Here is a 72,089-nt window from a genome sequence, read left to right as displayed (position 1 = left end):
TGGATAGCTCATTCTTCAACGCAACACTCATTTCATTGATTTGCTGATTGAACGTTCCCTGTCTACAAACATGCAATTAACAGCTCTTTCATATAACACTGATGAAAGGGTAATCTTGATTTCCAGAAAGTATATTGAACAGGAAATAACGGAAATAACTGCAGTACAATCTGTAGGCTTGTTTCAAAGTCTGGGTATTTAATCAAAAACTCATGAAAGATTAACAGATTATTTATACCTCTTTCCATCTTGCACATAGTATTTATCTTCATGCCAATCCATCATGTCTCTACTCCGCTGGCATAGGTATAAATTGATGAATGCTTACAGACTGCTTTGCTGAAAGATTGTCATATTTTCTGATTACAAGAACTGGGTCGGGATAATTAACTATTTCATATGTCACCACATGTCATTTGTAAATCAGGCATCTTTGTTTAAATAAATATAAATAACACCATTTGATTCCAAGATCATTAGAGGAAATTAGAACAGATCTGCAATTGAGTTTAAGGCATTAAAGCTGAACTCGATGCTTTTATAAAAGACACAAATTATGGCATCCTTGTATTCATCAACATACCCCTATTTTTTATGCAACTAGTGTAATTACCTGAATTTGACTTTACAAGCATATTGCAGCTTCCATAGAGTGAAGCTAAAAGTGGGTGAAGGCAAAAGCACAAGGAGAAACTCAGTTGTTCTGCAGTTCATAGAGAATGCATCTAGGAGAAGAGAGCAGAGCGACAAAATGTTGAACTTATCTTTATGCTGCTTCTCCACTTTAAAGAGTAACTCCACTTTTGTTGAGATCTTTGTACATTGCAAGGAATTTAACAAACTTTGCACCGGGGTACTTTCTGTTTCATTCTTATGAAAAAGATGTACAAGTGAAACTCCAAAAATTTGAATATCGTGCAAAAGTTCATTTATTTCAGTAATGCAACTTATAAGGTGAAACTAATATATGAGATAGACTCATTACATGCAAAGCAAGATAGTTCAAGCCGTGATTTGTCATAATTGTGATGATTGTGGCTTACAGGTCATGAAAACCCCAAATTCACAATCTCAGAAAATGAGAATATTGTGAAAAGGTGCAATATTCTCGGCTCAAAGTGTCCCACTCTAATCAGCTAATTAAGCCATAACACCTGCAAAGGGTTCCTGAGCCTTTAAATGGTCTCTCAGTGTGGTTCAGTAGGAATCACAATCATGGGAAAGACTGCTGACCTGACAGTTGTGCAGAAAACCATCATTGACACCCTCCATAAGAAGGGAAAGCCTCAAAAGGTAATTGCAAAAGAAGTTGGATGTTCCCAATGTGCTGTATCAAAGCACATTGATAGAAAGTTATGTGGAAGGGAAAAGTGTGGAAGAAAATGGTGCACAAGCAGCAGGGATGACCGCAGCCTGGAGAGGATTGTCAGGAAAAGGCTATTCAAAAGTATAGTGGACTTTCACAAGGAGTGGACTGAGGCTGGAGTCAGTGCATCAAGAGCCACCACACACAGACGGATCCTGGACATGGGCTTCAAATGTCATATTCCTCTTGTCAAGCCGCTCCTGAACAACAAACAACGTCAGAAGCGTTTTACTTGGGCTAAAGAAAAACAGACCCGGTCTGTTGCTCAGTGGTCCAAAGTCCTCTTTTCTGATAAGAGCAACTTTTGCATCTCATTTGGAAACCAAGGACCCAGAGTATGGAGGAAGAATGGAGAGGCACACACTGCAAGATGCTTGAAGTCCAGTGTGAAGTTTCCACAGTCTGTGTTGATTTGGGGAGCCATGTCATCTGCTGGTGTTGGTCCACTGTGTTTTATTAAGTCCAGGGTCAACGCAGCTGTCTACCAGGAGATTTTGGAGCACTTCATGCTTCCTTCCGCAGACGAGCTTTATGGGGATGCTGACTTCATTTTCCAGCAGGACTTGGCACCTGCCCACACTGCCAAAAGCACCAAAACCTGGTTCAATGACCGTGGGATTACTGTGCTTGATTGGCCAGCAAACTCGCCTGACCTGAACCCCATAGAGAATCTATGGGGCATTGCCAAGAGAAAGATGAGAGACATGAGACCGAACAATGCAGAAGAGCTGAAGGCCGCTATTGAAGCATCCTGGTCTTCCATAACACCTCATCAGTGCCACAGGCTGATAGCTTCCATGCCACGCCGCATTGAGGCAGTAATTGCTGCAAAAGGGGCCCAAACCAAGTACTGAGTACATATGCATGCTTATACTTTTCAGAGGTCCGATATTGTTCTATGTACAATCCTTGTTTTATTGATTGCATGTAATATTCTAATTTTCTGAGATTGTGGATTTGGGGTTTTCATGAGCTGTAAGCCATAATCATCACAATGATGACAAATCACGGCTTGAACTATCTTGCTTTGCATGTAATGAGTCTATCTCATATATTAGTTTCACCTTTTAAGTTGCATTACTGAAATAAATGAACTTTTGCACGATATTCAAATTTTTTGAGTTTCACCTGTATGTTCAAGTATGCCCTTGGAAGGCCGATTCCTGATTGGAAGTGTCTGTGTTCATTCTAATCAGCTGTTACACTTGCAGTGTGCTAATGAGGAATGTTGCAGTGGCTGCATCCCTTTAGAAGCAGTTAACCCTTAGGGAGTATCTCCCCAAAATTAAATTTCTATTAGAGGATGAAATTTCTATTGGGGGATGCCTACATTTTACTCCTATCTTAGTGCAGACGTCTAAGAAAATCAGTGAGCCAATCACACAAGCAGGAAATTACATCTCTGGAAAAGTTCTGTACACTAACTGCATACAGAAAGCCTCTGGGTTGCCATATTGCAGGAAATTACAGCATCTGTAAATTGAAAAGAAAACACATTTTTAATAAAATTGCATTGCAATATGATTTGTGTAACAATTGTACATGTTACAGTAGAGTAATATATACACTATATTGCCAAAAGTATTGGGACACCCCTCCAAATCATTGGATTCAGGTGTTCCAATCACCTCCATGGTCACAGGTGTATAAAATCAAGCACCTAGGCATGCAGACTGCTTCTACAAACATTTGTGAAAGAATGGGTCGCTCTCAGGAGCTCAGTGAATTCAAGTGTGGTACTGTGATAGGTTGCCACCTGTGCAGTAAGTTAATTTGTGACATTTTCTTGCTACTAAATATTCCACAGTCAACTGTTAGTGGTACTATAACAAAGTGGAAGCAACTGGGAACAACAGCAACTCAGCCATGAAGTGTTAGGCCACATAAAATGACAGAGACGGGTCAGCACATGCTGAAGTGCACAATGCGCTGAAGTCACCAACTGTCTGCAGAGTCAATAGATAAAGACCTCCAAACTTAGTGTGGCCTCCAAATTAGCACAACAACAGTACATAGAAAGCTTCATGGAATGGATTTCCATGGCTGAGCAGCTGCATCCAAGCCTTACATCACCAAATGCAATGCAAAGCGTCGTATGCAGTGGTGTAAAGCATGACGTCACTGGACTCCAGAGCAGTGGAGATATGTTTTCTGAAGTGACAAATCACACTTCTTTGTCTGGCAATCTGATGGACGTGTCTGGGTTTTGCAGTTCCCAGGAGAATGGTACTTGCCTGACTGCATTGTGCCAAGTGTAAAGTTTGGTGGAGGGGGGATTATGGTGTGGGGTTGTCTTTCAGCGGTTGGCCCCTTAGTTCCAGTGAAGGATACTCTTATGGCATCAGCATACCAAGACATTTTGGAAAATTTCATGCTCCCAACTTTATGGGAGCAGTTTGGGGGTGGCCCCTTCCTGTTTCAACATGACTGCGCAACAGTGCACAAAGCAAGGTCCATAAAGACACGGATGAGCGAGTTTGGGGTGGAGGAACTTGACTGGCCTGCACAGAGTACTGACCTCAACCCGATGGAATACCTTTGGGATGAAGACTATGAGCCAGGCTTTCTCACCCAACACCAGTGCCTGAACTCACAAATGCGCTTCAGTCCCATTGACACACTCCTTAACCTTGTGGACAGTCTTCCCAGAAGAGTTGAAGCTGTTATAGCTGCAAAGGGTGGGCCAACTCAATATTCAACCCTAAGGACTAAGACTGGGATGCCATCAAAGTTCACGTGCATGTAAAGGCAGGCGCCCCAATACTTTTGGTAATACAATATGTGTGTGTGTGTATTTTATTATTAATTCTATTTTTTTCACAAAAGTGGAGTTAACCTTTAATGTCTAGTCATAGGGTGGAGTGAGGTGAGAGTTACTAAACTGCAGTAGAAATAAATCAGGTTATTCCTACCAGACTACTAGACAGTGCTGTGTGGCGTGGAAGAGCTGTGTAAATCTCAAGGCTGGATGGACAGAACAAATCCTTTGGCAAGTAAAAAAATGCCCTTTAATGTATAGTATTTCAATTTTGTATTTATCTGTTTGTTTGATTTAAATTTTAACATAAAACGTGTATGTTGTGTGCTGCATGTCCCTGTAACATTTGCCATAATGTGCAAGTAAGCACAGGCTCTAGTGTGCCCTGCTTTCATGATGAAAGGTATGGGCTTGTCTCTTTGAAGGCAACCTCTGTCATCTTCCCCCGGTCTTCCTCTGGCCTGATAGCCTCTTTTTTCTTCATCTGTAAGAGCCCAGGAGCAAACTCTATTGCATATGTGCCAATGTCAGTATACAATAAATTAAAAATACCAAGAAAATGTAAGATTTTTTGGCAGAACATACTTATATGCTTCATTTGCCATAAAACTCTACCTGCTAGCATTTTCCATAAAACTCTACCTGCTAGCATTTTCCATAAAACTCTACCTGCTAGCATTTTCCATAAAACTCTACCTGCTAGCATTTTCCAGAAATGTAACTTTAGTTTGCTATTAATGCTTATATGTGTTTTTAAATAATACATACCTCTGTCTTTGTGCTAGGCTCCTGTAATTTCCAGTAAGCATTTATAGTTAAAAAAAAGGGGGCAGCACTTGAATTGACATCTGGTCAGCATTTTACCAGTTAGGAATGTAAAAATGGGACTTGTTATCAATGCTATTAAAAAAAGCATTTTTTTTTCCAAAAAGGTAGCAATCTTAGGCAGCACTGATAACCAAGCATGCTTTACTACACTGCACAATGTTGTGAATCTGAAGCTTGCTGAAAGAGAGAGCACAAAGATTACCATATCAGTGAGTTTCTGTTCCTTGACTATCCAGCCGTCATGTAAACTAAAGCCGGCCATCGATGGATCAAAATTCGTATGGTTCAGCAGGAACCAGCTGAATTTCGATCCATATATGGGCAACCAGCCTGTTGAAGAATTTTTGTTCGATCAGTGAATGTGACTGATGAGTGTATTCCGATGGAGGAGAAGCCTTCCCACTGTCAGAATACAAAAGCTCAGCAGGAGGAATTCCCCCATCCACACATTTGGCTGAACAAAAGAAAATAAATCATGTATGGCCTGCTCAAGTTGTATTGGTTTGACCTTAGTGGAGACAAGTAAATGGTCAGGATTTGTATAGTGCCTGTTAGGGATGTTTGCATTTACAAATGGAATAAAGGAATAATACGTTTTGTCATGTAAGGCAGTTCAGGTATACAGTATGTATTTAAACAGTGCATTTAGCTGTTTTTCTACACTTGTGCTTTAAAATATTGATATACAGATCACAGGTTTGTTTCCACAGATACATTTTATTTAGTTATAACCTTTAAATTCTCAGTGTAAAATCTCAGAAGGCCTAATGCCTTTCTTTACAAGCCTGGGCTTATAGCAAATACTGTAACCTTAATACATGGTGACATTATTCATCCATTCCCGCTAAACACCTGTCACTGTACAGCTTTTAACTTACCAGTTTTAATACGGCTTATCTCCACTGTTTCCACTGTGTGTGGGTGTGCAGGACTGGAGTTATGAAGGGAAAATTCCAAGCCACAAGGGGCCCCAAGGTAGTTTATTCAGTTTTTACTTTATCAAAATTATAAGATTATTCCCTGGTGAAGCGGCAATCTGCTTATGTACTGATCTCGCGGGTCTGTGGCAGCTTGAGTTGAGCTATTGCTACAAAGTTTGTTGTGCAGTCAAAAATGCTGTTTGCCCAGTTGTTTAAAATTTGTCATGTGGATATAAAAACCTGATCATTTTAATTGTAATTTATATATTGTATACAGACACTTGATTACTTCCCCTTGTTATTTATTACAGAGCCATTTCAGCCATTATATACTGTGCAGAAACCCCAAGGCCCATATCCCCAACACAGTAACTAAAATTATGTTATTTCACTGTAAAATATGTGGAAAATAGGTCTAAGTAGAAATGTTCTGATCACTTAACAAATAGCAATTATATTTATTTTTCATCTGATATGCATCATTACTGCCTATGAATCCATCCGCCTTTAAGTGCTGGTTCACATATATGTGGATTGGATGTGGTTTGAACCACATCCAATCCGCATGACGTGAAAAAACATTGCTTCCTATGGTGCCTGTTCACATATGTCCAGTGCACTGATGGTGTGGATTCAGTGCGAATTGAAAAAGAGTCCTGTATGATTTCTGAGAGGTGCGGCCCAGCTCAGGTGCGGATTGCAGGCTATTGACTTCTATGGAAACTGTTTCTAAATTGCACATGTGTGAACAGGATAAAATCCTGACCTGATCCTGTCCTGAACCTGATGTAAACTTGACATGAACTGCTGAACAACTACTGTGTCAATTAGCTGTGAAACCTGAGTTCCAATTTGCACTGCCTATGTGTGAATCAGCTCTCAGCAGACTTATTTCTGCCAGATTGATAAAAAAAAGAGGAGCCCAAACTTATGCAGAGACCAAAACAGGTACCAACACCCCCCCCTTTCCCTCCGTCTTTACTTTCCTACAAATATACCTTACTGTAAAATGTGCAGCGGAGAGGTGCTTTAAAATCATCTTTTACCATAGACAATGTCGGAGAAGCTGCTTAGTAGTTGTGTAGAGTGTAGTGATGTATCTCCATACATCCCCTAAGCTTGAATATGTGACATCCTAGGTCTCTGTCCTTTGCACTCCACCCAGAAGTTTTTGGTATAGCTGGGGCAAGGTAAGTGGATAGAGCAAGTAAGAATAGGAGGGAGCCCAAGTTAAACATTGGAATGTAGTTCTTAGCTCTATAGCTATGCCACAGGTCTGAGGATTTTCCAACTTGTATTTTGAACATTTCAAAAGTAGTTGACAAGTTTGTTTTCTGTCCATATACAGTCATATTAATGCACAGCTGCATCAGCATCATCTGCATCATGCCACTGTTTGACTCCGTGTACAGATTCAAGAGGATAATGTACCACGCTTTTAAATCAAACAAGGGATTTAAAGCGGAGCTCCACCCAAAAAGGGAAGTTCCACTTTAAGGCTTTGTTCCCCGCTCCCCATTTAGGATTGGCACCTTTGGGGAGCGGGTACCCGAATTTGACTGGTACCTGCTCCCACTTCCACTGCAATCGCCTAGGCAATCGGAAGCGGAAGTTGTCCTACCCCCATCCCTCCCCATAGTCTTCTGGGACATGTGACAGGTCCCAGAAGACTATGGGGCCATTCACAAGGCGTAGCGCTACTCGCGCATGTGAAGTGGGCACCCAGCTGTGAAGCCGCAAGCTGCCGCTGAAGATGCCGGCGCCAGGGAGAGAAGACGGCCGGTGAAACCAGCAGTGGTGAGGACACCGCTGGACTGAGAGGCAGGTAAGTGGCTGTAATTTAAAAGTCAGCAACAGTTTTTTTAGCTGCTGACTTTCATTTATTTTTTTTTACCTGGAAATCCACTTTAAGTAGAATACAACTCAACTTTTAAAGCTTGCTGCCACAAGTTTACATTTCTATTTTTGCAATAAAAAGTAAAATTTAACATTAGACCATGCCTTGATTTAGGCAAAGGAAAACAATTCTTCAAACAAACATGAATGAATTCTGCCACAATCAGTTTGCACTTATTATTATTATTATTATTATTATTATTAATATTCTTGTTATAATACAGGATTTATATAACGCCAACAGTTTGCTCAGTGCTTTACAATATAAAGGGAGACAATACAGCAACAACACAGTTCACTACAAGAGGGTTAGGAGCAGGGGCGGACTGACAACTCATGGGGCCCCCGGGCAATAGGGGATCATGGGGCCCCTGTGTCCTCGCCCAAACTCAAAAAAGTCTATGAAAAAGGTACCAGGGGCATCTCATGGGGCCCCCTACTGACCCCGGGCCCTCGGGCAGCGCCCGAGTTTCCAAATGGTCAGTCCGCCCCTGGTTAGGAGGGCCCTGCTCCTTATTACATGAAAGTGTTTTATTACACATGCATGATAAGTTGATTTTGCCAGAAAACGTTTGAGCTGATAACGTCCCGTGCACAAGGAGGAATTAAGGAGATGATTGGGGGGGGGGGGGGGCAAGAGCTGAGAAGAGGGCTGTGTTCATTGTAATTCATAAAAAATGAGGTAGGCAGGGCTGACACCACATGCACATCAAAAAGAAAATAGGAGAACATTGTATTTTTGGCACATCAACAGTTACTTTTCTGTACTTGCAACATGTTAAGGGAATAAAACATGTGGAAATGGGCATGCATTGCAGGGATGTACTCTGTAATTTTTTTTTATGTCTTGACAAATGTGTAAAAAGAATAGTTCCTAAACTTCGTTGTTATGCCCTGTTCCGCCCATGAATTTTCAAAAACTGCGATTTATTCCTACAGTTAATACCGGAATAGGTGAAATATTGCTGTAAACTGATTGTCTAAAGAAATCCCCGTTGCCCCGTTATTCAAACATTTCTATTATAAATGCTCTATGGAAAAATTAGAAGCAAAAGCTATAAAAATGAATTGTATGGTTACATTGTACTGAATATAAGAGTGGTTCTCATTTCTAACCCATTTCTGAGTTTTATCTGCTTTTCTAGAAACAATAGGAGACTATGGGTAGATGTACTAAAGGCAAATAGACTGCGCACTTTGCAGCTGCAGTTGCATTCATTTTCCTTAGTAAATGTAAAGTGGTAAAGCTTCACTCTGTAAAAAAAATACACAATCAAGTGTGAGGAAAATAAATTAAGTAAAAAAGTATTTGCCCCCTTCCTGATTTTTCCTTTTTTTACATGTGTCACACTTAAATGATCAAACACACTTTAATATCCCTTACATATAGAAAGTTCTAAATATTAAAGTGTTAGTACAAAAGATGTGTCCCGCTGCCACCCACCGATCAAGCTCAAACCTGCCTTAATAAATATAATTTGATGATACATCAAGTAGACAGAGAAGGTACAGAAAGTGCACAACACAGACTAAAGCTGAACTCAAGGCAAATATCTAAATACACATTTCAAATGAGAGTTTTTTTACTAAACAAAGGTTTTGTATTTCTATCCATCCTTTCTGGACATGTATGCCGGCCATAGGTGGATCAAATCTCTGCCGCTTCAGCAGGGACTTGCCGAGATTCGATTCATCTGTGGGCAGGCTGGTTGTACTGAAGTTGATCCATCAGTTGACTTCAGTACGATCAGCATATCGGACTTTTTGCATGCAATCACTGCCTGCGGCTATAGCCTCCAGCAGTGGTCATTGTGTTCTGCTGTCAGGGAACACAATAGCGCTGCCCAGTGGTGTATTTTGGTTTTGTGATGCCCTAGGCAACAAAAACATCAGAGCCCCCCTGGGGGGAGAGAGCCTGACACAGACCAACACCACATCTCCTTCCCCCCCCCATGGAGAGAGACTTACACCGACCAACACCACCCCTCCCTCCCCCCCCCATAGAGAGAGCCTGACATTGACCAACAACACCCCTGCCCCCCCTCCACCTGAGAGAGCCTTCCTCTAACATACAACCCCCCCCCCCTCACCTTCATACTCACCTTCACAGCTCCAGACATCCCTGAGAACAATAGTCAGGCTCTGCATACACCAGCAGTCTGCAGCCTCTCTCAGATCCCACCTGGTCCCTGTGCCTCATATATCCCATCTTCTGGTGGGGTGGTGCTGCCCTCATGAAAAATGCCGCCCTAGGCAATACTTTGTTTACCTTGTGGTAAATACGTCCCTGGAGCTGCCGGAATGTGTTGATGGGGGAAACAAATACATGGTAAATAAACAACACAGTTTGGTTACTTCCATGCCCCAAGCCTGCTAATGGACAATAAAGGAGGAGCAGCAGACTGATTAGCTCATCTTTATGCTCACTCCATGACCATGGTACCCAGTGTAGATGCTCTGTTCTGAACTGGGGCTACTGGTAAATTTAGCTTTGCTGGGTTTTAGGTAACCTGGTTGATTTGCAGTCTTTGTGATCATTTGGGTTCAGTTCAGTGTAGCTCCAGTTGTTTCCTTCTGGCTGTAGGTGTCACTGGTACTTGTATGCATTAGTATGATAAGCTGCAGTGAAACTGGGTTATGAATATGCATACTTCTCTCAGTCAACCAATAGGAGTTTTCTGGCCACTGGTGCATTCTGGGAGAGGATATACATAACTGGGAGCTCAAGCCATCAGGGTCCTCCTAACCAGAGCTTGGTCTGGCATGGGTGTGTGAGGAACAGCTGTCATGTGTAGGCCTGAAGCCTAAGGCCTAGCTATGTGCTTCATGCCCTGCAACTGAGGACCTGTCTGCATGCATGGAGAAAGGGATGGAGCCCTGAAATGAAGTACCAGATGTTACTCTGTCATGGACCGGGGACCACGGAGAGCCTGGGAAAAAGCATCAAGACCGACTCATCCAGTACTTTCTTGTGAGTTCTTTTCTGGTTGCTATAGGAGACAGCTGTTGCTACAAAAGTACAGATTGCTGATTTCAGCTTAAAAGCTCTTTTCTGTTCATGCTGTCTACCTTTTTACTTTTGTTTTGAGGAGTTGGCTAGCTTGCTGTTTTACTTGACTTATGGGGGTTTATTTACTAAAGCTGGAGAGTGCAAAATCAGACTCACTTCTGCATAGAAACCAATCAGCTTCCAGGTTTCATTGCCAAAGCTTCATTGAACAAGCTGAGATTAGAAGCTGATTGGTTTCTATGCAGAAGGGAGTCTGATTTTGGACTCTCCAGCTTTAGTAAATAAACCCCACGGTGTCATGTGCCCTTACCCCTCTCTCCCTGAATTCTTCTCACATTTGCTCAGCATGAAAAGTAACTGGCGCCCATTTTTCTACAACTATCCACATCCACCATGTCTAGCAACCTAAACCCTGAGGTGAAATGTCAGCCCACCCTGTCCCTAGGGGGGCGGCGCAACGCCTCTGGAGGCCAAGGGGTGCTACAACAGTGATGGGCTTTACTTGGATCTGCACACGCTCTAATGATATTAGCATCATTACATCATACAACATGTTACCCACTTCAAGTCCGGACACTTTCACCCCCTTCCTGTCCAGGCCAGTTTTCAGTGCTATCACACTTTGAATGACAATTGCGCGGTCATGCAACACTGTACCCATATGAATTTTTTAGCATTTTTTTGAGACACATAAAACTTTATTTTGGTGGTATGTATTCACCACTGGGATTTTTATTTTTTTTGCTATATAAATGAAAAAGTCCAAACATTTTGAAAAAAAAGTGTATTTCTTATAAAATTTTGCAAATAAATAATCTTTCTTCATAAATCTTGGCAAAAATGTACTCAACTATCTTTTTAGTAAAAAAAAAACCCAAATAAGTTTATAAGCAAAAATTATAATTTTTCAAAATTATTTTTACATTTTTTTTTTTATATTATTATTTATGTTTTATTTATTTTAACATACTGTCACCCTAGCAGTACAGTGTCATCATAGTGACACTGTAGTACTTGTGGGGGGTGATGAAGTTTTTTTTTTTACACTGACTGCTTTTACACCCATGAAGGCTGTAAAAGCAATCATTTCTCCTTCTCTCTGGCTGCATTCTTGCAGCCATTGAGAAATACTGTGAGAGCTGTGATCAGTCACAGCTTGTCACATGGTACAAGGCTGTACCATGTGACCTCTGTGATCATTCACTGATTTCACTAGTAGTAAGCAATGATGTCAGAAGTGACATCTTGCTTACTACTATTCATGTGATCACTGATTGGCCAATCAGTGATCACATGATCCGGATCTCACACAGACAGGTTCTCCGGACACAGTGGGCACCGGACCGTGGGAGCGTGCACAGGCAGGGAAGCGGGTGGATGTTTACAAACGGCCACCCGCTCCTGCACTGCTCCCTCCCGGCAGTTTATGTACATGGGCCGGACGGGCAGTGGTTAAACTGAATATACGTACTTCCTAGCAGTGCAGTCCTGACACAATATTTGGTCTGTTTGCTGGTGCTTGCTTTTATGCCACATAAAAATAACCAGATACCTCAGAATAATCTGATTTCCAATAAGCAAGAGCCAGCAGATGATAAACGTCCTATACACTATTAATGTAAAGCATTATTTACTAAGCTCTGAACCAACACAGTATTTTATCTAAACAGAAGAGGAAGTACAGGTATATGTGCATAAATTTCTGCACATGGTTAGAACTGCTAAGCTCATTATCAGTGCGGAATGTAAGAGCACTCTGTAATTCTGCTGAAGCCAATCCTTTCTACATAAATCTACAGAAAAGAAAGAGAAGAAACCCTTTTGCACAAGTTCACTCCAAGGCATCAGAATAATTTGCAGTGCTAAAAGACTGTATTTCCTATTGTTAAATTGGTAGCTTTGCATGCTGAAAAATACGAGCTGCAGTTGTATGCATGGTGAATACAAATCACGCCCAAAATCCAAAATCCAGCTTTATATAATAGAAGATAAGTGTATCCTGAAGATGTTGATTCACTTAGTTTAAGGCTGAGGGAATTTGTCTACCTAGAGAAACCTATACATTTTTTATAGATAAGTGAAAAAAACACATAGTATATTTAATTAATCCCTGCTGTCTGACAAATGAATGCAGCAACAGTGAGACCTATCTAGGTACGTTCCTTCTTGTCATGGCTAATGGTGCTTTCTTCCAGATCTTTTTTTTTATCTTTTTTTTTTTATGTGCATCTGCCACTTTTTCTTGCAAGGTAGAATACTCAGCAAAGCAGAAAGCTGAGGGCACTTTGTTTTAATGTCATGCATACTTTTCATGTTCTCTGTGTCTACCATAAAACATGGCTTTACTGATAGCATCCCTCTGGCCAACCTTTGCTTGCAACATATAATGGTGATTATATGGCAGAAAGTACTGAATTCATATTTCATGCTGCCAGCTATTTTATGACAGATGAAAAACAGAGGATTTCTTTGCACAGCTGAATGAAGAATACTAGGATGCAAAAAAAAAGGAGATATGTGTAATCAGAGGAAGGCCTTAATGTACAACTAGTCAAAGCAAGAGGTTAGAGATAGCATCACACTCAATATTTGGTTTGGAATTACAGCAAATGCTTTCACAAAGAGCTTTGTAGAGTCAAATACAGAACATTCATGGTAGCATGATGCTGAAAGTGCAATATAGCCAGAGGGCCCCTGCATGGGATTTTTGTGTTATATGAAAGACAGTGACATCTTGCTATGGGAATGACCTCTTCAAACATGCTTTTCCTCTAAAACTACAATCCTAAATACAAGGAAAAAGGAGAAACTACATGGAGGCGTCCAAAGGGCCTAATTTATTCAAGTATAATCTTGAGGTAACGCGAAGGGAAGTGATTTGCACACTTCAAAAATAATGTGCAGGGAACTGGAAAAAAAATAGTTTCACATGATTGGATGTTTGAAGTGAGCATAGCTGTACATGACTTTCTCGCTATAGTAAGTCAGAATTAAAAAGTAATAAAAAGGTATATACTGTATGCAGTGCAAAGTACATTACATTAACCTCTAAAAGCAGTCAAGACATTAGTATTCCTATACGTCTATCCTAGACGTTAGTATTCCTATAAAAAGATTTGTGTACCTTTCCATATGCTTAGAAATCCAAGATTTTTGTTTTATTACAGTGTAGCCACCCTGCTTTAAGCAGGAGAGTCTAAATTTAATTCTGCATGGCTGCAGTCAGCCAATGCCAATTTTAGACTGCATCTTGTTCAACCTGGCTGTTAGTTCTCCCTTCTGTAAATTTGTAGCACCATCACCTCTGGTATTAGTGTGAGATCACACAGTAAGCCTGGATTATAAATATTTTTATTTTTTCTCAGCCAGTCACTAGGAGATTCCTGTGTCAGTGGTGCATTATGGAGAGGGTATAAATATTTGGGGCTAGATGATGCAAGTTCTAATCCCCACCTGATGGCCTGGTGAGGGTGCATGTGATGGTGCTGCTTCTTTAGGTCTGCCTGCCTGAAGGGCCCTGGACGTGATTAGGCCCAGAGCTGAGGCATGGTGCTGCTGATCTTCACTGGAGGCAGGGTGAAGTCCCATGGAGGTTGGAAGACTTTCTTGCAGAAGATTGGGTACAGGAAGGAGTCCAATGGAGGTTGTTTACTTTCTTGCAGAATACTGAGTACAGGAAGGAGTCCCGTGGAGGGTGGTTGACTCTCCTGCAGAAGATTGGGTACAGTACAGGAAGGAGTCCCATGGAGGTTGGTTGACTTTCCTGCAGAAGACTGGGTACAGAATGGGATCCCATGGAGGTTGGTTGACTCTATTGCAGAATATTGGGAACAGGATGGAGCCGCATGGAGGTTGGTTGACTTTCCTGCAGAAGACTGGGTACAGGATGGAGTCCCATGGAGGATGGTTGACTCTGTTGTGGAACAATGGGAACAGGATGGAGTCCCATGGACGTTGGTTGACTCTCCTGGAGAAAAAGGATGTGACTACTACTGGTGATGTCTGCTAGAGAGTTTTAACACAAGAGTATTGGTTTCAAATTAAAGGCTCTTTTCCTATGTTGTGCCAAGTGAAGTGAGTTTTGCCAGTGTCCTGAGCATCTGCAACCCTAACCCTCTCTGCCATGGACTGTGAGTAATACAAATCCCATTTTCATTTCTCCTAAAAATGAACTGTACTTATATTTCTTTATGTCCCACTGAAGGTGAAATGCCAGCCAACCATATCTCTGGGGGATACCACCACGCCTTCAGGGGTGCTGCAACTGCTTGTCAGATTTGGAATCTGTTGTGCTTTTTCTACAGAAAGAGGAGATACCATTTTATTACTTACTGATTCTCTGCATTAGCAGGGGAACATAGATCATGTGTTGTCCAACCACTAGCATACCACACTCCTGAATAAATATGGACAGTTTGTCCCTTATATGTCACTTTTTTAATTTACTGATGTGTATCTGTTTCTTTCTTGTGGTTAAATTAGGTTAGTACATGTAAAAGAAGAACTGAAGTTGGTGCCTTATTATTAAATATGCTATCATTTATTTCTGTGTGCCTCCAATTAAGGTAAACAACAATGGATAGTTGCACATCTCCATATCCCATGGAGAGAAGCCTATTGAACAGTTCTCCATAATATTTTGACAGTCTTTTGAATAAGTCCAACAACTCTCCCAGGGGTGTTTTTTATCAATGTGTTACATTTTACACTCTGCTAATTTCGCTTCCATAATGAGATTAGAGCACACCAGCAAAACTATGCCAAATTGTTGGCAGTGCAAAGGAATTCAGACATCCCAGTGGTACAAATAACTTTTATTAACCACTTGCCCTCCTGAGGATTTACCCCCCTTCCTGACCAGGCCATTTTTTGCGTTACGGCACTGCGTTAATTTATCTGACAATTGCGCTGAATTGCAATGCTGAACCCAAATTAAATGTATGTACTTTTTTTCCCACAAATTGAGCTTTCTTTTGGTGGTATTTGATTGCCTGTGTGTTTTTTATTTTTTGCGCTATAAAAAAAAAGACAGACACTTTTGAGAAAAAAAACAATATTTTTGACTTTTTGCTATTAAACATGTTCTGTAAAAAAAATTTAATAAGTCAAATTTCGTTGTAAATTTAGGCCAAAAAGTATTCTGCTACATGTCTTTGGTTAAAAAAACCCCCAATACATGTAAATTAATTGGTTTACGTGAAAGTTATAGCGTTTACAAATGGAGGTATATATACTGGGATTTGTTTTTTTTTAATTTGTACTAGTAATGGCAGCAATCAGCTTACTTATAGCGGGACTGCGGCTGGCATTCTGACACTGGGGGGAACTGGCTTGCTGTCACTGACATCCCCAGTGGCACCAATACAGTGATCAGTGCTAAAAAAAAAAAGCACTGACACTGTACTAATGGCACTGGACAGGAAAGGGTTAACATGAGGGGTGATCAAAGGGTTAACTGTGTGCTGGGAGTGTTTTACTAGGGGGCGGTGTCAGCGTGCTTCACTTTGCATAGCCATCCAAAGCAGTGTGCCCGAACTGATAGGTAGAACTGTTAGCAAACAAAACAGTTCTCCCCATCGGAGATCCTTGGAAATCACAGGGCGCCGGCAAGTAATCACTGGCTGGGACCCGGTGATTGACAGCCACGGTCGCGAATGGCAGCCACGGGTAGGGCGCACGTGCGGCTTGCACCTGCCCCCTACCCGGAAATGCAAAATCACGTATATATATGTAATTTTGTGCACCTGTTCCGCCCTGTAGCTGCATTTCTGCTAGTGGTTAACATGACAATACTGCAATGATTAGCAGTATGTAGTATTTAACATAGAGCAGAGAGTTTGGAAAGGAACAACATTGAAATAACTGCACAATGTATAAAACGGGGAAAACTTGAGTACGCCACAAAAAGAGAGTGTAAATTGAGGAGCCTTCTGAGTATGTGACATGATGAGTGCAGAGTGTGAGCAGTCTGGAGTATGTCAACTACAGTACAATGTACAGAGCAGGGTAACCTCATTTATGTTATGTACAGCACATGGTACATTGGGTGACAGTCCTTTTTATGTCACACTGTATATAACACAATGTACTGTCATGCTTCAATACATTGTCATATATATTCCAGTATTTGGAGTCAGGCAGCCTGGAATTTGTCATGTACAGTAAATCTCAGTAGCATACATCACATGACATGAGCTGTATTTTTTGACCAAATACACATAACAAAAGGTTATATTTCACATGAACATGTCCTTCTGTCAGGCAGCACCCACACTACGTGTAAGTGCATGTCACTGGAAATACTTCTTGTTCAGTTAATAGAAGGACATAACTCATTCCCTCCTCCTACTCCAGATGTCTCATATACACAGGGGACTTGGCATGTCAGTTGTGAGCTGCCATCTTATATAGGATGGATTGTGACTACACAGTAGTTTCCGCCATATTTGTTTGGATCTATGAAAGCAAAAGTTGCTATTAGCGATCGAGCATAGAATATTCAGGTAATTTTACAGGCTTTTTGTGCTCTTTCACATAATTTCACACATTTTAGGAGTGATGTGCCATACAGGAGCTTCTGCTTGGAGTAATTCTGGCCTCATAGACTTTTATTATGGAAGCACCTGAAAATGAGCAGAGCACGCATTTGCATGCATTTTTACAGGCGCTCTTGAAAAAAAACCTAAATGGAAGCTTTTGTACTTTTGCAAGTGACAGGCGCCTGAGTGCTTAAGTGTGAACAGGCACCATTTAAAACAATGGGATTCAGCATTTTGTAGCTTCCAGCTACAAAACACTCAGGTGTGAATGAGACTTAAAGCGGAGCTCCATCCAAAATAGGAAGTTCAGCTTTAAGCCTTTGTCCCCCTCTCCCCATTAAGGATTAGCACCTTTGGGAAGTGGGGGGGTGCGAGTACCCGAATTTGACAGGTGCCCACTCCCATTTCCGCTGCGATCGCCTAGGTGATTGGAAGCAGAGGTTGTCCTGCCCCCTTCCCTCCCCGTGACAGGTCCCAGAAGACTACGGCGCCATTCACAAAGCGCAGCACTTCTCCTGCATATGCAGTGGGCACCCGGCTGTGAAGCCACAAGCTGTCACAGACAAGTGCCCACACTGAAGATCCCAGCGCCAGAGAGAGAAGACGGCTGCTGAAACCAGCCGTGATGAAGACACCGCTGGACTGAGGGACAGGTAAGTGGCTGTATTTTAAAAGTCAGAAGCTACAGTATTTGTAGCTGCTGATTTTTTTTTCAGGTGTAACTCCGCTTTAACATCCCAAATTTCTGTCTTAAAGCAACCTTCACCTTGTAAAACAACCCATTCAGTTTATAAAAGAAATGAAAGGCAAAACATTGGGTATACGTATAAAAACATTATAAATACCTCACCACCCCCTTTTTTTTATAAGTGATCATATGCCCTATGTTCTCCACTGTTTAAAGAGCTAGGAGAGGAGAAACAGCAGGACACTGGTCTTCCCAGTGAAAGGTTGTTCAGAGGGCATGTCAGTACAAGTCTGATCACTGGAGGAGAGCAGGCTGAGTTCTCAGCACAAATAGAAAATTCCCCACACTCATTCCTAGTATGGTCAGTTTTTTAATAGGAAAGCAGAGGAACTGGCAGGGATTTCACACAAAGGAAGCAATACAAAGAGAACAGGATACTTTTCCATAAATGTACATGGCGCAGCAGGCACATATTAGGAATATGAAATGCTGGGTTAACATATTCATTAAAGCAGAACTAAACTGTGAGCAGGCAAGCTCTTTATTGCAGAAATGACATGCAATGTCTCTTCTGCAATAAACTACACCTACCTGCCTGCTCACAGCAATCCCTGGACTGACCTAAGCATGCACAGCTCAGCTTACAGGGGCCAACTTGATCCCCGTTTTCTAAACCAGCCAATAAAGATGGCGGAAAACAGGTGTTTAGTGCAAACACAAAATCACAGGCTCTTACCACCATCAACCATTAGAGGGAGACTCTACCAAAATCTAGTTGGCTGGAGACAGAAAGGCAGATGCGAATGTCGTATACAGTGCAATCTGGTGCACACTAATGTTAGTGTAACAGATAGGTGATTCCTACATGCTTCTGAGATTTTTCAACTATCCTGTAAACTTGAATTCTTGTGTATGATCACCTTTCTCACTCCCCCCTTATACACACATCCTTGTTACCAGCCCTGAGATCTCTCCCTGCCTATGGCAGATACTATTGCTTTCACACACTGTATTACTAATCTGCATGCAGTCTCTCCAGCCATCTCGTTCTCTGCCAGCTGCTGCAATTACAGAGAATGTGAGGGAGCAGTCACACAATGCAATCTCACACAATTTAGAAGTAAATTATTTTTTTTCTATTGGTTGAACTGGAAGGATTTGTGTCTTTTTTTAACCTATGTAAAAACTGAACCTATGAGCAATGATGATACAACACAACTACGCATGCAACAGTGTCTTCAGATTTACTCATTCTTTACAGCAATCAAGAAACAGCTTGTTAATTTATTCATTTATTATCCCTAGGCAGGCAGTGCATAGAAAATGTTACAAAAAGTTAGAAAATGTTACAAAATGTTACATAAAATGGATGTTATATAGGGCTTCCCACTTGAGGGCCGCTGTGTTTCTAGATCCTTCTAAGCTTTGCACAAACAGGAAACACACACTTTCCACACTTGCATCCACAGTCATTGAACAGTCCATGAGCTTGGTTTTTGTAATTTTATTAGGGGATGTAACCTGGATAGGGTAATAGGGATTATGGGATGTTCAGTTTAACTGAATGAACTTCCTTCCTATTTACAGAAACAGATCATGAACTCTGTTCTTTTCCTTGAAAGAGGTCAGTCATTATGGATCAGTAGCAACTGCCCCTTATGTGCTCGAAGCCACCCTGAAAGTTAGTTTTAGTTGCTGCAAACTACATGCAGATGTCTCCTCTCCCCGTAGAACTATTCCCAGCTTCTCAGCCTGCAGACACTACCAACCCTCCTGGCTGATCTGAAGATTTCTCAGGACAAGGAATAAAGGATTAAACACAGCGCTGTCCTTTGAAAGCTTGCTACATGTGGCAGTCTCTTCCCTTGTGGATCCCTGGGTGTGCGGATGTACTCACTCTGTCTTCATTGCCCCCACTGCTCTCAGGCCTTGATCGTGTTCATGCCATGTTGCTGAATGGATCCTCCTGGGCCAGTCTGAGCCCAGGCTGGAGGCAAGCCTCATCAAGACCTAGGGGACTCCTCCCATGCCCCCGGCAGTCTTCTCAGCACTCCATCTTCCATATGACTCTCGTGGTAGCCTGACTCTTCCATATTTATGAGTTGATCTCACCACTCTACCAGGGCCTCCAAATCTAGGATTAAGCTGTTAATTTAAAACAGTCCCAGATGAGAAACTAGTTGAGTTTTGCACCTGACTGCCCTCTCCCCTTATCTGACCCAGGGGATGTAAGAGTACTCACACTGTCCTCTCCTTTTTGCTTGGCGGCTGCCTTCAGGACTTTTGCTGGGCTGGCTCTTTCCTTGCTACAGAGGCTGTCCTCCCTGGGACAGTTTCCCTCAATCCATCTTCCACCCGACTCTGCACACTTCCCTCAGGCTCTACCACATTTGAGGGTTGCCCTGGTCACCATGCACAGCCTCCTGCCAGGGAATTGGCCAGAGTCCCTCAAACATGCAGATCTGGGCATCCTACCCTCCTCCTCCAGAAAGCTTTTAGGTTTCTGAAAAGGTTGGAAGGCTCCAGAAGCCCTGACCTGATAGAGCCTCCCAGCCTGTCCTGAGGTAATCTCACTATCTCACTTCCCAGGCTGACTCATTCCAATGCTGCTACTCAGCCTTTATCTAACAAAAACTACCTAACTAACCTGGAGGGTGTCACACCTGTATTATTTTACAAAATAAGAGCAGTTAATGTACAGAACAGACTCCCAACAGAAATGATGAGTCAGCCAACAGTAAGTGGATTTAAACATGCGTGGGGCAAACATAGGTCTATACTTTGACAAAGGTTGCAAAAAAAAGTAAAAAGACAACAGAACTGAAGGTCTCTACAAGTCTTTTCCAGATTGTTTTCACTAACACAGGACAAACCGCTGTTTATGCAACTTAACCATTGCATGTGTGGCTTCCAGGGGCGGACTGACAACTCATGGGGCCCCCGGGTAATAAGGGATCATGGGGCCCCTGTGGCCTTGCCCAAACTCAAAAAAGCCTATGAAAAAGGTACCAGGAGCATCTCATGGGGCCCCCTACTGACCCCGGGCCCTCGGGCAGTGCCCGAGTTTCCAAATGGTCAGTCCGCCCCTGGTGGCTTCTTTACATTTCAGATTTGAAGAAAACAGTGACAGATTGGTTATAGAAGCATGTAATGTACAATATAGTATACAATGGAGAAGCCAGGAGTATGTAATGTACAGTGCAAAGCACAGTAAAATGCATTGAATGGAGAAGTCGGGAGTAGTTAAATGCTGTGCTATACTTTCCTTATTCCTTTATGTACCATTCTGTACTCTGTGCTGTACATTCTCTCTGCATACTTCTTCATAATGCATGCTGCACTGTATATTCTCTAATCCACATCACCTCATTCTGTACACTGTGAAGTACAATCCCTAATTCACATCACCTCATTCTGCACACTGCAGTAAATTCCCTAATTCACACCACCTCATTCTGTACACTGTGCTGTACATTCCCTAATTCACACCACCTCATTCTGTACACTGTGCTGTACATTCCCTAATTCACACCACCTCATTCTGTACACTGTGCTGTACATTCCCTAATTCACACCACCTCATTCTGTACACTGCAGTAAATTCCCTAATTCACACCACCTCATTCTGTACACTGTGCTGTACATTCCCTAATTCACACCACCTCATTCTGTACACTGCAGTAAATTCCCTAATTCAAACCACCTCATTCTGTACACTGTGCTGTACATTAACTAATTCACCTTCTCGCATTCTGTACCCTGCATTGTACATTCCCTAATCCACATTGCCTCATTTTGCACCCTGTGCTGTATGTTCCTTAATCCAAACCACCTCATTCTGTATCTTTTGCTGCTCATTCTTTATTTTACACCTCTTCACTCTGTACCCTGCATTTGTTGTACCTTATTTTGTACACTGTGCTATACCTTTCCATTTCTGCAACACCCTATTCTGTACACTGTGCTGTACATTCCCTAATCCATATTACCTAATTCTGTACATTGTCTTCTACATTCCCTATTTCGCACTACCTTATTCTGAGCAGTGTGCTGTACGTTCCCTAATCCACACCCCACGCACCCTATTCTGTAAACTGTGTTGTCCGTTCCCTATTATTGCGCTGTACATTCTCTATTCCACACTGCCTCATTCTATATGATTTGTTGTACATTGTATATTTTATACCATACCATTCTGTGTGCTGTGCTTTACATTTGCTGTTCTGCACTGCCTTATTCTGTACAATTTGCTGTACATTACATAATCCACTCCATCCCATTCTTGCACTGAGCTGTACATTCCTTTTTCCATACTGTCCTAAAGACTGTGATGTACATTCCCTATTCCATACTGCCTCAGCTTGTAGTGTACAGACTATGCTGTCAGCTCTTCCGCTATCTGGCCATTAGTTAGGGTCCTAATTATATGTATACAGCCTCAGTCTGTAAAGCCCCTAGGGCTACAGCCACCTGGCTGTGACAGCTCTCAAAGCTGCCCTGCAGCTGTCACCTCTCTCTGGCTGCCAGTGAGTAGAGGAGTGGCTTTACAAGGAGAGAGCCAGCCAGAGGACACAGGCACTGTGATAGGGTTGCAATTGCAGCCATAACCACCAGGGGAAAGCCCTACCCAGTGCCTAGTATACAGAGAAAGCTGTCATTGGCCGAAGGACAGCCTGAGAACTGTAAAAAACTGCTGGGAGCCTCTTACAACTATGGAGGTGTAGTCCCCATTAGACAGCCTCTATTAAGTGGAGAACTGTTTGGGACTACAAGTCCCAGGATGATGGTGTGCTGCAGAAACGAGGATATGGAAGGAGAAACCAGAGCTCTGTGCAGTCTCACGTGGGAAGTGAAAAGCAACTGTTTGACTATTCTATTTAGTCGGAAGTGCTGTTGTCATGAGAGTTATTTGTAGTAAGACTGCCACATTCACGCAGAGGCTGTAGCCATCGGAGATATCCAGTGCACTGGAGGAAAAGGAGGTCAATGGTTTCATCAAAGATCACTGCTACAGAGTCTCGAATCAATGCTAACTCCACTGGTTCCAGTCATCAGAGTGTGGAAGGAGGCTTCTTAATAGATTGCATAGTAGTGAGAAGCTGCTGGTCACAACCTCCCTAATCTCCTCCAAAAGGGACAGTGCCACAAAGTTTGGGGACTAACACCCTTTTCCATGGGACATGAATAGAACTTAGTGCTCCAATGCAGGACTCTGGTCAGTAGGAGGGGTTTTGGAGAGGCTCAAGACCTTATAGCTTTTAGTAACGTGTTTAGTAAGTTAGTTAGATTTAGGGCTTAGGTACAGAAACACTTGGTCCTCATTCTTTGTTTCATTCTACAGATTTGTGTTTGTGTGTTTAGCCCAAATAAATCCTCCTGTTCCACCCTTGGTGTGTCAAAAAGTGTGGCATTGCTAGAAGGATCGTTTTTATCCTAGAGCACGGGTCTCCAAACTTTAGGAGGTTCAACTTTGTCCTTCAAACTTTAGGAGGGCCAGACTGTGGCCAGTGGGAGTATAAAAAGTTCTAGTATCAAATAATAACCCGTCTTTGTATTAAGGAGAGGACTAGAACCCCATGGTTGATGCCAGTGGAAGGAATACTGCCCCAAAGGCCAGATAAAGGCAGGTAAAGGGCCACATCCAGCCCCCTGGCCACAGTTTAGAGACCGTTGTTTTAGAGGTAAGCGCTACATGTACTTCTATCATTTCTTTCCTGAATTTGGATTTTTAATAAAGCTTATAAACCTCTAATGATGCCTATGCTACAAACTTCAGTATATTATCCAAAATAAAATGCTGTGATGAGTATCATTTGTACCGTATTTGTTCAGTAATTTCTTTATTTTAAACACAATAATATTTGAGTTAGCAGAAGTGATTAAAAAAACAACAATACTCATTTCTAAAATTATTATGATTTATTAATGTCTTGGCTTGTTTATATAGTTCTATATATTCTGATCCTGCCAAGAGTTTACTGTGAAATAAAACGAAGAGACGACCATATATTTTAATTATATCCTAGATGCACTGTAAAATAGACTATAAATGTTGATACACCTGCTTTCCTCTTTACACCTTCATAAAAAAAAAACACGTGCATGTTAGGTGTTACTGCATGAAGCACAGTCTATTTATGAAAGCTAATCACACAATTGGTATTTCACGAAGCAACATTACACTAGCAATAAACAGTTAATGCTGATCACCAACTGATGAAAAACTGATAGGGAAGGAAATAAGCTTCCTATAATTGCACGTAAAGTGGAAAAAATATTCTGTTAGGAAGGAACATGCAAATGAGGGGAAAAAAAGATGTGGTTTGTTTATCTAATTTCTCATAAAACGTCTTGAAAATCTTAGCAAGGAAAAGAACAATGCTATTTATGCTCCTCTAAATTAGCATTAATATGATAGATTTTCCATTCATGAGGCCACTAGCTCTAAACTTGTCATGTGGGTACTGTAAAATAGATTAATCCCATTCTTTGAAGTATTTGGCCGTCGAACCCAAAAATTTTAATAGTAGAACATTGCAGCTCATCTGTTCTGATCGTTTTCATATTTAACACATTTTATAAGGTGTTTGAAGCCACAGTGCAACATGGACTGCTTTTGCTGACATCTTCTAATCTGATCTTCTTTTTTGAATGTGCTGGCAGTGCTCTATAAAGCTCTAAGCAATGTATCTGACTGTCACTGGACTCACTGCTGTAAAAGCTTACACAGGGCTATAATGAAGGATTTACTAAAGGCAAATAAGATGTTTACAAGGGAATTTTCTCTTAGCGTATTCAGCATTGTAAAAATTCACTTTGCAAAGAATACCCAATCACATGCAAGAAAGAAAAAAAGTATTTTTGCTTGCACATTGTTGGATAATAGAAGTCAACAGAGCTTCACCTCATTCACTAAGCGAAGGGAAATTCCCTTGCAAAGTGAACAGCCTATTTAACTTTAGTAAAGCAGTCCCATAGAAACCCAATGTGACAGCATTGATTGGCTCTGTGCTGTCGCATGTAATACGTTACATGCTCCTCCATGCTAGAAAGAAGTGGATATTAAAGTGGTTGTAAATCTCTGACAAGAGGACAAGAACAATGAACAGAGCATATTATTATATAGTGTGTGCTTGCCTCAATCCAATGCATTGAGTGTAATTTCTGTCTGCAGTCTCATTCCTCTGCTATCTGTATGAGTCATTTCTGACCGGCTGTGCTGATTCCAAAGGGATCCAGGGGGACAGGGAAGGTGAGCTACAGCTTTATTTAAAAGCTACAGGCTTTAATTCACAGTCTTAGCTGTGCATGTTTCCCTATGAGATTGTGTATAAGGGTGTGTGTCCCTTCCCTCCACTCTGGTTCCTGATTACACTCAGCTGGCCTCTCTGAGTTGTGCAGTGTGTGAAATCAGATCCTTTCCCCCTGCCACGGGAAGCTCAGGGATGCTGTTTAAATGCTGGACTTTAAAGGGACATAGAGGAGAGATGGATGCAGATTAACTAGTACAACTTATGTAGGAGGATTTGTTTCATCTCTGTGCACCGCCTGAGGCCAGTCACTTCACTAGGTATATTTAAGGCTTTAAACTCAAAATATGTTGAGTTGTTTCATAACCACGTCGAATACAGCAAACAATATAAATCAAACTGATGTTAATGTGTCAATGAGATATTGAAAGTCCCAAATAAAATGTCCCAACAGTAAGAGTACACCGTGAAGTGAATAAATGATGTCTTCATGAATAAACACCTCTCTTGTTCACCAGCCACCATTAGTAAACACATCTGCTTACCAGAAACCAGAGAGTGTCAGGCTTACCCCAAATGCTGGTGATCAGACACTATAGCTGACTTCTGTGTTCTTCACCTATAGCAGCCTCCTTTTCCCATAAGGCAAGCAGGCCTACCGGTACTCGGCTTCCCCAAGTCTCATACACAATGCTACAGTGCCTGGCTACTAAGCCAGGGTGGACACAATTTTTTTTTTTTTAAACAAAGCTTTATTTGAATTTTTCAATTTACATAAACTCAGCGGATGAAACACTCCAAGGATGCTTCTTGGCAACAAAGTAACTTTTTTTTTTTTTTTTTAACAGTACTGATAGATTGACCAATATGAGCAATACAAAATTTTGCATAGAAAACTGATCAGAAAGATTCACGATATGTCAGCAGTTAGAACCTCTGAACAGAAACTCTGAAGGCAAATGAGACAAAAGAGGGGAGGCATTGTAAGTCAGTATAGTGTGTAGGGAATGTGTAATGGTGAGCTATGATATATATCCAAAGATAAGAAGGTCAGGACATACCACTGAACTTTGAGTGGGAACTGGGGTGCTTAGAGTATTTCAGTTGCCATGCGTAAGACATGAATGTTGAAGTAGGAGAGAAGCGTATGTAGAGGAGATAATCAAAGAAGAAGGATCAGGGAGATAGGTATATCTATTCAGAAGGAGAGAAAAGTTGAGAAGGAAGCTAGTATGGAGAAAAGATGGAGAAAAAGATGGATAAAAATAAAAAAAAAGAAAGAGGTGGGAAAATGATGTTGGAACGGGCCAGAGGATCCCCTCCCAAGAGGTGGGAAAATTATGTTGGAACGGGCCAGAGGATCCCCTCCCAAGAAGTCGTTGAGAATATTTGGTAATGAGCCAAGCGCTGTGGTTTGAGAGAAAAATAGAGCTAGAGGCGACTCCCTGTATCAAAAAGTGATATACGTGTTGTGAGTCCTCGCTGATTAAGGGTGGGGGGAGAAGTTATAAAAGAATGTGCGATGAAGATGAAGTATAAAGAAAATGGTAAAGGAAGTAGATGAAAGGAAATGTGGCTTGGTTGCCTAGGTTGGCTACAAGTGGTGTGAGAGCAGCAACAAACGAGTATTGTAAATGTTTTAGATATAGTCATGCATACCTTAAATCCTCATAAATCAAGACAATAAGGGGTGGACACAATTTGAGCACAGCAAACTGGTACTTGTGGTTGGCAGACAGGCAGAGGTGTTCAATTACAGTCCAGGTACAAGGCAGGCCAGGTTCAGAATAGTCAGGTTCAAATCTGTAGTCATAGGGCAGGCAGGGTTCAGACAGTAGTTGATATCTGATCCAAGGTCATCAACGAGGGAATCCAAACTAGCAGGGCCAACAAACTGGGAGCTTGCAACACGTGTTACAAACGGAATATCACAAGCATGAGACTGGCTGGCTTAAATTAGGTTTGGTCTCCTCCCAGTGGCTGGCCACCATGCCATCACCTTGCATGTGGACAGACAGGGAGTATGTATCACAACCAAAACCAGGATGCTGGAATGAGACCAACAGCTGTGATGGAGGCAACCCACACCTGACACTCAGACCTCAAAAATACAAGAGATGTGACAATACTTTAAGGACAAAACCCAGATCCCAAATGGATGGATTGCATCAGCATTCAATTCCTGGTTGCATTAATGGCATAATACACAATAACTTCCAGGAAGCACTGCTTAGGTCTCCAGTGAAGGAAGGCTTTTGCTCTCACACAGCACAATGAGCTTGATTTACTATAGGTAATTAGGCTTTGCACTGCAAGTGCACTTGAAAGTGCTGTTGCTTTAGATCTGAGGGGAACATACAAAGAAAATATAAAAAAAAAAAAGCATTTTTATTTCCACATGATTGGATGAAAGAAATCAGCAGAGCTTTACTTCATTTCAGAGCTTCCCCTCAGATCAAAAGCAACTGCACTTGCAGTGCACAATCTATTTGCCTTTAGTAAGTCAACCCCACTGCCTCTCACACATAGAGAAAAACAAGGAGCATCCAGATAGTGAAGTACATCCCAAATTGCATTTATTAAAAAAGACAAAAACAAAAAACAAAACTGCATATACTCACAAGCAGAGACAAATACAAGCATGGAATAGATAACCATCAGTCCTGCAGGCAAGCGTGACTACTTCACCGCTAAATTCCACCCTACATGTGTCATCCTACGGGACGTCTTCTCATAGGTATGGAGTATATGTAAGGGTTTACAACAACTTTAACACAATTCTATTTGGCATAACAGGTGGCAATGGAGGCAATTTAATAAGGCAGCACAGTTAACAGAGCTGAAGATGTGTGTTTGTAAGATACAGAACTTTACTGTATAATACTAAGTAAAAAATAAATTGTCAGGTCTGCTACCAAAGAAATCAAATATTGCAAACTAGAGGCAGTCTCCTATTATTATGATGCATGATTGCCACAGATATATATCACTTACAAAATAAAATTTAAGAAAATGTCAGTTCTTTCAAAACTTTGTGAATTTTCATATCCCTAAAATGTCAATGGAAATCATGGCATTTTGGTGAAATGTCACCTTAAGCAGTGGCGTCCCCAAGCAGGTGCGGGGGGTGCGGTCCGCACCAGGTGACACCGACCGCACAGGGTGACACTGGATCCGCTCCACATAAAAATAAGTTGTAAAGTAAGCAGACGATCCCCGGCTTTATTTACAACTTACCTTTTCTTGGAGCTGGTCCGGTGTCACCCCGAATGGGTTGCATGCGGATGATCCTGCGGGGTGACACCGGTGTATCGGCAAGATGTGTCTTCCATGTAGATATGTCCCCCTGAAACAACTGAGCATGTCCCAGTTTCAGGCACGATCAATCGATGTTAGAACTACTGCTATCATCGACTGATCGTGCCTGAAACCGGGACATGCGCAGTTGTCCCGGACCCACTCTAAGAAAAGGTAAGTTGTAAAGAAAGCCGACGATCCCCGCAGGATGGATCGGATCTGCCGATTGAGCATAATGGATTGGAATCTGATCCATTATGCTCAATCCGCAGATCTGATCCATTCTGCGGGGATCGTCAGAGGGGTTGTCACCAAGTGTTAACGCACTGGGTGACACCAACCCTAGGGATGCCTCTGACCTTAAGTCAATGTGATAGGTGAAAAAAGGTGTTTCTGGTAGCTACTAAAGATACAGTGAGCTTTATATGGCTCCTGAGAGTTAGAAGGGAAAAAAAATAAAGCTTTTTTGAACTATCCTGGATCTGTACCCTTCAATAGCCTCATTATTTTACACATATTTTCCCAACAACAGCAAGAAAGGTGAGCAAGAATATGAAAAAGGAATGAAAATTTACACTGACAGTACACAACAAAAAAACACACAATAAAATAAGGAAACAAAGAACAATAAATGAAATTACCTAATCTACCCCAAATACGCCACCCCTCCCAAAGAAAAAGTTCACCCTCTAAATAAATTTTTTTTCTTTCTTTTATTTTAGGCAACTTGGTCATCTGACTCCAAAATCAATTTACTGAAATCACTCTGCTTATGGTAAGGAGGCAGTAATGTCACAACGTCCTCTTGACAGTGTATGACATTGGTAAGAGTCAATGAAAAATTGCAATTGCATCCCCCCCCCCCCCCCCAGTAAAAGTTGTAAAAAAGAAAAAAAAATGGATCACTGGTCAGAAAGGTTAGCTCTGGTGTCAAAACAAACATAGCCAGTATTGATTGTCATACCAGTCCACTTATCCCTGTATAAGCAAAAACAATAATGGGATGATGTATTAAAGGCAAATAAGATGTTCACTTTAAAGGGGAAGTTGTGCTTTGCAAGGGTATTTACCCCAGAGCAGGGGCGGACTGACCATTTAGAAACTCGGGCACTGCCCGAGGTCCCGGGGTCAGTAGGGGGCCCCATGAGATGCCCCTGGTACCTTTTTCATAGGCTTTTTTGAGTTTGGGCAAGGACACAGGGGCTCCATGATCCCCTATTGCCCAGGGGCCCCATGAGTTGTCAGTGCGCCCCTGCCCCAGAGCTTATTGAATGTGGTGAAATTTCACTTTGCAAAGAAGACCCGATCAAGGAAAGACAAATAAAGCAGCATTTTTGTTTTAACATGATTGGATGATGAAAGTCAGCAGACCTTCGTCCCATTCACTAAGCTATGGGAAAATTCTCTTATGCAACTTCCATTGCAAAGTGAACAATCTGTCTGCCTTCAGTAAATCAACCCCTATGTGTATGCCAAAGCAAGCTATCTCTTTCGTGTCTTTTTCCATCTGTAGTATGCTAAAATGCTTGCCTGTGTCTGTTCTTATATTGCCATATATTTAACTCCTGATGACTGGCAGTAGCTGTGAGTGGGAACGGTATTTTCTGGATCAGGCAAGTTCCTAAGCATTGTGCAAGAACAATTACAGTACATATTATTAAATTGTGTAAATTATTTTTTAGCATATTATTAAAAAAATTGCAGTTTGCAGTCTGTTTTTCTGCTAACATCATTTAAAGCAGTATTAAACCCAAAAGCAAACATTTACTATATTGCAGCTTTTTAGATGTGATGGCTGCTTTAGTTTTCTTTTTTAGGCTTTCTGTCTTTCATTTTCACCTGGTGAATTGTCCAGTAAGTATGTTGTTTTTCAACAGAACAAGCTTTTCAGCAGATTTAGCAGTTAGAGGATTGAGACAAACCATTTGCTGCTGACAGGACTTCTTACAATGACCAGCTTTTATTTATTTACTTGAAACTTTTATCCCAAAAGGAAAAAACTGTTTTCTGTAACTGGTTTAGGAGTGTGAGCTTGAGTTTGACAGTAGCTGTAAGCGGGAAAACTATTTTCTGAATCAGGCTAGTTCCTAAGCATTGTGCTAGCACATGCCAGTTACAGTACATAAAAGCAAATTGTGTATATTAGTTTTTAGCAAATTATTTCAAAAATATCAGTTTGCATTAGTCTGTTTTGCTACTAATATCGTTTAACCTTTTCTCTGCCAGAGCTCTTGTTGCATTTTTGCACATATGTTTATACACTGCTCAAAAAAAATTAAAGGAAAACTTTTTAATCAGTATAGCATCAAGTCAATTAAACTCCTGGAATATTGATCTGGTCAGTCAGGTAGCAGAGGGGGTTGTTAATCAGTTTCAGCTGCTTTGGTGTTAATGAAATTAATAACAGGTGCACTAGATGGGCAACAATGAGACAACCCCCAAAACAGGAATGGTTTTACAGGTGGAGGCCACGGACATTTTTTTCCCTACTCATCTTTTCTGTCTGTTTTTCACTAGTTTGGCATTTGGCTAGGGTCACTGTCACTACTGGCAGCATGAGGCGATATCTGGACCCTACAGAGATTGCACAGGAAATCCAACTCCTCCAGGATGGCACATCATTACGTGCCATTACCAGAAGATTTGCTGTGTCTCCCAGCACAGTCTGAAGAGCATGGAGGAGATTCCAAGAGACAGGCAGTTACTGTAGGAGAGCTGGACAAGGCCAAAGAAGGTCCTTAACCCATCAGCAGGACCGATATCTGCTCCTTTGTGCAAGGAGGAACAGGATGAGCACTGCCAGACCCATAGAAATTGAGCTCCAGCAGGCCACTGGTGTGAATGTCTCTGACCAAACAATCAGAAGCAGACTTCATGAGGGTGGCCTGAGGGCCCAACATCCTCTAGTGGGCCCTGTGCTCACTGCCTGGCACCATAGAGTTCAGTTAGCATTTGCCATTGAACACCAGAATTGGCAGGTTCGCCACGGGCACCCTGTGCTTTTCACAGATGAGAGCAGGTACACCCTGAGCACATGTGACAGATGTGAAAGGGTATGGAGAATGTTATGCTGCCTGTAACATCGTTCAGCATAACCATTTTGGTGGTGGGTCAGTGATGGTCTGGGGAGGCATGTCCATGGAGGAATGCACAGACCTCTACAGGCTAGACAATGGCACCCTGACTGCCATTAGGTATCCTCTGCAGGTTGATCATTTTCATTTCCATCAAACGATGGAGCATTCTTACGTTCCTAACACGTAACCCAATCCATATCAGTATAGATATCCAGCATGATATTTTTCCCCTTTGAGATCTAAAGTATTTTCAAAGTGTTCCTTTAATTTTTTTGAGCAGTGTATTTTCTGAAAGCAGACACCCTAGAGAATAAAATAGTGGTAGTTCCAATTTTTTTATGTCACACGATATTCCCGCAAAAGTCTAGGAAATGCAAAATTTCAGTAAAAAACACACTAAAGTGAATTTTAAGGCAAACAAACGCAATAAATTACCCAAATTGTTCGTATAATATAAAAGATGAGGTTGTGTTGAGTATATAGATACCCAACATGCCAAAACTTAATTTGTGTGAGCCTATGAAATGGCGACAAAATTCAGAGCCCTATATTTTCTTTAGACAACTCTTCAAAAGTGCATAAAGGTCATCAATTTAGCATTATGGAGGAGGTCTTATGCTACAATTATTGCTCTCACTCTGGCGTGCCCGGTGATATGTAACATGTGTATTGCAATTTTCATGCGTAGGTGCCCTGATGTGTGCATTTACGTTTGTATGTAAAACGTGGGGGCCTCAAAATTTTAGGGGGGAAGATATTATGTGCTTGAATGTAACTTTTATTTGCAAAAACATTTTTTTACTTAACTTTTTTTTTCATCACACAAGGGGCACAAAATGGGTGACAGGTTATTTTTAATGAGACATGCAGGACCTAAAAGACCCTGCATGTCTCCCCTGGGCTCCACGTAGCCTCCCTGGCGGTATTCCCGAGTGTAGCTCGGTGTAAGGTTTCAGTACAAAAAGCAGTAATCCCGAGCTACACTCAGGCTTACCATACGGCGCTGCTCCAGCATCTGTTCTTCACTTACCTTGTCCTGCTCTCCCGCGATGTCCCTTTTTCAGTGTCCCCAGCAATGTACTCCGGCGGATGCCGGCATCTGTCATCTGGGTTCCGTCCCCTGCGAGCGTCGGGACGTACGGGGACGGAACTAGCGGGAAATTTGAAAATGACAAAAAGTGACATTCACTAAATACACTAACATGACATAGTAAAACATTCCTGTATCAAACCATTTCACATATTTTGTCCCTATTGCTTTGTCCTGTGCCCTGCCTACATTTTTACTGTTCTTTCTGCCTGGAAACTGAGAAACATCCATGGCGTCCAAAAAGTGTCCCTTTAGGTCAAAAGTGGTTTTAGACCGGCTAGAGAACAGCGATAGTAAATCAGAACTACTTGCAGAATTGAGTGATAATGATTTGTGGGGAAATTCGTCATCAGACACTGAAAACGATTTTGCGACTTTGCTCAGTGATGTGCGAACTTGGCGCTATATTTCAAATTTCAGTGTTTTTGGTTTGATTATATTATTGAATTAAATTTATTATTATTATATTATTATTATGTTTTATGATTATTTATTAAATTATAATTTATGATTTCGTGTTTCAAATTTTAACATACCCGGGATGTTTACTAGACTCTCGTTCGGACAGGTTTCAGTGAGTTATTCCTAAAAATTACAGGCCTACAATTAAAAAAAAACATATTTCCATGAAAAAAAATGTACCGCTTTCAGCACAGAAATACAGACATAATCAGACTGCTAGGGAGGTTAATGTATTCCAATGCAGATCACATTGCAATACATCTCTCCCCTGCTATTCTAGCGGGCGAAAGTGACAGCCGTGACCCAGAAGTGACGTCATACACCTTCGGGTTACAGAAAGAAGGGGAGGAGAGCAAATGTTCATCCATTCTCCTTTCTCTCCTGCACCTGCTGGCACCTACCATGGCACTCCCTGGGCCTGTAGATGGGCAAGCGGAGCCCGGATACATGTCAGGAGCGCATGTGTGTGGGGGGGGGGCACTCGTATCATGGGCTGTGGAAGCAATTGAATGGCAGCACAGTAGCCTGACTGCTTCGACCTGACAGGTTGGATTCTGCCTGTCAATTTTAGACACACAAAACCCTGGATTGTGTATAACCCCCCCGCTGTCAGGTCTGAATGGGTTAAAGCAGTAATAAACCCAAAAAGCAAACATGTATTGCATTGCAGCTTACCAAATCTTATGTGATGGCTGTATTAGTTTTCTTGTTTTGTTTTTTTTTTATTTTTTCAACCTGGTGATCTGGCCAGTAGCTCTGTTGTATTTCAACAGAACAGGCTGTTTGCAAATGTAGCAGTTAGGGGATTGAAAAAAGCCATTTACCACTGAAAGGTGCTGCTTACAATTATTAGTTTTTATTGATATAAAACCTTTATCCAAAAAGGAAAAAAAACAGTTTGCTGTAACTGTATAACTATAAAGTGTGAGCTGGAGTTCAGCTTCAATTTGTTAGTGTATCTAAATCTGCTAGTACATCTAACACTCCCCTCCCCCTAGACTGACAATTCTGCTGTCCAAAGGTGCCCTTTGTGCTCGTTTATTCAAAGGGGGGCACTCTAATACATGAGGTGTGTGACTGGCCAGATCACCAGGTGAAAGCAGAGGGAGAAAAGCCTTAAAAAAGAAAACGAATGCAGTCACCAAATCCAATGATTGGTAATCTGCAATATATTACATTTTTGTCTGGGGGTTTAATAACACTTTAAGTCCTGCTGAGCTCATATGTTTACATAAAATACTTAGATACAATAAGTTGACCATAATGTGTATATTCTATAGTTATACAGGAATCCTAAACAGTGTATGCATAGTGCTTAAAGTGTTACTAAACCTACACAGTAAAATCAGTTATATATAGTTATATATGCAGTAAAGCATGCTTGTTATACTCACTGTAGAACCTAAGGGGTTAATCCTCAGCATTGTCTAAAAAAGCTGTTTGATCCTGTCTTCTCTAATCCTCCCCTTCTTCCACTGTTTCCAATTCATCTCCTGATAACACAAAGCCTTGGGGGGCAAGCTGCACATGCTCAGTTTGGTGTATATTGCTAGAGAGTTTTTTTTTTCTTGGGAGAGTGCATGTGAGGAGACAGAGAGAGAGCAGCGGTGCTAATATGGTGCACAGTGCTGGATCCACATCAGGCTCAAGTAAGTATTTGGGGGGAAAGAACAAAGAGAGGGCGCACAGGCCTAGTGCATTACCATAAAAAATGCTTAATAAGAAATAAAATAACTGACGCGTTTCGAGGACTGTGGCTCTGAGGAAGAGGCAAGTCCTCGAAATACGTCAGCCTATTGGATGTCTACATTCCCCATTACGGACTGTTACTCAGCGCGGTGTTGACCCAGCTGTTCTTTTATGACCTGCCTTGACTTTATTCCCGTTTGTGAGTACAACACCTATTTTATTTCTTATTAAACATTTTTTATGGTAATGCACTAGGCCTGTGCGCCCTCTCTTTGTTCTTTCCTCAGTCAGTATATTTGGATTCCCCCGGGCTGTTGAGGGCAGAAAGGTGTGCATGTTCCAGGACATTCTTAATGTGGTTGTAGCCTGCATCGAGTCCATCCCCAAGCGCAGGAGCATTTGTGTTTGTTGGTTCAAGTATTTGGGGGGATTAGGGGGAGCTGCATATTAAAGGATTTTTACCTTATTGCAGGGAATGCATTGTAAGCTCCAAGGAGCAGGGCCCTCCTAACCCTCTTGTAATGAACTGTATTGTTGCTGTATTGTCTCCCGTTATATTGTAAAGTGCTGAGCAAACTGTTGGCGCTATATAAATCCTGTATAATAATAATTAAGGTAAAAAAAAACCTTTAACCTTTACAACCACTTTAAGAAGTAATGTCATGCAATAAACGTATCTCATGGATTTTTCCTTTTTTTTTCACTGGTCTTTAGTAAATCAAGTCCAGTGTCCTTGGTAGGAACCTAGTCCTGTACAACAAGAGCACTAACCACTTAGCCACCACACTGCCCTCCTGTTAATTACCAAATCATACAAAAAGGTTATTGATCTAACATGTCCTTACACTGAGTTATTGGTGGAACCTTCCAATAACACCAATTACTTGGGTTTAACATTAATTTTGTTCGTTAATCAGTCATAGTGACACTTATTGACTGGTAGGTATTTTAGCTCATTCTTTCTCATTTTCAGTGTATACACAAACAGTTACACGGCTGCACAAGGTTATGTGCCTTGCTCACGTGCTTTGCTTTAAAAATAACACTATGCTTTTCCAGAGATATAAAAGCCAAGGTTTCAGGAAATAAGTCAAGAACTACTGTATATCATTTTTACTATAGGATGACTTCAAGGATGACTTCATCAGTTCAACAAACAACAGTTGGTGTTAATATAATATTATTATTATTTTCTGTCTCCCTTTTATCTTTATACTTATGTTTACATACCTATTTATTTCTTTTTCTTTATGTGTTTGTCTTTCCTATTATACACGTATAACTTGTTTTTGGAATGACAATTAAAAATATTCTTATCAACTGCAGTATATTTACAATAAATTTAAAATTATGAATGCAAAGCTTTCATTACAAAAACAAACATCCTGCTGCCAAATAGTGACTTCCAGTGTATATAAACCAAACTCTCTCTCTGCCAAAATCAATGTAATATTACTCCCATGTATCACAATGTTAATTGTATTCAAAGTATATTTATTTACAATTTTTGCAAAGCAAAGGAATTTATCCTTCTGTGTCACAATTCAAATAAGTATTTTCCAATATACAGTGAATCTTCATCTATCAACCTTTCTGTTTAAGCATTTCAGCCTGGAAGGTTTTCCCCCCTTCCTGAACAGGCTATTTTTTGCTATTCGGCACTGCGCTATTTCAACTGGTAATTGTACGTTCATGCTATGCTGTACCCAAACAAAATTTATGTCCTTTTCTCAAACAAATAGAGCTTTGTTTTGGTGGTATTTGATCACCACTGGGTTTTTTATTTTTTGTGATATAATATAAAAAAGACTGAAAATTTAAGAACCCCCCCCCTGAATATTTTCTACTTTCTGTTATAAAAAATATCCAATACACTGAAATTTAGTTATATATTTAGGCCAACATGTATACTGCTACATGTCTTTGTTAAAACAAAATCCCAATATGTGTATATAATTGGTTCTTGAGGTGTTAAAATGGCAGGGCAGTACAAAAACAAAGGACCCCTTTTTGGAAAGTAGACACCAAAAGGAATTTGCTGAGAAACATGTTGAGTCCATGGAAAATAATTTTTTTTGCCACAAAGTTTTGTAAAATTAAATTTTTTTTCACACAAAGTTAAGATAAATTGCTCACATGTGTCATGGCTATATGTGGAATAACACCCCAAAAGACATTTTGCTACTACTCGAGTATAGGGATACCACATTTGGGAGACTTTTTGGCAGCCTAGCCACATACAAGACCCCAAAATCCAATGACCACCTTTAAGCTTTCAGAGAGCATATCTCCTCATGTCACTCCCTCACTACCTGTCACAGTTTTGGAGGCCCTAAAATGCCAGGATAGTACAACCCCCCCCCAAAATGACCCCTTTTTGGAAAGTAGACACACCAAGGAATTTGATAAGAGGCATGGTGAGTACTTTGTAGATATCATTTTTGTCACAAGGTTTTGAAAAAGAAAAAAAGAAAAGACAACAATACATTTCGGTTTTCTTTCTTCAGTTTCCAGAAACTTGTGGCAACAAATGAGATCTGCAAAATTCTCATCATACCCCTTAGCAAATACCTTGGAGTATCTACTTTCCAAAAGGGGGGTCATTTGGGGGGTGCTTCTACCATCCTGGCAATTTAGGGCTAACATTAGTAGCTTATACCACACACCAGCCACTCTTCTAACCACTTGAAGACCAAGCCTTTTCTGACGCTTTTTGTTTGAAAAAAAATTTTTTTTTTTGCTAGAAAATTAATTTGCATCCCATATATATATATATATATATATATATATATTTTTTTTTTTTTTTTTTTTGTTTTGTTTTTTTTTTTTTTTGGGGGTTTTTTGGGGGTTTTTTTGTAAACAGAGGCCCTACAGAATAATGATACTAAACTTTCTTTAGGACTGGAAGAAACTACGAGGTGGTATCAAAAAGTTTTGAGACTATCTCTGTTTACAAGAAAGTATTTTATTTATCCAAGGTTGCACAATATCACCTTCAAAATAGTCCTCTTGCACAGAAATACAGCTCTCCTAACATTCCTGCCATTTCTGGAATGCGTTCTGGAAGTCTTATTTTCAAAGTGTGTCAGGCATCTTCTGCTATTAGCACTGGATCTCCGTAATGTTGTCAAAACAGCAACCTTCAAGCTGGATCTTCAGGAAGAGGGCAAAGTTCAAAGGACCCAAATCTTGGGAGTAGGATGGGTGCAGAAGTGAGATCATTGCAGTCTAGGGATAAATTTGGCAGCAAAAGGGCACGTGTACAAATCACACATGAAGATTGCCTAGACTGTTCCGTATGACAGAACAACAATGGCAACAATATTGTGGATTGTTCTCTGATGATCATCATGCACAAGTTGCCAAATGGTTTTGACATTTTCAGGGGTTGAACTCACTGAAGGTCTTCCTGATCTCTCGTCATCTTCCAGTGATGTTCTTCTGCTCTTGAAGTGGTCGTGCCACTCAAAGCACCTTAACCGCATGCCGCCCAGCCACTGTACATATACGGCGGCAGGGCGACACTCACAGGCAAAACCACATTTGTTTGTAAACAAATAGGGGGCGCGCGCAAGGCGCGCCGCCGCCCTATTCGTCCCACGGATCACCGCCGCAGATGTCAGTTGCCGGGTCACAGCCGCTCCTTAGTGGCTATGTCCCGGCGATCGGCGGCAAACAGTGACAGAGAGCACAGCTGCAGTAGCTGTGCTGTCTGTCACTTCCTTCTCAGCTCGAGGATGAGCTGATCGAGAAAGAACAGTTTCTCTTTCTCAATCAGCCTTGCCCCGGCCAGTACACACCCCTGCCCCCTAGTAAAACACTCCCCTCACTCCTATAACCCTTCCCTGCTAAATAAAGTTAACCCCTTCCTCCCCATTGCCATTAGTACAGTGTCAGTTTTTTTTTTTTTGCACTGATCACTGTATTAGTGTTTTTGGGGATGTCAGTGACCCCAAGTCAGTACCCCCCAATGTCAAAATGTCCGCCGCAGTCCCGCAGTCCCACCATAAGTCGCTGGTCGCTGCCATAAGTCACTGATCGCTGCCATAATTCGCTGATCACCGCCATTATTAGTATTAAAAAAAACCCTACAAATCCCATCTTTCCCGCCATCTTTCCCGTATCTTTCCCGCCATTTGTAAACGCTATAACTTTCACGTAAACCACATAATTTACATGGATTGGGGTTTTTTTTAGCAAAGACATGTCGCAGAATGCATTTTGGCAGAAATGTATGACTAAATTTGATGTTTGCATTTTTTTTTTACTGGACATGTTTTATCGAAAAAAGTCCAAAATATTGTTTTTTTTCCTCAAAATTGTCAGACTTTTTTTTTTATAGCGCAAAAAATAAAAACCACACAGGTGATCAAATACCACCGAAAGAAAGCTCAATTTGTGGGGAAAAAAAGGATGTAAATTTTATATACCATATTGCATGACTGCGTAATTGTCCGTTAAACTAGCGCAGCGCTGTATAGCAAAAAAATGGTGTAAATTGCAGTATTTATACCATAGATTGTAGACGCTATAACGTCCACACAAAGCAATCAATATACACTTATTGGGATTTTTTTTACCAAAAACATGGAGCAGAATACATTTTGGCCTAAATTTATAACCAACTTTGAGTTTACTATATATTTTTTATAGCTGAAAATAAAAAATATTGTTTTTCTTTAAAATTTTTGGCCTTTTTTTGTTTATAGCATGAAAAATAAAAAGCACACAGGTGATCAAATTACACCGAAAGAAAGCTCTATTTGTGTGAAAAAAAGGACGTAAATTTCGTTTGGTTATCAGTTGAATTAGTGCAGCGCCGAGTAGCAAAAAGAGGCCTGGTCATTAAGGAGGGTAAATCCTCTGGAGCTCAAGTGGTTAAGCAACTCATTGTAGCATAGCCGTAAACTTGCCGAACCATATCAAACGTCTCTGTGGCAGATTATTCATCTTTATTATTTTTGTTTGCAATATTGAATAGCATTTTTATTTATGCTTATTTATCTGTTATTGTCCATATGTACATTTGTTAATCTGCACGTATATACATTTCTTTACGTTTATTTCTCTTCACTTTTCTATGTTTACCTTTATTTTGAAAATAGATTATGGTGTTATATTGCACATGCTTTAATGTTTGATTGCTTTTTAAGTATAGGGTACAATTTTATTTGTGCTTAGATTTGGTTTTCAATTTTTATATTTTTTTTAGGTTATTTCATGTATTGAGTTTACACTATTATTATTTCCTTATAAAATAATATGGTTTGATATCGTTATATTGTATGCACAATCTCCAATAATAATAAGTTCAGTTTTGCTTTTGCTTAAAGCCAAATCCTTGATCACAATATTTGAAACTATCTTCCTCATACTGTATAAAGAATAGGTGAGCAGCTTTAAGGACTATAATAAAGCAGGTCTCCAGCTGTTCCTCATCTTCTTCCAAAACGAAAATGTAATTGGCGCAAGAGAGATCGTGGTGGGTATAAAGTTCACTCAAAAAGTCTTAATAATAATAAAAGGAGGGAAGGGGAGGGGGAAGGAGGGGGGAAAAATGGGGCTTGTGGTACAAACAGTACTGGATTAAAATAGATGGTATACATATATACTGTATATACAAAGCTGCAATGTAGACACCGTCGTGAGACTTGCACTGAGGGTCCTCATCTTCTTCCACCTGCCCCCCTACCACCTAGGTTTTTTGTTATTTAAAAAAAAAAGCAAATATAACCAATTACCTGCAGTATTCTAGTAAGTCCAGTGACTTCTCAGGAGATTCATCCTCTTCTTTGGCAGTGGCAGGGAAGGATGGTCTAATTCCTGGATAGAGAGACAACCATTTAATGATGTTTAGGTGCTAATCAGTCCTGGAAAATCATGAGTTCAGCTTGCATGATAACAAACCCCCAGGGATTGTGTAAATGTCAAGCTGGGCTCACAGAAAAATAGCAGAATGACTCAAATGTTGATCTGGTCAAAAAGCTGGTGATGATGAAAGAGTGAGGAGAGGGAAATAACAGAAGGGGACATTGAATAAGAAAAAAACATGAAGCTGTACTTTAAGATGGAAAGACAATATTTTCTGCTATTAAAATTCTCACCCTGATGCAGGTATACTTAGCAAGTTACATTCAAATTTTGAAGGGCAGTAAAGGTCATGTTTTCCAGTGGTCTAGTTGCTGCTGTTTGTGTTTGTATAAATTGGAGCGCTTCACATTAATGATGACTCATAATTATTTTGAGGAAAAGGGCAGTATGGTGGCTTAGTGGTAAGTATGTGTGCCTTGCATACCTAGGATACTTAGTTCAAACCCCAATCAGGACACTACCTATTTGTTCTCATTTTGTTTACATGAGTTTTCCCTAGGTACTCTGGTTTCTCCCATATGCCTAAGGTATGCTGTTAGGTTAACTGTCAAAATCTTCCCTAATTTGTTTATGTATGCAAGAAATGTAGGGGAATTAGGCTCCTTGAGGGCAGGGACTAATGTGAATGTACAATATGTAAAGCACTGTGTAAATTGTCAGTGCTATATAAATACGTTAGACATATGATCAAAGCAAGTATGAACTTGTGTTACGTTGCTGTCCATCATTGCTCTTGTAACTATATAAAAATTAACCTCAACTACAGTCCAAAGATATTCAAGCTTCTTCATCAAATATTATATTGTAAAGATTTATTTTTCTTGGTATACAGTGAATGTTGTAAAATGTTATTTTCTGCACTATACAATGACAAATGTAACTTTTTATTTAAATTGTTCATTTTATCAAATTTGTGTTTTCAGATGTTCAAATGTAATATTGCAAATACATTTTGCTGATGTGCAGTAATCCAAAAAGCTTTTAATTGTCTTTTACCTTGATTTTGATGCTTGCAATTAAAAGCAAGCAATGCTAAACAAAAAACAGACTTTAATAAAGGTAAACTAAATACTAGGGATGCATAAATTCCCTTTTTGTAATCGGCGAGTATGGGTGCTGATACTTTCTGTCAAGTACTCGCTGATAACGAGGACCAATACTTTGCAGTGCGATTTGCGTCCATACGAAATGTATGGACACAAAATTCACAGCAAAAAAAGCATGCAATTTGAACAGGAAAACAGAAAGATTTCTGTCCAAATCACATGCAGCTTCCCCACTACTCCTGTGTGAACCCAGGCTTGTCATAGCCTGAGTTCACATGGGAGCGGTGCGGGAAACCTCCCTGCACCAATCCTATGCTGTCACACAAGGAAAAAACGCTTCACAGGTCTGGGGACCATCATGGTGCTGACCAATCAGAAGCCATCTAGCCCATACTGTCATCCCTGCAAGGAGAAGAGAGAATGTTGCTTCACAGCTCGGGGTATTTTTAATACTGGCAGCTTTCTCTCCTTTCCTTGCAGTGATCACAGTATGGGCTAGACGGCTTCTGATTGGTCAGCATCATGACGGTGCTGACCTATCAAAACCTGTCTGGCCTGTACTGTTATCTCTGCACAGAGAGGTGAGAAAGCCGTGGGGATTTCAAATCTCCAGACCTGTGAAGCAACTTTTCCTTGTGTGACAGCATAGGATCAGTGCAGGGAGGTTTCCCGCACCGCTCCTATGTGAACTCAGGAGCAGTGGGGAAACCGCACGCGATTTGGACTGGAATCGCACTGCATTTCTGTTCAAATGGCATGCTATTCTTTGCAGTGCAATTTGCGTCCATGCATTTTGTGTTGATGCAAATCACACTGCAAAGTATCGGTTTCAGGTTTCGGGAGCATTTTCACAAGTGCTCATACATGTGACAATATGTCAGGGCTCCAGGTATGACCAGAGATGTGTGGACTGACACAGGGAAATGCAGGCTTCAGGTATAGTATAAACAATACGATTTATTAAAGATTAAACAATACATAAATGCAGTGCAAGACTAAACATAAACACAGTGCAAACAAACCAAACCTCCAACAGATAACAATAAGAACAATGCTAAACGTAGTCGGGCAGGCCGGGTCGGTAGCAAACGGGCAGGCAAGGTACAAGGAGCAGGCGGAAGAGTAGTCAGGAATAGCCGAGGTCAGTACAGGCAGAGTACGTGCAGAGTCAGGATTCAAGCAGGCAGGATCAGGATACAGGGGCCAAGGGAAACTATACACCAAGGCCCTGACTGCAGGCCTGGCTACTCCTTAAATACACCTCCTGCAATCAGCCTCAGGTGATGACTTGATTGCAGGAGTGAGCTTCTGGCTGCTGAGAGCACCCGCTGGCCAGCCCTGGTACTGCAGCCCACATGGCAGGTGAGTCCCACCACCAGTGGTGAGTCCATTCCTGACACAATACTCAGTATCAGCACCGATACCGGTTTTGGTCTCTGTTCATCCCTATTACTGTAAATACAGATGTTTTGTAAATTTAGTTGTGGTATATTTTGAAGCCATTTCCAAAATACAGCCCAGCAGAGAAAAAGAATCAGTGTCAAAGTACCTGCCATTACTCCAAGATATACTGTACATATATGGATTTTTCAGGATTAACTTTTTAGAATTTTTTTTTCTTTCTATTGTACATAAATTAGTGTTTTGTAACTAGTCCCCGTTTCAAACAATTTATTTAATGGGGTCAGTTTTCATTATACAATTTCACTTTCCATAGTGTAATAAAAAGACATTTGAATTTTATCAATTTTAAAAGCACTCAGCATTTGCAGATAGAGAAAGGTAATTTTATAAATAATATGAAAAACAAATCACACATATATACAGTATATATGTATATACTGTCTATATATATCTTTTTTCCTATAACATGGCTGGGTGCACATGGGTTTCCTAAGCAGAAGTAAAATTTACAACCTTTAGTAGGATATTAATTTAGTAGGACATTCTATGACTGTTATCCAGCTGTGCATTATTTTGCAGGTGTGTTCTGGAAAATAGTAACAAGGATTGCATAATAAACCTAAGGAATACAAATTTGCTCAAGTGATCATTTTTCTGTCATCTCACACATGTCACTTATTTTTCAGTTGCATAGATTGTTGCTGGCTGCATAAATAGCATGGTTAGTTTGTTCTTTTAATTACATTGAGTTCATGTAGCACATCTAATTTGCATTGCAGAATACACATTTATATTTGTAGATGAGTGAATTTACAATGTAGGTGTCCCATTGCTAAACATGAAATGCAAGATGCATTAGACCACCTTTGTATTGCTGCAAAAAATTGCTTACCGTAGTTATTGCAAAAAGTCCCTGTGAACTCAGACAGAACCAATATCATACTGCATGGTAATTATTCTTTTTTAGAGGGAGCAAAGCAATTATCTAGTAATCTCCCTTAATACTGTGCAAGGGTAGGAGGACTAGCAATTTACTGATTCATAACCCTGAAAAGTATTTAGCATTTAGTATATACTAAAGGGCATATCTATAAAATGGTGAATATGAGTTTTGCCAGCAAATCTTTACAAACAAAATTCACCAAAATATGCCAACATCTGTTGGCAACATCACCAGGCTTTTGACTAAATGATTTTAACTGTAACCTTTTATACAGTAAAATGTATTTACAAAATCATAAAATATGCAAAATCTATAAGAGAGAATAAGGAAATTTGCTGAAAATGTAATTCTTAAATTACAGTAGGCCATTGATTAACCCAACTAACTGTAAATTAGTAGTTCTATATATTTGTAGGCCAAAGATATTATCGAAGAGGAATGTGACTAATTTGTGATATAAAAGCAGGTTCCAGGATCTAGAGCATACAACCCTGTAATGATGTTTGGGGCTGGCAGAAGAACTAAAATGTTTGGTGAGGGACCAGAAATCTGACATTCCCAGAATTGTCCTATGAAGAAAATTTTTGTGAAGCAATACGAAGAAAGTTGGCATAACTAGTTACCACAATTCCAGTGTACACTTAAAAATAAAGGTTTTAATCAAGGTTCCTTTAATGTGTCACCAGATTTTGCAGTTCATGTGTTGCTGTCTTCTGATTCCCTATATTGGTGCTTCAACAATTTGCTTTGCTTTATGATGCATGAAGGCCCACTTACAGTATGCCTTTGTCCTTGTCTACTTCATCTGAAAGTAGTTATGTTTGTTTGTTTGTTTGTTTGCCTGTTTTGATTAATCGCTTCCCGACCACCCTATAGCAGACATACTGCTACAGGGCAGCACGAGTGAGGAAAATCACGTATATATACGTGATTTGCATTTCCAGGTACGGGCACCAGTGATTACTTGCTGGCACCCGGTGATTGCCGAGGATCTGCAACGGGGAGGAGAACTGTTAGTAAACAAAACAGTTCTCCCTGTCAACACGTGCACACTGCTTTGCATGGTTGTGCACAGCACAGCCATACAAAAAGCAGTGTGCTTACAGTGAAGCACAAGCACTTGGCCCCACAGAAAAACACATCCAGCCCACAATTAACCCTTTGATTGCCCCTCATGTTAACCCCTTCCTGCCCAGTGCCATTAGTACAGTGTCAGTGTGTTTTTTTTTAGCACTGATCACTGTATTGGTGTCACTGGGGATGTCAGTGACACCAAGTTAGTTACTCCCAGTGTCATAATTCACACCGCAGTCCCACAGTCCCACTATAAGTCGTTGATCGCCGCCATTACTAGTAACAATTAATAAAAAATTTGAGTATATATATCGCCATTTGTAAATGCTATAACTTTAACATAAACAAATTAATTTACATGTAGCAGAATACATTTTGGCCTAAATTTATGACAAAATTTAATTTTTTTTATTTTTTACTGGACATGTTTAATAGCAAAAAGTCAAAAATATTGTTTTTTTCTCAAAATTGTCGGTCTTTTTTTTTCATAGTGCAAAAAATAAAAACCGCACAGGTGATCAAATACCACTGAAAGAAAGCTCAATTCATGGGGAAAAAAGGAGGTACATTTCATTTGGGTGTAACGTTGCATGACTGTGCAATTGACAGTTAAAGTAATGCAGCGCTGTAATGCAAAAAATGTCCTGGTCAGGAAGGGGGGTAAATCCTGAGGAGGGCAAGTGGTCAATTATGGAACCCAGTCACATGACCTGTCCAAGTCATGTGATCAGCTCTTCTCCAATCATGCTTAATCCAGCAGAGAGCTATATAAGACACCATGGGCTTCACACAACTACCTACATATTTTGAACAGGCAGCAAGATTCTGGTTGCAGTAACTTTACTAAAGCTATTTTTGTTGAAAGGCAAGGCTATGGCTTTATTGGAAAAAAAACAACACTTTAATAAAATGTCAAACCAATAACAATGGCATTTAGTAATAACTTTGTGCCAATCACGGAAAAAAATATATGTAGCAGTTAGCATATAAAGCCAAAATGCCATTCTTAACAATAGGTTCCAGACAGGTGTCCAACTAACCAAGACCCAGAGAAGTTAAAAACAGGGACTGTTTAACCCTTTCTCTGCCACCAGCATATGTCATACAGCTACAGCAGCTGGGATATGTGGAATGTGTGTAAATCTGATAAGCCAAATGTCAGCTGTCAGATGGCAGCAATTAAGCACCTATATGTCCACCTGATTGCTTTCACACCCCGGAAACACTTGACTCCCTACACAAACACCCCTTCCTTGTCTCCCAGGTGCTGCACTCCCTTCAGTGGACCTGCAACTGACATGGTAGCTGCCACCAGGTAGGAGGGGAGTGAGAACAGTAGGGGCTGCTTTGTCCGTCTCTTGATCTCCCCTATCTAGGAGGGACTGTCACTTTCCCCAGATGCTGTGGCCTGGGAAGAGTCTTATGGAGCCCAATCTGCTTTCCATTAGCATCAATTGAGGCAGGCGAGACATCAGGGGTCTAAAAGACCCCTGATGTATCATTGTTGAGACCCTATCACAAAAAATGTATCACATAAGGTGTTTTGTATCCTCATTGTGATAAAAAACAGTTTACTGGAAAAGTGTAAAAAATAAATGACACCCAGCACTTACGCTCCCCTAAAAAATGTTGAGCCCCCCCCACCCCCATATACACTCCATTGCCAAAAGTATTGGGACACCCCTTCAAATCATTGGATTCAGGTGTTCTAATCACCTCCATGGCCACAGGTGTATAAAATTAAGCACCTAGGCATGCAGACTGCTTCTACAAACATTTGTGAAAGAATGAGTCCCTCTCAGGAGCTCAGTGAGTTCAAGTGTTGCCCCATGATAGGTTTCCACCTGTGCAATAAGTCCATCCGTGAAATTTCCTTGCTACTAAATATTCCACGGTCAACTGTTAGTGGTATTATAACTAAGTGGAAGCAACTGGGAACAACAGCAACTTAGCTACAAAGTGGTAGGCCACGTAAAATGACAGATCTGGGTCAGAGCATGCTGAAGCGCACAGTGCGCAGAAGTCACCAACTGTCTGCAGAGTCAATAGCTAAAGATGTCCAAGCTTCATGTGGCCTTCAGATTACCACAAAAATAGTGTATAGAGGGCTTCATGGAATGGGTTTCTGTGGCCGAGCAGCTACATTCAAGCCTTACATTGCCAAGTGCAATGCAAAGCGTTGGATGCAGTGGTGTAAAGCAAGCCACCACTGGACTCTAGAGCAATGGAGATGTGTTCTCTGGAGTGACAAATCAGGCTTCTCTGTCTGGCAATCTGATGGACTTGTCTTGGTTCGGTTGTTGCCAGGAGAACGGTACTTGACTGACATAATTGTGCCAAGTGTAAAATATAGTGGAGAGGGGATTATGGTATGGGGTTGTTCATCAAGGGTTAGGTTTAGCCCCTTAGTTCCAGTGAAGGGAACTCTTAAGGCATCAGCATACCAAGACATTTTGGACAATTTCATGCTCCCAACTTTGTGGGAACAGTGTGAGGATGGCCCCTTCCTGTTCCAACATGACTGCGCACCAGTGCACAAAGCAAGGTCCATAAAGACATGGATGACCAAGTTTGGGGTGGAGGAACTTGACTGGCCTGCACAGAGTTCTGACCTCAACCCGAAAGAACACCTTTGGGATCAAGTAGAGCAGACACTGTGAACCAGGCCTTCTCGTCCAACATCAGTGCCTGACCTCACAAATGCGCTTCTGGAAGAATGGTCAAACATTCCCATAGATACACTCCTAAACCTTGTGGACAGCCTTCCCAGAAGAGTTGAACCTGTTATAGCTGAAAAGGGTGGGCCAACTCAATATTGAAAATCAGAAAATAGAGAATATATTGCATCTTTGTGCCCCAAAATTAACTCTAGTGGACTTTTTACTGAAGTTTTGCACTTGATGTTGGAAGTACCAGCATTTTATTCTCCTGGTTGACTGCGTGCAGAAAATGCTAAATGTTGGGGTTTTTAACTAATATTCAGGCATAAAATGATTTTTTAAACTCGTGCACAAAAAAAATGCCTCTGGAAGGAAAAGGGTTAAATGCTGAAAAGAACTCTTCCAATAAAGCCATGACTGAAGAAAAAACAACAAAACAAATGGGGAAAGGAGGGAGGTGAGTGGGGATTTTCTAAGTGGCTGCTGTTTCTCAGGTCTTTAGTCCCACTCTTTGCTATATGTACACAATGATCCAGATTCCTACTCTCAGATGCAGCCCAACCAGTGGCAGCCTGTGCTGTTACACCATTAATTGGAGAAGGGATGCCATGCTTCCAGTAGTGAATGCTATTTTTTTCTTTATGATTTAATGTATTTTTCAATATATTTCCCCTTAGGGTAAAATCCTTGGGAGCATAGAAAGCTTCATTGCTTTAATGTGTACTTATTGCTTATGGAAAATTGAAGTAATGCAAAAAACATGATCCTTGAATAAAATACCTAAATACCTTGTTCTGGCACTGCCTCCAAGGGTTTTATCTTCATATCAGTGGCGTTGCATGACATGATGTTACAGCTTTTTGTTTGCTATATGCTCATCTTTTCCAGTGCAATTCAATGAACGCTCCATGTAGAAACTCGATGATGTTCTTTCTGTAAAGCCATGGAACACACTTGAAGCTTTAGCACAACATTTTCCTCTCCCTTCTTTTTTCGTCTCTTTTACTTTATCCACTACCTTTCTTTTGTTGGTCATTCCTCTTTTCGTGAGTTTTCATTCACTTATTCACCCCTTGGTTAAACTACGGTATTCAACTATATTCTGTACATTACTCAAATATAAACTGTAAATGACTCTTCCAATAGTCATATATATATATATATATATATAAATATATATATATATATATATATATATATACATATATTATGAAATTCTATAGTCATAAGCCTTTACACACTGCTGTAGCTGCTCCTTTAGTTTTGGGGAAGAGTCTGTATCAGTAATCTATAGAAGGCATAGACAAATAGCAAGGCTGACTGATGCAAAGGAAAAGAGCAGAGCCGGAATCAGCAAATCTCAGTGTGCTTCATCAGGTTAATCCCCAGGAGGAAGCTGTAGAGGCCGTGAAGTGCAGGAAATCAATTGCCCAAGAAATTTATTCAGCTCTGTATGGATTTCAGCATTCCCCTCTGTACTGTCATGTTTTCTCATATTGCTACTGAGACAATCAAAACCTCTGAGCTGCACCTGTTTATTCAGAAACAACTCTGCTTTCCTGTTATTTTACACAGATTTAGCTCGGTCAGATTTATTATTCTTTTGTTTTAGTGACAAAGGGCCTTCCCACTTTAACTGCCTAGAAAAAAAGTTATTGTATTGCAGAAGTCACATGTGTAATCATGCCTGATGAATGGATCATTGACCCACCATATTGCTGTACTCAGCCATTTTGGTCAGTTAAGTCAGCAGACATTGCCAGATGTACGGTCGGCGATGGCGTTTTTTCAAATAAGTGATCCTGATGTAATCTATAAAGCACAAGAGTTGTATCAGAACAGTCAAAACTTCATGAGTTGCTGTATTGGTGGTTAATGCAAAAGTAGCTAAACAAAACTGTTTGCAGATTGAGCTTGTTCTCCAGTTGCCTGGCCTTCTGCTTCAAATGTTCCCAATAGACACGACTTCCCATCGCCATCTTTGTTGACTGACATACTAAAGTGGTTTTATTATCTGGTATTGAACATCTGTTAGACTGAGATCAAACAGTTTTCATCTATATCATCTGTAATTCACTCTGGCAATATCAGCTCTATTACTTTCATATCTTAGAAGAAGATTTTTAGAGATGAAACGCAATGTCCTTTTAGGATTTGTACAGAAAACATTCTTAAGGGCTGCTGAAGAACAGTAACTGGCTGCTGTTTTATATCAATTACAAACATTAAACATACAACTTTGGTGCATTTTTACACTTTCAAATATAATTGTGTTTTACTCAGTTTTGTGATTCAGTAAAATGCTTTGTACATATAATGAAATGTAAGCATAGAGAATCATAATACACCTGAGAAGAGTTTAAAGTTGAACTATAAGCAAACGCCTAAATACACAGCTATAGCACATGTATGGGAGCTGTTTTATATGGTATAGGGTTTTTAATGCTCTGCAGCCACTTTTGCCAGACACCATAGTCAGGCCTAAGACATCCAGCTGCAGCAATACCAAGCAGTTGTACCTGGACACATCCCTTATTTGCTGCAAACTCATTTGCTTGCTCATCATTCCTCATCATATACAGTTTCCCTAAAGGATTAATTCACCTTTACAGAAAAAATGTAAAGGTGAACTAACACCAGTAGTAACCATCACCAATGGGTTTGCACAGAGCAGCACTGATTCTCTTTGTACGGCGCCCCCCATTGGCTCTCCTGGCCTCTCCTCCCTGCTGAGTGTCCCCATAGCAAGCAACTTGCTATGAGGACACTTGTGCAGGCCTACTGCTGAAGCAACTTGGGCCTCCCCCCGCCCTCATTACTGGCTGTGTTTGACAGGGGAAGAAGCCAATGGCTCCAGCCACTGTGTCTGAGCTAATGAAGAGACAAAGAGCCATGAGAGCCTCTGCTCTTGTGCACAGTTCTGGATTGAGTTCGGGCTCAGGTAAGTATATAGGGGACTGAAGGGGGAGATGCTTGCCAAAGGTTTTTTTTTACCTTAACCACTTGACCTCCAGAGGATTTACCCCCCTTAATGACCAGGCCTCTTTTTGCTACTCGGCGCTGCACTAATTCAACTGATAATTGAAATGCTGCACCCAAACGAAATTTACGTCCTTTTTTTCACACAAATAGAGCTTTTTTTTCGGTGGTATTTGATCACCTGTGCGCTTTTTATTTTTCACGCTATAAACAAAAAAAGGCCCAAAATTTTGAAGAAAAACAATATTTTTTACTTTCAGCTATAAAAAATATATAGTAAACTCAAAGTTGGTTATAAATTTAGGCCAAAATGTATTCTGCTACATGTTTTTGGTAAAAAAAAATCCCAATAAGTGTATGTTGATTGCTTTGTGTGAAAGTTATAGCGTCGACAAACTATGGTATAGATACTGCAATTTACGCCATTTTTTTGCTATACAGCACTGCGCTAGTTTAACGGACAATTGCGCGGTCATGCAATACGGTTCATAAATGAAATTTACATCCTTTTTTTTCCCCACAAATTGAGCTTTCTTTCGGTGGTATTTGATTGCCTGTGCGGTTTTTATTTTTTGCGCTATAAAAAAAAAGCTGACAATTTTGAGGAAAAAAAACAATATTTTGGACTTTTTGCTATAAAACATAATCAGTAAAAAAAATGTAAAAATCTAATTTAGTCATAAATTTCTGCCAAAATGTATTCTGAGACATGTCTTTGCTAAAAAAAAAACCCAATACGTGTAAATTAATTGGTTTACGTGAAAGTTATAGCGTTTACAAATGGCGGGAAAGATACTGGGATTTTTAGGGTTTTTTTTATACTAATAATGGCAGCGATCAGCTACTTATGGCGGCGATCAGGGACTTATGGCGGCGATCAGCGACTTATGGCAGGACTGCGGACATTCTGGCATTGGGGGGTACTGACTTGGGGTCACTGACATCCCCAGTGACACCAATACAAGTGCAAAAAAAAAAACACTGACACTGTACTAATGGCACTGGGGAGGAAGGGGTTAAGTTTATTTTTCAGGGAAGGGTTATCTGTGTGAGGGGAGTGTTTTACTAGGGGGCAGGGGTGTGTACTGCAGGGAACACCACTGATCGGGAGAGAGAAACTCTTCTGTCCCGATCAGCTTGTCCTGGAGCTGTCAGGGAACTGACAGAAAGCACAGCTACTGCAGCTGTGCTCTCTGTCAACTATTGCCGCCGATTGCCGGGACATAGCCGGTAACGATCGGCTCTGACCCGGCGACTGACATCCGCGGCTGTGATCGGCGGGACAGGTAGGGCGGCGGCCCTACCTGTTTACAAAACACTCGTTTTAAAATGTGGTTTTGCCTGCCCGTGCCGCCCTGCCGCTGTATTTCTACAGTGGCTGGGCGGCATGTGGTTAATGTAGAGAATGCATTAGGGTAAAAAAAAACCTTCTGCCTTTAGAACCACTTTAAGCCATGCCCAATTCTGCATAGGGTGCCTATGCCCTGGTCTTGCTTGCAGACTCTGCAAACAAATAAATATATCAAAAGCCAAAATGTATTTTCAACCTTTGTCTAGGGCAGGGGTCTCCAAACTATGACCCTCCAGGTGTTGAGGAACTGCAAGTCCCATGAGGCCACAGGCAAGACTCCCAGAGACAGAGGCATGATGGGACTTGTAGTACTTCAACAGCTGGAGAGCCATAGTTTGGAGACCCCTGGTCTAGGGGATGAATACATCAGTAAATATTTTACAGGAAGACTGGGCTTTATATACACTTTGAAATAGATGTTTACATAAGTGGTTAACCAGATGTGGTCCTTAGCTGTGCAACACAAGCCCCAAAAAATGTCATCAAAGCATACAGGTTGTGTGCAGGACACCCTGTCCTTCTGCACCACTGTCGCCATTCCCTGTGCATTAGCCAGCAGTTGCCAGCTGTCAAAATGGCAGACAGGAGTTGCCTCAAAAACAAACCATCTGAGCCATTTTTATAAACATTGTATCACTGATCTGCAGATCAATCAGATCAGCTTCAGAATGTATGTAATGTCAGTTAAAGCATGCAGGCAAGAAAAAGTTGTTTTGTCTTGTTTTTTTTTAAGATGTGTTTCTAGTTAACCCCTTATTAACCCTCAGTTTACCTTAATCAGCCCTTTGTAACTCCTTCTCCTTCTCTTCAAGGCTATTAATTTCCTGTTGATATTTTTTGTTTGTTTATGTCTTTTTTTGTGATTGCTAGTATTTAACTTTTATTTTATTACTTTTGTTTAGTAATTTTTAGTATCACATTTAAAAAGCACAAAATTGACTGGCACGATAGGGACGCCTCTTCTTGCTCTGGCTGTCCCACCCTTTTGGGTGAGACCCCTAAGCCAGGCCTACAGCTAGTTGATAGGTCACAATTCGCCACTCACACCCACTATGACACTAACTGTACATGTATGTTTTATTATTGTATTTGTTACTTACTTTGTTTTTGTGAATTTCAGGACACAACTCCATGTTACACCAACTTTGGCAACTTTGCTTAGTCGCCTGGACAACCACCTCCTTACTCATCATGGCAACGGTTTAGGTAGTGTCATATAATGTTCCTGGTCCCTGTTCCCCTAATAAACGTAACAGGCTATGCTTTGAGATGAAGCAGCTAGGGACACAAGTGCTGTTTCTGCAGGAAACGCGCTTCACCCACTCCTCTGTTCCTAAAATCCACAGGCAACTGCAATTTGACACACATAAATATTACAAGCAAGGCAATAGGTGTTGCAGAATGCTTGTGAGGGCCCTTTGGAAACACTGCACCTTTACTTATGCTCATAAACTACAATCTTCCTTGGGGGCATCAGTCCTATACACCTCCAAAATCTCCATCTCCTCCCCTGCTGACAAAGCAGTAAAGCTTTCCCGCATAGATAATTATCTCCTTTGGATACCTCACCCTAACTCCAGAACAACAGACTTGAAACTGCCCATTACTCCTGCAGAAATAGTGAATACTGTGAAATCCTTGCCTAATGGCAAAAGCCCTGGCCCCAACGGCTATACGAAGGCATACTACTTGACATTTTTACCATTGCTTTAGATGCCCATGTGTAAATACATCAGCTCTCTTGCCTCTGGAGGCCAGATTACAGTCCAGCTCACGATCCCCCCCAAAGAGAGGAGGACCACACTTTACCCCAAAACTACCACCCAATTTCATAATTAAACACAGACCTGAAGATTTTCACTAAAACACAGGCCAAACGGCTGAAGCACCTTCACCCTTCGATAATATACCCCGAGTCAGATGGGGTTCATAGTTAGGGAGGCTAAAGATAATTCTATTAAAGCAATCCAGCTTATCCATAGGGCCCATGCACACCACTGGCTCCCTCCCACTAATGTTGAGAAAGTGTTTGAACAGGCAGATTGGAGATTTCTCACAGCTGTAATGGGGAGAATGGGCCTGGGTCCTCATATACTAAACTGGAACTCTGCACTTTATACAGTACCTCTCCCACTGCCCAGGTTAGGGTTAATGTCCTATGTCCACTTTCACATCATTTGAGCATTTATGGGGCGAAAAGGACCCTACCCCACACATGATCTTGGTTTTTTATGAGCTACTTAGCTCCATGGTCCCTAGTTCTAAACTGGCACATATCAGGGAATAGGAGCATGACCTCCAATGTCAGTTCTCTGAGGAGCAACTGCAACTTTTATATCAGCTAACTCTTTCTAGCTGTGTAAATTCTAAAATGCAGGAAAATAGCTACAAGTTATTGACAATAACGGTATTGTGTGCCCATGACCCTTGCTCGGATCTATGCATCAGTTCCTGTGGCCAGAGAGGTACAAGTGCTTAGTGATCAGGGTTTTTTGGGCAGATATCAGGGATCGTATAGCAGAGATTTGGGGGATTGATCTCCCCCTTTCTCCATTACACTTCCTGCTCCTACTTAGTCATTATAGGCGCAGTGCTCTCCTTCACCTGCTCAACACAACTAAACACCTCATACTGATTCACTGGAAGAGCACTTATTTTCTAAATCATGGGGATTGGATTAGGAAGGTGACTGAGATTATGGAGACTGAGGAGTGGATTGCCACTTGCAAGGGCACGCAAGACCATTTTGACTGCATCTTGGCAACTTGGCGATGCCGTACATCTGGGCTAAACCTGGAATTCTAAATTCTAGAAATTGCATTACTGGCCTTAGCTGGCCCCTCATTTAACCAACTTGTCCAGGCAAACCAACGATCTTGAAGGATAAATTCACTTTTTGCACAAAAATAATAAATGCACATTTTTGTGCATGTAAAAAAATGTGCATTTATTATTTCTGTCTGCATGAGCATTTAAAGCATTTCACCAGCAATCAGCAGATTGCTGGTGCCATGCAGGTCTCTTGCAGACCTGTCAGTATATCTGATTGCCCATATGGGATGTAATCTGAATGATAGTACAGGGGAACTTCTCCCCGTACTTCTGTCAGAGGGAGGAGGGGCAGCAGGCAGCGGCTGCAGCATTGGGAACATGTTACATGTTCCACTCAAAAACAGGTGGAACCTGTGACATGTTCCCAAACCTCCATACCTTTTTTTTTTACGAGTTTCCATTATTAGCCTTTACAGCCCCTGAATAAGTCATGGTGTGTGAATTTTTGGTCTTTGGTTGGATTTGCATTCTTTGCTTTCATTTACTTTGTTGGTTTAGTTTTTAAATTAAACATAGATATGTGGATATTTTCACCTGGGCTGTTGGCTGGGTATCTTTCCACTTGAGCCTAGATGGCACTTTTTGATGGTCTGATGGCCTAAGGAGGTACCACAACTTCCTGATACTCGGGCTGCACGCTGGGAATTACTGCTTGTGAATGACTTGGTACCCACTATGTGGTTTTTCTTAAGGCCGTCTATTTAGAATGTGAGAACCTACCTGTTTAAACTACATTTATGTTGTCTGTCATCTCTTTATTTTCCTTTCCTGTCTCTCATATCAGCTGAATAATATTTTCACTATTTGGGATACAGGATTCGATGTGCGTTGTATATTTTGGACGGTCTGTTCTTTCTATCTACTCTGTCACTTTACTGAACATCACAACTGTTATCGTATGTCCAAATGTTTTTCCTTTTGTATTTATAAAAGGTAAATAAAGATTACATTTAAAAAAGCAGACAATTGTTAGGCACACAGCTAAATAAACAGATGAGATACATATGTTTCCGACCAAACTATTTATAATTTTGTTCAGCTAATCTTGTGATTTACAAACATGTTTCACTTCCACAACAAATAAAAATAATACTAGTATCCCAATATTTTGTCTAATTGTGTTTTTATTTAACCTACATAGTAAATAGGTAAACTTATCAAAGGAATTTATTAAATACTCTATTTTGTGCAAAATACAATATATTTGTGATTAAAGTTGTGAATAGTGAATGCTGCTAACCCTGACTGTCTGCAAGCTTAAAGTAAATCTGTCATGAGATCTATACAGGGACTGCATTTTTGTTGACCTAGTTGCCTGACAGTTATGCTGATCCACTAGATTTGCTTTGTGAGTCACTGACCTAGAACAAGTATGCAGATCAGAAAAGTTAAAAAAAAGTTCTTATCAACATTCTTATTCTGATTAGTAATGTAAAGTATTGAAGCCAGAGGATTAACGTTACTCTTAGAAACAGAGATCAGCAATATTATCCTCTGTGTTTTTCTCATGATCAATTTCCATAACATTAGTTAATCGGAGCTATAATGTAATCAATCTCACATGTAATTATATGAAAACATGAACTATATTAGCGTTACGTATTGTAATTATTCAAGGTTGATAATTAGCCACTGATTAGCTACTGTAGATAGTACATGAATGGAGTAATTAAGGAAATGTACTTAAACATCCCTTAAAGAAGCCTGTGAAGATTGCAGTTTATCCAGGTCATGGTATTGCTAGAAGTTAGTCAAATTAAATGGACCTGCTCTGTGTTGAAAGTCCCTATCTCCTGCAAATAGGAACAGCCATCTCTAAACAGGAGTGGGGGCCTTCAACATCACCTGTCACCCATATAGAATGCTAATGCTATAAAGATTTATACCTTCAGCTATGTAACACCAGATTAACATAATATTCAGTGAAACTCTTGAAACAGTATCACTATAAAAAAAAGGGGGGGGGATAGCCATACCGCTTCTGTCCACTAACTTACCAGATTAACACCTCCCACTTCCTGGCACCATTAGATTCAATTATGTAATTTAACAGAGTAGTTTCACAAACTTTTGCCATCTCTCGTAATATTCTTGGATATTAAAATCTACCTTGATATTATGGGTGTTGCTAAGATTGTAAAATATCTGGAGCACCTTTGAGCACTCCAAAGAGAGCAGTAATGCAACCTCCTGCTGAAATCCCCCTCCCCAAATCCCTTGTTCCAGAAAAATCACCTCTCTAACAAATCCCCCCACCACCACCATCACAAATCCTCTCTCCTCCCAACCACCCCTCCTAGGATACCCTGAATAAGTCACGTGGTGATCGTGACACAACGCGTTGGTACGCGGTGACAGAAATTCCGGTGCACGGTGACGTCAGTTCTGGCATGGGGGCCATCTCGGAACACCCGGAACCATGCATATGCACCCATAATATGGGGAAATGCTTGATTATGCTACTGTAGATAGTACATGAATGGAGTAATTAAGGAAATGTACTTAAACATCCCTTAAAGAAGCCTGTGAAGATTGCGGTTTATCCAGGTCATGGTATTGCTAGAAGTTATTCAAATTAAATGGACCTGCTCTGTGTTGAAAGTCCATATCTGCTGCAAATAGGAACAGCCATCTCTAAACAGGAGTGGGGGCCTTCAACATCACCTGTTTCACATATAGAATGCTAATGCTATAAAGATTTATACCTTCAGCTATGTAACACCAGATTAACATAATATTCAGTGAAACTCTTGAAACAGTATCACTATAAAAAAAGGGGGGGGGATAGCCAAACCACTTCTGTCCACTAATTTACCAGATTAACACCTCCCACTTCCTGGCACCATTAGATTCAATTATGTAATTTAACAGAGTAGTTTCACAAACTTTTACCATCTCTTGTAATATTCTAAAATCTACCTTGATATTATGAATAAAAATTAAATTGGTGTAGCGCTAAATAAATACTAAATAATTATATAATATACAACTCTAGACTCACCGCACACAAATCATACAAATAAATATATATACATATGTGATATGTGATGAATAGTGCCAACACAACAAATAAATAATCAAAATATGATATATATGATGACTTCCCCTCCTAGGGGATCCAAATAAAATGTGAACACTAACAAACGTGTTTATATAAAAACCATATAAAATATACACACATATATGTGAATAGTGTACTCACAACAATAAATATAGATATAGAAAAAGACTCCCCTACCTGGGGAATCAAAAGGAAATGTGAATACTATAATAGTGCAAAAGTGCATTCAGTGCAAAAATAAGTAAAACTCCAAAAAAAGTCCACACACTGCACAGATCATAGTAGGTGCTCCAAAAAAGCTCGCGTGTAGAATACAGCACAACGTGAAGTGATTCCAATGCCAAACAAATCGTGAATCCACACAAGCCAAAATGCCCCCTCACCTCCTCACAGTGACCACAAGGGCCAACACACTTTATATATAAATGGTCTTATCTCCACCGGATGGACCCTCCAGGATATTCACATCGACCAGTCTACCTCCTGAGTTCTCCACTCCCCTGGTACTTCCAGATGATCGCTCATCCACAGTAAATCATATTAAAACAGAGATCCTCCATAGCGTAAATCCTTATTTATTGTAAAAACGCCAAGAAAAAAACACACTCACATGTATTGCAGCACAATCCAGCCTTTACCCATACTATGGGTGTATATACATGGTTCCGGGTGTTCCAAGATGGCCCCCACGCCGGAAATGACGTCACCGCGCACCGGACGTCCTGTCACCGCGTACCGACGCGTTGCATCACGATCAACAAGTGACTTCTTCAGGGTATCCTTCTTCAGGTATGTTGTGAGTACACTATTCACCTATATGTGTGTATATTTTATATGGTTTTTATATAAACACGTTTGTTAGTGTTCACATTTTATTTGGATCCCCCAGGAGGGGAAGCCATCATATATATCATATTTTGATTATTTCTTTGTTGTGTTGGCACTATTCATCACATATCACAAATGTATATATATTTATTTGTATGATTTGTGTGCCGTGAGTCTAGAGTTGTATATTATATAATTATTATTTTGTATTTATTTAGCGCTACACCAATTTAATTTTTATTTATTACACTTTGTGGTTGAAGGGAGGTGTTTAGCTGCTTAGGTTAGGGATTCATTTAAGCGCAGGAGATTGTTTTATTTATTACCTTGATATTATGGGTGTTGCTAAGATTGTAAAAGATCTGGAGCACCTTTGAGCACTCCAAAGAGAGCAGTAATGCAACCTCCTGCTGAAATCCCCCTCCCCAAATCCCTTGTTCCAGAACAAATCACCTCTCTAACAAATCCCCCCACCACCACCATCACAAATCCTCTCTCCTCCCAACCACCCCTCCTAGCACAAATCCTCATCCCCCCACCCCCCAAAAAAAACCCTTCTAGCACAATTCCTCCCCTCAGTCCAAATTCTTTTTCCCCCAGTAAATCCACCCTCCTAGCACAAATCTTATTCCTTCCTAAAACCCCCTTCTAGCTCAAATTCCCCACCCCCCTAGCAAAATCCCTCCACCACTCCTCCCCTGATTAAATACTGCAACTTTTCTCAAATACTATCCCCCCCAATCCCCCCCCCCCAGTAGAAAAATTCTTCTCCCACCCAAAATTCCCCTTCTAAAACATCTCCACCCATGCTATCATAAATCCCCCCCCCCCCCCAAATACCTTCACTTAGCACAAATCTTCTCCCATCAAACGCCCTCCTAGCACAAATCGTCTCTCTTCCCAATCAAGTCTGTGTGCAAAAATCCCCCCTATTAGTACAAAGTCTCTCCCACCAAATCCTCCCATCCAAAAAAAAACTCCTCTCCTTTAAACAATCAAGTCCCTCCATCTATCACAAATCTACTCCCAAAACCCCCTTTCTAGCACAAATCTCTCCTTCCTAGCACTAATCCTTACTCCCCATCACCAGCATCCCTTCTGGTACAAATCCTCCCTCCCTCAAATCCCAACTCATAGCCTAAACCCTCTTAACCCCCAAATATCCCCACCTATCATAACCCCCCCCCACACACACACACACACACAAAACCACAAAACTCCCCTTTTAGCACAAGTCCTCTCCCCTTCCTTACATCCCTCCACCTAGCACAAATCTTTTCCCCCAAAAATCTCCAATTTTCAAAAATGCTCTCTCCAAAACCCCCTACTAGCACAAATCCCCATCCCAATACCCTCTCCTACACAAATCCTTTCTCCTCCCAATCACGCCTCATAGAAAAAAATATTTTAAGCAACAGACACATGGATTCATGAAAGACAGAAGTTGTCAAACAAATCTGATTTCTTTTTATGAGGAGGTGAGCAAAACCTTGGACAGAGGGGTGGCGGTGGACATGGTATACTTGGATTTTGTAAAAGCATTTGACATAGTTCCCCACACATGGCTAATGTGTAAGGTAAAGTCTATGGGCTTGGAAATATCCATATGTAAATGGAGAGAAAACTGACTAAAATTTTGTATTCAGAGAGTAGTGGTTAATGATTCATACTTTGAATGGTCTAGGGTTGTCAGTGTTGTACCCCAAGGTTCAGTGTTAGAACCCTTACTTTTTAATATATTTTTTAACAATATATGGTCTGAGATTAAAAATACCATATCAGTCTTTGCAGATGACACCAAGCTGTGCAGGGGAATAACGTCCTTACAGGATGTCTCCAACTTACAAGCCGACCTCAATGCACTGTTTAATTGAGCAACTATGTGATAAATGAGCAATATATAATGGTGTAGCGCTAAATAAATACTAACATAAGTGACCAAAATCAGACTCAAATATAATGAATAAATAATCAAAAGTAAAAAATTAGTGCACACACACAATCAATATAAAAGGATAACCCCAACTATGGGGACCAAACTAAGTGAATGACAAAATTAGTGCATGTGTACATAAAAACACTCTGTGAAAATAATATATGTTTATATCCACTAATAAAAGTCCACACACTGCCCCAATAATGTTGATTAGTGCTCCACAGCAATGACTCGCGTGTAAATAAACGTGAATCCAGTGGCAACAACTCGTGAATCCAAAAACATCCAAAGTACCTCCTTGCAGTGACCACAAGGGCCAGCTCGCTTTAGGGTAAGACACGCTTTCCCAGGAATAGCCTCGTCACCATCAAATGGACCCTCCTGGATATCCCACAGGCTTTTATCCTCCTGAGTACTCCAATCCCCTGGTACTTGTAATAGTAGTTCACCCACACAGGATCATGACAGAAACAGATAGAGATCCTCCATAGTGTAAATCCGTATTTATTGCACCAATGAACCAAAAAAATTCCTACTCACATGTCACATAGCATAATCAAGCATTTCCCCATATTATGGGTGCATATGCATGGTTCCGGGTGTTCCAAGATGGCCCCCACGCCAGAACTGACGTCACCGCGCACCGGAAGTCCTGTCACCGCGTACCGTACCTGTCACCGGATACCCTGAAGAAGTCACGTGGTGATTGTGACGCAACGCGTCGGTATGCGGTGACAAGACTTCCAGTGCGCGGTGACGTCAGTCCGGCATGGGGGACATCTTGGAACACCCGGAACCAGGCATATGCACCCATAATATGGGGAAATGCTTGATTATGCTATGTGGAGGTGGAGGTTGCTCCAGCGCACGACTATGTCGTTTAAGATTTCTGGTGTCATCAGTCTGCCAAGGTTGTAACGGTCAGGGCCTGATGCTTCGTGTTGTTAGAGGAGCAAATGAGTCTAATGCGGATGAAAGCGAACTGTTGTAGACAGCAGTGGTCAGGTCGGGGCAAGACAGGGGAGAGATTCTGTCATAGAGTTGGTCAGTTGCAGAGTGGAAAGGAGCAGGGTTCAAGTTGTGAAGGTCTCTGCAGTTAATTGTTTGCTGCTTGGAGGGATAGGTGTTTGAAGACGAGAACACTGTGAAGGTGATGAGATTGTGATCAGAGAGAGGAAAGGAGGTGTTTGTGAGGTTGTAGGGAGTGCAAAGATGGGAGAAAACAAGGTCCAATGTATTCCCATCAGAGTGAGTGGAGGACTGTATACATTGTGCTAATGCAAAAGATGAGGTTAACTTGAAGAGTTGGGATGTAGCCGGGTTGTTGACATTAATAGGGATGTTAAAATCTCCAAGAATGATAATGGGTGGTTCAGAGGAGAGAAAGTAGGGTAGCCAGGTGGAGAAATCATGAAGAAAACGGGACACCGGTCCAGGAGGCCAATAGATCACTGCAATTCTCAGAGAAATGGGAGAAAACAGCCAGATGCAGTGAGTCTCGAAAGAAGAGAAGGATAGAGAGGGAGGGTTAGGGAGGATTTGAAAGGTGCTCAGTGGGGATAGAAGCAAACCAACTCCACCACCTTTCCGACCACTGGGTCTGGGTGAGTGGGTCCAGATGAGGCCTCCATAGGAAAGTGCTGCGGGAGAAGCAGCATCTGCTGCTTGGAGCCAGGTTTCTGCAATTGCTAGTAGGTTAAGGGAGCGGGAGACAAAAAAGTCATGGACAGAAGCAGGGGCGGACGGACAACTCATGGGGCCATCGGGCAATAGGGGATCATGGGGAACCTGTGTCCTTGCCCAAACTCCAAAAAACCTATAAAAAGGTTCCAGGGGCATCTCATGGGGCCCCCTACTGACCCCGGGCTCTCGGGCAGTGCCCGAGTTTTCAAATGGTCAGTCCGCCCCTGGACAGAGGTGAGCTTATTACAGACAGAGCGGGCATTCCAGAGCGCACATGAAAAAAGGAGGGTGGTTTTTGGGAGCATGGGGACTGATGTTAAATTGAAGGGATTGCGGCTATTCCCAGAAGAAAGAGGATGCCTGGTGCGGGGGTGAAATACTGGAGGTCCAGGGTTTGGACAGATATCCCCAGAGGTTAGGAGAAGAAGAAGGGTGAGGAAAGTAACATGGGAGTGGGATGTACACGTGTGCACATGCCTTCCAGTCCTGGTGTTTGGGTCAGCAGGAGAGTGAAGTATCAGCAGGAGGTGATGAGAGCAGTAGTAGGGAGATGGTATCAGTGATGGTGAGATGTAAAAGTTTTGGGGGGGAGCAGAGGTATAAAGAAGTGAAATTTTGGGAACGCAGGAAAGTAATATGAAAAGGAGGAGTAGAGGGGACATATTTAAAAGGTACACGTAGTGGGACTCAGACTTGTCAGAGATGTTTCCCAGGGTGTTTGCTTGCAGTCTGTCCAGCATGCAGTAGAGTTTCTTGTTGTTGTATCTTCCTGCTGCTTGAGTTATCCTGCTTTAGCTCAACTCCTGTGTTTAACTGCGTCTTAGCACTCCATCAACGCAGCACTCACGCAAAAGCAGCACCCCATCAGTGACTGTGCCCCCCATCTGTGATTCCCCCCATGAGCTGATCTAAATTTATAGGGAGATGGTCAAATGAGCACTCTTCTCTGCCCCAATCAGGAACTGATAAGGATCACATGAATAGGGGGGGATGTTTCCCAAACAGACCAGACACAGACTACAGTCATAAAAAGAGTGCAACTAGAGGTGAGAACTAATCAACATAGACACAAAAATATATATACACTATTAGTTGAGAAATTAACAGGAGTCTATGTGTTGTAGTTAAGAGTGGAGAGGAGATAGCAGCATTTACCCAGAGAAAGCAGGAGTCTATGCGTTGTTGTAGTTAAGAGTGGAGAGGAGATAGCAGCATTTACGCAAAAGCAGCACCCCATCTGTGACTGTGCCCCCTGTAACTATGACTCCTTTCCCCCCATATCCTCCCAACCTGGCAAACATCATCTACCCCCAAATCTCTCCACCTAGCAAAAATCTTCTATTCCCCAATCCCTCCTTCTAGCACAAATCATCTTCCCAAAACCCCCTCACCTAGTCCAAATCTTCTCTCCTCCCATGAAAAGCTCTCCGCCTATCACAAATATTTTCCCCACACATACACACACCAAATCCCATTTCTATCACAAATCCACTCCCCTCCATTTTGTTTACCTAGCACATACCCCCCCCCCCCCCACCATGCACAAATCCTCCAATCCCTTCAAGTAGCACATATAACAATATTCTGTGTACGCTTCACCTTCTAATCTTTCCCCCGCCCCCTGGTTATTTTGTCTTCTCAGAATATACAGACCTCAAGTACAACACAGTATGAGAGATGTTCTTCCTTCCAGGTTTCCTCTAGTGTTCTGTCATATGACACTTCAGAATGGAGGAGCCTAGGGGAAGTTTCCCTAAGGTTTGGAGTGAATTTCTGTGACAGGCAGATGCAGGTTGCTGAAGTGGTTGAGGGTTGCAGCAGCAAGGACCCAGGGCACCTTGCATGAGATGTGGGACATGTGCCCAGAGCGCCCGGAACTATCTTAAACCCTGATTCCATAGTGATTGGTTTAAGATGGCTGAGTTACCTATGTCTATAAATGCTGGGATATGTTCCTAACACTTATTAGAAGCTGCTGAGATAAGCAGCAAAAAATTACGGAAAAAGCCCGGTTTGAACATGACCAACTATGACTTGCTATACCCTCAAGAAGAGATTTGCAACATATTAGTGTATCTGAGATCAAGTCTGTTTATAATTATGCCTAGACAGTTTTCACTTTTTTTATTTCATGCTTTTTTTTCTAGCTTCTTGCTTTCATACCTTTACCTAGTTGTTTTCCCACTATCTTATTTTCCTACAGGCTATGTTGTTCTCGCTATTCTACTAAATATTAACAATACTTCAACATATTCCTTATACCACACTGCACCTCCGTGCTCGCTGTGTATCTCTGTGTTTGCTCTGAAAATATTTTTCTTTACTAAAAGAATACAGTTTTGTATGCATTGTCTTTTATATTTCATTTTCCAGTATGAATAAGTATGTATTTACACTAGAGATGGACTAGTCAAAGCAACCCTTGTCAATATCTTTCCATGGAAAAGTGCACACATACACTAGAAATTGACAAGTTAAAGCAACAATTTTAAATTCTCTATGAAGTTCAGCATTCTGTTATTAAATATTCATAAAAGTTCCATTTGCCATTTTGCAAATAGCAATGGAGTTAACACTACAGACATATATCTTGTTTACCTGAGTTTAAATAACTCCTTCTTTTATGGACCAGTAATTAAAGAAGTGTCTAAACTTTCCCTAGACAAGAAACCAATCGTTAAGATGACCTTAAACCCTAAACGTGAATGCAAACATTGAAGTAAACATAGAGACAACATCATGCATTGCACAACTGTTTTTAATACACTGCTCAAAACAATTAAAGGAACACTTTGAAAACACATCAGATCTCAATGGGGAAAAATATTGTGCTGGATATCTATACTTATATGGACTGGGTTATGTGTTAGGAACATAAGGATGCCCCTTCGTTTGATGGAAATTAAAATTATTAAACTACAGAGGACTGCATTCAAAGACACCTCAAAAATCAAAGTGAAAAAATGATGCAGCAGGCTAGTCCATTTTGCTGAAATTGCACAGCAGCAACTCAAAATGGTACACAGTAGTTTTTGTGGCCCCCACATGCTTGTATGCATGCCTGACAATGTCAGGGCATGTTCCTAATGAGACAACAGATGGTGTCGTCTCCCCCCAAAGCACCTTGTCCCCATGTTGATGGGGACAAGGGCCTCTTCCCCACAGGGTTGTGGGAAGAGGCCCTTGTCTCCATCAATATGGGGAAAAGCACCCCCCCCCCATGTTGAGGGCATGTTGCCTGGTATGGTTCAGGAGGGGGGGAAATGCTCGCTTGTCCTCCCCCTTTTCTGACCTGTCGGGCTGCATACTCGGATAAGGGTCTGGTATGGATTTTAGGGGGAGGACCCCACACCATTTTCTTTAAATTTTGCCGTGGGGGTTCCCCTCAAAATCCACACCAGACTCCAAAGGCTTGGTATGGATGGAGGGGGGGACCCCCACACCGTTCTTTTAATTTTTTTTTAATGCTGCCAATTTTTTTTTTATACATTCAGCTGTCAGTGGGGGACCTCGCTGAGAGCTGATGACTCATAGGTTGTTAAGGACTCGGCGGCCACCCATTCCTTAACCACTTCCCGACCGGCCGTTGTATATAAACGGCCGGACGGTGGCACTGCAGGGTCGGGTGGCCGTCTATAAACGGCCTCCCCGCACCCTGCTTGTGCGCGCTCCCTGGGAGCGCGCAGCACCGCGATCCGGTGCCCGCTGTGTCCTCCGGACACAGTGAAACACCGATCGTCGGACGGTACCTCTGTGTACGAGGTCCCGATCATGTGATCACTGATTGGCCAATCAGTGATCACATGCAAAGTAGTAAGCAAGATGTCACTTCTGACATCATTGCTTACTATGTGTGAAATCTGTGAATGATCACAGAGGTCACATGGTACAAGGCTATTCACAAAAGCCTTGTACCATGTGACAAGCTGTGACCAATCACAGCTCACTCAGTTCTTTTCAATGAGTGCAAGAATGCACACAGAGAGAAAGAGAAATGATTGCTTTTACATCCTATATGGGTGTAAAAGCAATCAGTGTAAAAAAAAAAAAAAAAAAATCTTCATCACCCCTCACAAGTAGTACAGTGTCACCATGGTGACACTGTACTGCTAGGGTGACAGTATGTAAAAAAAAAAAAAAATAATAATAATATAAAAAAATAAAATAAAAATGTTAAAAAAAATGTTTAAAAATTATAATTTTTGCTTATAAACTAATTTGGATTTTTTTTTTTTACTAAAAAGATAACGGAATAAATTTTGGCTAGAGATTTATGATGAAATATTATTTATTTGCAAAATATTATAAAAAAAACACTTTTTTTCAAAATTTTTGGACATTTCATTTACATAGCAAAAAAAATACAAATCCCAGGGGTGAATAAATACCACCAAAATAAAGCTTTATCTGTCTAAAAAAAATGGTAAAAAATTCATTTGGGTACAGTGTTGCATGACCGCGCAATTGTCATTCAAAGTGTGATAGCGCTAAAAGCTGAAAATTGCCCTGGTCAGGAAGGGGGTAAAAGTGTCCGGTCTGGAAGTGGTTAACAACCCATGACAGTATTGACAGATTACAGTACATACAGCATGCCTTAACTGCTACTTAATTATTGCATGCATTTATTTATTTATTTCCTTTTGAGAATTGACTTTAAGGTCTTTTTATGCGGTATTTACTGAGTGTTTTTGCTATTTTCTGTAAATTCCACATACTAGCGATAGTGAATTGACATTTTCAGTATCGCATGCGATATGTGGTCAGGTGACTGACTTAACTCATGCGATAAGCTTTAGTGAATTGTCCCCACTGACCATAGCCAAATGCAAAACTAGTGAAAAACAGTGCGAAAATGTGAGTAGTGAAAAAAATGTCAGTGGCCTCCACCTGTAAAACCATTCCTGTTTTGGGGGTCATCTCATTGTTGCCCATCTAGTGTACCTGTTGTTAATTTCATTAACACCAAAGCAGCTGAAACTGATTAGCAACCCCCTCTGCTACTTAACTGACCAGCTCAAAATCCCAGGAGTTTAATTGACTTGATGCTATACTTCCTTTAATTTTTTTTGAGCAGTGTATAAAGAAAGGTACCTAAGTTAAGCCCGTCATACACTGATCGCAATTCGTCCAGTTCAGCAGGGACTGGCTGAATTCTGATCGGTGGGATTGATTTACTAAAATTGAATCACTCAGTATCTGGTGCAGCTGTGCATAGTAGCCAATGATCTTCTAACTTCAGCTTGCTCAATTAGGCTTTGACAAAAAAAAAATGGAAGCAGATTGTTTTCTGTGTACAGCTGCACCAGATTTTGCACTCTCCAGCTTTAGTAAATCAACCCCAGTGTCTGGCCAGCCCTGCTCAACAGAAGTTGATCAATGCAGGAAAACCTTTGTTAAACAGTGGCTGCAGTCACTGATCAGTATATTCTGTCCTGTGTGCTGATGGCTGAACAAAAAAAGCTGACAACCTATGACCAGGTTTAGTATTTAACACTGTGTCCCTATAAAGTTCCTTTCTAGTTCTGACTACACATAGGTCCTCTCTTCCTGCCCAAGTTGAGGTCAACCCTTAGCTCGTGTCACTCACCTGTCAACTACCAAAATCTCTACTTTCCTGTTGGTCTAAATTTAAAATTGTATATTTTGTCAATAGCAATAACACAACTGCTTTTTTTAACCTGCCATTAGATCCATTATTTCTCCACTTCCCTTAAAAGGAAAAGCTGTCCAACGAAAGTTAAGATTACCTGCTTGGATCAACCCATTTAACTACTTCAGGCTCCATGATGTACCCATACATCATAAGACTGAAGTGGTCATACTGGGATTATGCCTGCAGTTACAGGCATGATCCTTGTATCTTTTTTTTTTCTGCCGGTGGTGAGCTTTCATGTAAAAGCAATCCTAGCAGCTAATTAGATGCTGGATTGCTTTTAATGTCAGAGAGGGGGGAGCCACTGGGCTCTTGTCAGGATCCGGGTGTTCTGCGGCATCGCGTCGGGCGGCGCATGCGCAGAACACCCACTCTCTCTACCCGGCGGGCGGTAGGACCTGGCCGCGCATGGCAGCGGCGGGGTTCGCGCATGCGCACTCGGGATCACGGACGCGCGCCTGGCACCAATGACAGCGGGAGGCGGGCTATTTAAACGCAGGAACAGGTATGTTAGTTGCCGTTTGGTCTTGTATCCTGTGTCCTGTATCCTGTTCCTGTGTTGCTGTATACTCCGTTGCCGACCTCTGCTTGTTCCTGATCCTGCTCTCTCCTGTTTGACCCCTGGCTTGCCTGACTACTCTTCTGTCTGATCCCTGGTACTGTATTTGCCCGCATCCTGCTGAACCTGGCTTGTGACCTGACCGTTCTTAGCTCGCTCCTCTGTACCTCGCTGCCCGCATAATACCGACCGGCCTGTCTGACCACGCATACCGTATCCATCTATCCATCCATCCATCCGGTTTGGGTCAGACCTGTGTATCTGTCTGCCTCTTCTGCCACTTCTGTTTACTCTGCCACACCTACCACAGCCAGTCACAATGTCAATTATTTAGCGGTACCCATTTCATTCCAGCTCCCCGGAAGGGTCGTGACGGCAACAGCAATCATTGACTCCGGGGCCTGTAGCTGTTTTGTGGATCTGGACTTCGCGGCTCGATTCCAGATTCCCTTACAGGTTAAAGAATGTGGGTTTAATATTTTTCTAGCCGATGGATCTCGGATCAAGTCTGGGGTGGTGGATCGGGAGACCCCGCCTCTCTGTGTGACTGTATCCGAGACTCACCGGGAATTCCTGTGTTTGAATGCTATCTCCTCCCCTCTGTTTCCAATTATTCTGGGGCTTCCGTGGCTGCGGGCCCACGACCCCCAGATTAATTGGAAAGCCGGTACCCTCCGGTTCGGCTCTCCATACTGCCAAGAGCATTGTTGTCCACATGAGCCGGAGGCCCCACGCACACTATTCTGCGTAGATACTGACATAGAGCTGACACAACACGTCCCTTCAGTTTACCATCAATACCTTGACGTATTTAGTAAGCGGGGAGCTGACAATCTTCCTCCGCATAGGGCCTACGACTGTCCAATCGATCTGCTCCCGGGATCTGAGGTACCCTTCGGGCGGATCTTTCCTCTGTCAGAAAAAGAACTAGGGGTACTAAAGGAATATATTGAGGAAAATCTTCAGAAGGGGTTCATACGCCCCTCCACATCCCCGGCCGGGGCGGGTATCTTCTTTGTTGAGAAGAAGGATAAATCCTTAAGGCCCTGTGTGGACTATAGGGAGCTTAACAAGATCACGGTAAAGAACCGTTACCCACTTCCTTTAGTACCAGAACTGTTTCAGCGACTCAGGACTGCATCTGTTTTTACGAAGTTGGATTTGAGGGGGGCTTACAATCTGGTCCGTATTCGGGAGGGAGATGAGTGGAAGACTGCCTTCCGTACTAGGTTCGGGCACTTTGAGTACCTGGTAATGCCCTTCGGTCTGTGTAATGCCCCCGCCACCTTCCAGCACTTCATTAACGATGTGTTCAGGGACTTCTTGGATATTTTCGTGGTCATCTATCTTGATGATATCTTAATTTTTTCTGCATCTCTGGAGGAGCATAGGGGTCACGTCAGGGTAGTGCGGGAAAGGCTCCGTTTGCATGGGTTATACGCAAAGGCAGATAAATGCAGTTTTGAGCAGCACAGTATCCCCTTCTTAGGCTTAATTATTTCTACTACTGGAATAGCGATGGATCCACAGAAGATCTCCGCAGTTCTGGAATGGCCGGTGCCGTTAGATAAAAAAGGGGTTCAGCGGTTCATTGGCTTTGCTAATTTTTACCGGAAATTCATTAGGAACTTTTCAGGCCTAGTATCCCCCATCACGCAACTTACCAAGCAGGGAGTGCGTTTCAAGTGGACATCTGAGGCGCAGGAAGCCTTTGAGTCCCTAAAGAGGTTATTCACCGAGGCCCCAGTACTGAGCCATCCTGACTCTTCATTACCCTACACCTTGGAGGTGGATGCTTCCGAAAACGCGGTTGGGGCTGTGCTTTCCCAAAGGAAGGGCGTCAAGGAACTGATGCATCCCGTGGCATTTTTCTCCAGGAAACTATCTTTGGCCGAGAAGAACTATGACATAGGGGACCGAGAACTCCTGGCCATCAAGGCAGCATTGGAGGAGTGGAGGTACTTGCTGGAAGGAGCCGTGCACCCGATATTAATTTTTACGGATCACAAGAACCTTGAATATTTAAGAACGGCGAAGCGCTTGAGACCAAGACAGGCTAGGTGGGCACTTTTTTTCTCTCGGTTTGTGTTTCATATCACTTATAGGCCTGGATCAAAGAACACAAAACCAGATGCTCTTTCGCGGATGTTCGAAGACCCGAAGGAGGCCCACAAACCCGACACCATCCTGTCGTCTGGTAATTTTTTGGCATTACAGACGGAGCTACGTTCCCAACTACAGGCAGCATCCATAGGGGCTCCAAATGTTCCAGGGGTGCCACTACAGAATAGAGATGGATTATGGTGGAAAGGAGAACGAATCTTGGTACCTGACGAATCTCGCACCACGGTCTTGGGCCATTGCCATGACCATCCCTTGGCTGGGCACTTCGGGGCCCGGAAGACGTTGGAACTTCTACAACGTATGTTCTGGTGGCCCAGCATGTCCAAAGATTGCGAGGCTTACGTAAAGACCTGCGCGGTCTGTCAAAGGAATAAGCCTTCCAGGAACAAGGCTTGGGGGCTCCTGCGACCCTTACCCATACCTAACAGACCGTGGGAAATGATTTCGATGGATTTCATTGTGGAACTTCCTCCATCTCAAGACCATACCACCATTTTCGTGATTGTGGACCGCCTATCCAAGATGGCCCACTTCTTGCCTCTCAAAAACACACCATCCGCTGCGGAGACGGCGCAAATCTTTGTGAGAGAGGTGGTGAGACTCCATGGAATTCCTAAGGATATAGTTTCGGATAGGGGTGCCCAGTTCACCTCCAAATTTTGGAAAGCACTATGCGAGACGTTGGAAATCAAGTTATCTCTCTCCTCGGCATATCACCCACAGACCAATGGACAGACCGAACGTACAAACCAGACCTTGGAACAATATCTCCGATGTTACACATCATTTCTCCAGGACGATTGGCTAACTCTTTTACCACTGGCCGAATTTGCTTACAACAATGCTAGCCACTCGACTACTCAGCAATCCCCATTTTTTGCCAATTACGGTTTCCACCCGACCTTTTTACCTGACACAATTCCTGAAAGTTCGGTGCCAGCTACACAGGACATGTTGCACTTCCTTTCTGCAAACAATAAGATCTTACAAGAAGCGATCCTGAAGGCCCAGGAGGGCAGTAAGAAAGCCTTTGACAAAAGGAGAAGAGGGGAGCTTATGTTACACCCAGGGGACAAGGTCTGGTTGGCCACAACAAACCTTAGGATGATATGTCCATCGCGGAAATTGGGACCGAGATTTATGGGCCCATTTCAGGTAAAGAGGAAGGTTAACGAAGTGGCGTACGAGCTCGTACTCCCGGAATCCTTTAGAATA

Source organism: Staurois parvus, unplaced genomic scaffold (assembly GCF_062004578.1).
Source record: "Staurois parvus isolate SC_StPar_1 unplaced genomic scaffold, SC_StPar_1.0 ptg000153l, whole genome shotgun sequence".
Taxonomy (NCBI): Eukaryota; Metazoa; Chordata; class Amphibia; order Anura; family Ranidae; genus Staurois; species Staurois parvus.
This window is presented reverse-complemented; position numbering follows the sequence as displayed.